Source organism: Oncorhynchus clarkii, chromosome 4 (assembly GCF_045791955.1).
Source record: "Oncorhynchus clarkii lewisi isolate Uvic-CL-2024 chromosome 4, UVic_Ocla_1.0, whole genome shotgun sequence".
In the NCBI taxonomy this organism is placed as follows: Eukaryota; Metazoa; Chordata; class Actinopteri; order Salmoniformes; family Salmonidae; genus Oncorhynchus; species Oncorhynchus clarkii.
In genome coordinates, this window is record NC_092150.1 from 1,023,512 (window position 1) to 1,087,500 (window position 63,989).

Sequence of the window (63,989 nt, forward strand, 5' to 3'; positions counted from 1 at the left end):
GGTGGCCTATACATTCCAATAAGGGTAAAAGACATTTGGGGAGACAGTGTAACATTCAGACCAATACATTCTAGTTCATTATCACATGACCACTCAATTAGTTTACATCGGATATGTTCTTTAATGTAAATCATCAGACCCCCTCCTCTTCCTCCAATCCTGTCTCTCCAGAAAACCTGGTAGACAGGCACAATCAAAGCAGCTGTTGTGTCTTTGGCTCTGCCGGATTAAGTGATATGACATGCTATTCTATAAAATAATTTCTCCGTAATTAATATTACCTGAATAAGCTAATCATGTAAATGTAATTTACTAGAGAGTCGGGGCACCACAAAATAATATTTATAGAGCTGTTATCTTCCGAATAAACTCTTAAAGATCTCGTAATATTTTACATCAATAGCAGTCAATATTAATCATCACCTTAATTCAGTCTCATGTGAAAGTTGTACATTCTTGGTTATCTGCACAAACCCTGGCTAACAAGTTGTATCAGCAATACAAAATTGGGTTTAATTATTTATTTACTAAATACTTAACTAATCACACAGAATTACACATACACATAATTAATCATAACTTGATTACAAATTACATAATAAAGGAAAGCGTCCCTAGCGGGCGGAACAGATATGACAGCTGGTTACACAAAAGAAAAGGGCTGGGTTTGAGTGAAAGAGCGGGAAGACTGTGGAACAAAGGGAGAAGCTGTGCTATCGTAAATACAGTATTTTATGCATTCTAAATTACCACCCATTTCGAAAAGGAAAATGCAATAAATATTTAATCTGAGCTGCGCTTCAGTAGGTTGGTGGTAGATGGAAGGCTGTGTTGCCAAACCGAGTACTTTGTATAATGTCTCTGGTGGTCAATTGGATACGTTGTAGTAACGTCGTTGTGTGATAGACGGGATACTCTGTCTGTTCCTTCCTAACCTTCGTTTGCAGCTGCTGTTGCTAACTCAACGGCTAGGAGGTATCACTTCTGTAGTGAATAAGAGTTCAAAGTTCATACCATTCGCAACCAAAGCTCAAGCTGATGTTGGCTTCATTCTGTTAGTTATTGTCTGAACCATTCTGACATCAGACCGTCGTCCTCACATCCTCGGAACAGGAGGTTATATTGTCGTCAAGGCTTTATATAGGGAGGGAGAGGAGGGTGTGTTTAAAAAGTGTTATAGCCCATGTCCCTTCACAGGGGCGGGCCACTGATTGAGCAGAGCCCTACCTTATGACAACCCAAATCTCACATTTTAGAAGCTAAAATCACATTTCATCCCATCACGAATAATTTCATATTCAAACATTTAAATTGAACAATTCCATGTGAATCCGATAACTCTGATGTGTAGACTTTCCACTGTGTAGACTTTCCACTGTAGAGTTTGTCATCTTATCATTGATGAGAATGTCTCAGATGACAACCGAACTGACATCATACTCATTAAGTACCACTGCATATGTTCAATTGGTCAGATTACCAGAATATAGTTCATTTCCCCCCACCTTCTGATGTTCCCAGAATCTCTGTGTTAACCAAGGGGTTTGCAAATAAAACATCAGTAGGGTAGAGAGGAAAAAGGGGGGAAGAGGTATTTTTGATTCTCATAAACCTACCCCCAGGCCAATGTCATGACACAGCATATGGAGAGTTTATGGAGCCGTGTCTCTGAGAGGCAGAGGAAGTCAAGGTTGGAGTCAGTGAGAAGATGTTGAATTTGATCACTTTTTGGAATGACACTACGAATGTTCAAGTGCCCCCCTAGTAGTCCCTTGGGCTTAGCTCTTGGGTCCCAGATGACTCCAGAGTGATTGACACATTGAAAAAAGTTCCATTTGTGTTTGACGGCTGGGTTTAGGCCGTTTTGTTTAGTTTTGATTAGGGGCAGTTCGGTAACGCAATTAACAATCCCTCCCGCCTGCACTGGATGCGGGGAACTAATTAAAACAGCTTGCGTACCAGAAGCAGAGACAGGGATCACACATAAAGACTTGGGTATGTTTGAAGAGTCAATATCTCTCCTCGAGCCGGGTGAGTTCAGAGAAACCATGGGACCATAGCACTCACCCACTTCCACAGCGGCGACGATCAGTGGACGAGGCCATTCACTGCTTTCCACTCCGGTGAGTATCGCTGGCTCAGTGATGTTAGGCCCAGGGTTGAGGCTGGCTCGGTGATGTTAGGCCCAGGATTGAGTTGCACATCCCCGGAGAGCAGGAGGGTAGTGAACAGGTAGTTAACAGTTTCCGATACGTTGGACTTGTGTTTGTTACGCCTAAACGGTTCAGTGGAATAGGGAGCGAGGTAGACTTGGCCATTATTCAGAACATTATGGTATGCTGTGTACTGTCCACTCCCGTGGAACGGTGAACCAATGTGTTTGGTGTTGGTATTCTCCGGCAGTAGATTTGGGTCATCCCAGCAAGGACGCACTGAGATTATCAGTAGAGCAGCTACATAACTGACAATCATGGCAAAGTACTGGAGATAAAACACATAATTGTGCTTAGAGTGTAGGGGGCAGTATTTTGATGTTTGGATGAAAAACGTACCCAAATGAAACTTTCTCAGGCCCAGAATCTAGAATATGCATATAATTGTCAGATTAGGATAGAGAACACTCTAAAGTTTCCAAAACTGTAAAAATATTGTCTGAGTATAACAGAACTGATATTGCAGGCAAAAACCTGAGGAAAATCCAACCCGGAAGTGCTGTTTTTCCTGAAAGCTCTCATGCTCTCTGCATGCCTTTCCTCCATTTAAAGGGATATCAACCAGATTCATTTTCCTATGGCTTCCACATGGTGTGGACAGTCTTTAGACATAGTTTCAGGCTTTTATTTTGAAAAATGAGCGAGAAAGATCACATCTCGTCATTGGATGGCTGGGTGCCAGCAGCGTTTTGCATGCGCCAACAGAGTGGAGCAGACATTTTCTCTCTCTCTCCTATTGAAGAAGCTACAGCCCGGTTGAAATATTATCGATTATATATTGTAAAATCAACCTGAGGATTGATTATAAAAATGTTTCTACGAACTTTACGGGTACTAATTGGAATTTGTCTGCCCCATCGTGACCGCTCGAGCATGTGGATATATGAACATAACGCGCCAACCAAATGGAGGTATTTTGGATATAAAAATAATCTTTATGGAACAAAAGGAACATTTGTGTAACTGGGAGTCTCGTGTGTGCAAACATCTGAAGATCATGAAAGGTAAGTAATTCATTTTATTGCTTTTCTGACTTTCGTGATCAATCAACTTTGCTGCTAGCTGTTTGTAATGTTTTGTCTGCTGAGAGAGATGTCTTTACATAAACGATTGGTATTCTTTTGCCGAAAAGCTTTTTTGAAATCTGGCACGCCAGGTGGATTAACAACAAGCTAAGCTGTGTTTTGCTGTAATGCACTTGTGATTTTATTAAATATTTTTAGTAATTTAATTTGAAATTGGCGCTCTGCAATTCAGCGGACGTTGACGAAAATTATCCCGCTAACGGGATGGGTGCATCAAGAAGTTAACTCTTTGCATGAGTTGCTTAGCTGGGGTCGGCGTACCCCTGATGTTTTACATAAAATAACAGCATTTGAATGAGAAGCGGCACCTGCCGCACCACCCTGTCTTCCGTCCGCCATTATCTTGCGAATACTCTTCTGTATGCTAGTGGGGTGAACAGGCAGTGGCTCGGGTGGTTGATATCCTTGATCTTTTTGTCATTCCTGTGACATCGGGTGGTGTAGGTGTCCTGGAGGGCAGGTAGTTTGCCCCCGGTGATGCGTTGTGCAGACCTCACCACCCTCTGGAGAGCCCTGCGGTTGCGGGCGGTGGAGTTGCTGTACAAGGTGGTGATACAGAGCGACAGGATGCTCTCAATTGTGCATCTGTAAAAGTTTGTGAGGGTTTTAGGTGACAAGACACATTTCTTCAGCCACCTGGAGGTTGAAGAGGCACTGCTGCGCCTTCTTCACTACACTGTCTGTGTGGGTGGACCATTTCAGTTTGTCAGTGATGTTGGTCATTGTTGGTAATCAGGCCTACTACGGTTGTCATCTGCAAACTTGATGATTGAGTTGGAGGCATGCTTGGCCACGCAGTCATGGGTGAACAGGGAGTACAGGAGGGGGCTGAGCACACAACCTTGTGGGGCCCGTGTTGAAGATAAGCGAAGGAGGTGTTGTTTCCTACCTTCACCACCTGGGGACAGCCCCTCAGGAAGTACAGGACAAAGTTGCTCAAGGCGAGGTTCAGATCCAGGGCCCCAAGCTAAAATGATGAGCTTGGAGGGTACTACGGTGTTGAATGCTGAGCTGTGGTCAATGAACGGCATTCTTATATAGGTATTCCTCTTGTCCAGATGGCATAGCGCAGTGTGATAGTGATTGCATCGTCTGTGGACCTATTGGGGCGGTAAGCAAATTGAAATGGATCTATGGTGACAGGTAAGGTAGAGGTGATATGATCCTTGACTAGTCTTTCAAAGCACTTCATGATGACAGATGGGGCGATGGGGCGATAGTCATTTAGTTCAGTTACTTCTGCTTTCTTGGTCAGAGGAACAATGGTGGACATCTTCAAGCAGACAGCAGACTGGCATAGGAAGAGATTGAATGTGTCCCTAAAAACTCAAGCCAGCTGGTCATGCTCTGAGGACGTGGCTATGGATGTTGTCTGGGCTGGCAGCCTTATGAGGGTTAACACGTTTAAATGTCTTACTGACGTCGGCCACAGAGAATGAGAGCCTACAGTCCTTGGGAACGGGCCGCGTCAGTGGCACTGTGTTATCCTCAAAGGTGAAGGTGTTTAGCTCGTCCGGAAGAAAGACGGTGTCCGCGACGTAGTGGTTTTCCCTTTGTAATCCCTGATTGTCTGTAGACATACGTGTCTGAGCCGTTGAATTGACTCCTCTATTCTGACACTTAGCTTGTTTGATTGCCTTGCGGAGGGAATAACCTGTTTGTATTCGGCCATATTCCCAGTCACACTGTCATGGTTAAATGCGGTAGTTCACACTTTCAGTTGTTTTGCATGAATGCTGCCATCTATACACGGTTTCTGTTTTAATAGTCACGGTGGGAACAACATCCTCTATAAACTTCCTGATGAACTCAGTCACAGTGTCCATGTTACGTCAATGTTATTCTCAAAGGAACATATCATGTCCACGTGATCAATCAGAATCCATATTTCAAGATAGTTTTGGTCAGACCAGCATTGAATAGACCTTAGCACGGGTACTTCCTGTGAGTTTCTGCCGATAGGAAGGGAGGAGCAAAATGAAGTCATGATCTGATTTGTCGAAGGGAGGGTGGGTGAGGGCCTTGTAAGCATCCTGGAAGAGAGAATAGCAGTGGTCGAGTGTTTTTCCAGCACGAATACCAAACACAGCAACAAAAAAAGGACCTTTTATCTTTCAAAGATAATTCATAAAAATCCAAATAACTTCAGATGTTAATTGTAAAGGGTTTAAACACTGTTTCCCATGCTTGTTCAATGAACCATAAACAATTAATGAACACACACCTGTTGAACAGTCGTAAAGACACTAACAGCTTACAGACGGTAGGCAATTAAGTTCACAGTTATGAAAACTTAGAACACTAAAGAGGCCTTTCTACTGACTCTGAAAAACACCAAAAGATCGATGCCCAGGGTCCCTGCTCATCTGGGTGAACGTGCCTTAGGCATGCTGCAAGGAGGACTGCAGATGTGGCCAGGGCAATAAATTGCAATGTCCGTACTGTGAGACGCCTGAGACAGCGCTACAGGGAGACAGGATGGACAACTGATCACCCTCGCAGTGGCAGATATGTAACAACACCTGCACAGGATCGGTACATCCAAACATCACACCTGTGGGACAGGTACAGGATGGCAGCAACAACTGCCTGAGTTACACCAGGAACGCACAATCCCTCCATCACTGCTCAGACTGTCCGCAATAGGCTGGACTGAGGGCTTGTAGGCCTGTTGTAAGGCAGGTCCTCACCAGACATCACCGGCAACAACGTCGCCTATGGGTACAAACCCACCGTCGCTGGACCAGACAGGACTGGCATAAAGTGCTCTTTACTGACAAGTCGCGGTTTTGTCTCACTAGGGGCGACGGTCGGATTCACGTTTATCGTTGAAGGAATGAGCGTTACACCGAGGCCTGTACTCTACAGCAGGATCGAGGTGGAGGGTCCGTCTTGGTCTGGGGCGGAGTGTCACAGCATCATCGGACTGAGCTTGTTGTCATTGCAGGCAATCTCAACTCTGCGTTACAGGGAAGACATCCACCTCCCTCATGTGGTACCCTTCCTGCAGGCTCATCCTGACAATGCCACCAGCCATACTGCTTGTTTTGTGCGTGATTTCCTGCAAGACAGGAATGTCAGTGTTCTGCCATGGCCAGCGACGAGCCCGGATCTCAATCCCATTGAGCACGTCTGGGATCTGTTGGATCGGAGGGTGAGGTCTAGGGCCATTCCCACCAGAAATGTCCGGAAACTTGCTGGTGCCTTGGTGGAAGAGTGGGGTAACATCTCACAGCAAGAACAGGCAAATCTAGTGCAGTCCATGAGGAGTTGCACTGCAGTACTTAATGCAGCTGGTGGCCACACCAGATACTGACTGTTACTTTTGATTTTGACCCTCCCTTTGTTCAGGGACACATGACTCCATTTCTGTTAGTCACACATCTGTGGAACTTGTTCAGTTTATGTCTGAGTTGTTGAATCTTGTTATGTTCATACAAATATTTACACATGTTAAGTTTGCTGAAAATAAACAGTTGACAGTGAGAGGACGTTTCTTTTTGTTGTTGCAGAGTTTACATTGTATGTGTTGATATAACTTCGGTAAAAACAAACACACCGATTCCATTGAGCTCCATCGTGTTTAATATGAGGAAGGATAGTGGTTTAATAGGTTTATATGGAATAATCTAAACACGTGTTGTTCTATCTATCTATGCTCTTCAAGGAGGTACGATGATACAACCTGTATATTCCAAAGTTTTGTAAAAACAGATTCCATTGATCTGCATGTTTTTTTTTTCATACAGATGACACCATTTCTATAATATCTTCATCCTATTTAATAAAACATCTAGTCTGAAGTGGCAGACAGACAGACTGAGGAAAAGGAAACAGGAAAATCAAGAGAACATATTACAGAATGTTGATACATGTCCACATTGGTTCTGATCAAGAGGGTACACTCAGTCACTATATATAATTTAAAAATCAAGACATCAGTCAAGTTCTAATGCCTAAAATCACATTTAGTTGAAAATAGAAAACTACCAACTGGCTTAGACAGAGAAGACCAATAGACTCAAGAAAGAAATATACAAATTTTCTGAACCTTGGTGTCCACCGCCAGGACACGGTCATGTCCACCGCCAGGACACGGTCATGTTCACCACCAGGACAGATCACCACCAGGACACGGTCATGTTCACCACCAGGACACGGTCATGTTCACCACCAGGACAGATCACCTCCACGGAGGAATGTTAATATGACACCATATTCTCTACACAGGGCACTAGCCCCGGACCGGGGGCACTACCCCTGGACCGACCGGGGCCACTACCCCTGGACCGACCGGGGCCACTACCCCTGGACCGACCGGGGCCACTACCCCTGGACCGACCGGGGGCACTACCCCCGGACCAGGGCACTACCCCCGGACCAGGGCACTACCCCCGGACCAGGGCACTACATAGAGGTTGCCATTTTGAGACCTATTTTTTCCTCTTTCATACAGAACTCAAATATCAAGCAGCAATTTGGTTGTGTGCTTTAAGGACGTGATTCAGGCTGAGAGGAAAAGGTCTTGTCCTGGTGATGAGGTAGGTCTGGGGTCGGGAAGGGTCTGCCGTCTCTCTGGGGTCGGGAAGGGTCTGCCGTCTCTCTGGGGTCGGGAAGGGTCTGCCGTCTCTCTGGGGTCGGGAAGGGTCTGCCGTCAGGTCTGGGGTCGGGAAGGGTCTGCCGTCAGGTCTGGGGTCGGGAAGGGTCTGCCGTCTCTCTGGGGTCGGGAAGGGTCTGGGGTCGGGAAGGCTCTGGGGTCTCTCTGGGGTCGGGAAGGCTCTGGGGTCTCTCTGGGGTCGGGAAGGCTCTGGGGAAGGCTCTGGGGTCTCTCTGGGGTCGGGAAGGCTCTGGGGTCTCTCTGGGGTCGGGAAGGGTCTGCCGTCTCTCTGGGGTCGGGAAGGGTCTGCCGTCTCTCTGGGGTCGGGAAGGGTCTGCCGTCTCTCTGGGGTCGGGAAGGGTCTGCCGTCTCTCTGGGGTCGGGAAGGGTCTGCCGTCTCTCTGGGGTCGGGAAGGGTCTGCCGTCTCTCTGGGGTCCGGAAGGGTCTGCCGTCTCTCTGGGGTCGGGAAGGGTCTGCCGTCTCTCTGGGGTCGGGAAGGGTCTGCCGTCTCTCTGGGGTCGGGAAGGGTCTGCCGTCTCTCTGGGGTCGGGAAGGGTCTGCCGTCTCTCTGGGGTCGGGAAGGGTCTGCCGTCTCTCTGGGGTCGGGAAGGGTCTGCCGTCTCTCTGGGGTCGGGAAGGGTCTGCCGTCAGGTCTGGGGTCGGGAAGGGTCTGCCGTCAGGTCTGGGGTCGGGAAGGGTCTGCCGTCTCTCTGGGGTCGGGAAGGGTCTGGGGTCGGGAAGGCTCTGGGGTCGGGAAGGCTCTGGGGTCGGGAAGGCTCTGGGGTCTCTCTGGGGTCGGGAAGGCTCTGGGGAAGGCTCTGGGGTCTCTCTGGGGTCGGGAAGGCTCTGGGGTCTCTCTGGGGTCGGGAAGGGTCTGCCGTCTCTCTGGGGTCGGGAAGGCTCTGGGGTCGGGAAGGCTCTGGGGTCGGGAAGGGTCTGCCGTCTCTCTGGGGTCGGGAAGGCTCTGGGGTCGGGAAGGCTCTGGGGTCGGGAAGGGTCTGCCGTCTCTCTGGGGTCGGGAAGGGTCTGCCGTCTCTCTGGGGTCGGGAAGGGTCTGCCGTCTCTCTGGGGTCGGGAAGGGTCTGCCGTCTCTCTGGGGTCGGGAAGGGTCTGCCGTCTCTCTGGGGTCGGGAAGGGTCTGCCGTCTCTCTGGGGTCGGGAAGGGTCTGCCGTCTCTCTGGGGTCGGGAAGGGTCTGCCGTCTCTCTGGGGTCGGGAAGGGTCTGCCGTCTCTCTGGGGTCGGGAAGGGTCTGCCGTCTCTCTGGGGTCGGGAAGGGTCTGCCGTCTCTCTGGGGTCGGGAAGGGTCTGCCGTCTCTCTGGGGTCGGGAAGGGTCTGCCGTCTCTCTGGGGTCGGGAAGGGTCTGCCGTCTCTCTGGGGTCGGGAAGGGTCTGCCGTCTCTCTGGGGTCGGGAAGGGTCTGCCGTCTCTCTGGGGTCGGGAAGGGTCTGCCGTCTCTCTGGGGTCGGGAAGGGTCTGCCGTCTCTCTGGGGTCGGGAAGGGTCTGCCGTCTCTCTGGGGTCGGGAAGGGTCTGCCGTCAGTCTGGGGTCGGGAAGGGTCTGCCGTCAGGTTAACGCCTGTTGTCAGTCTCAGGTGTAGTTTTGTCAGATCTCTCTGTGTAGAAAAGAATGTAAGCCTTGGCTTTAACCACCGTCTCCTCCTCAGTCAGAGTCACTGTGCTGTCGTTGAAGTGGTACCAGCGACCCTCCCGTTTTCCGTACGCTGTGTAATGTCCCGATCCAACCCTGCCAACACAATTAAAACAGATTTTAAAAGACACTGAATGGAAGAAAACAGAGTGAAACAGGGTCAGACCAACTAGTAATGGGGGGGGGGGGTGCTAAAGTTACATATCGGGATATAAAATGCTCAAAAAAAATAAAGGGAACACTAAAATAACACCCTAGATCTGAATGAATGAAATATTCTTGTTAAATACTTTTTTCTTTACATAGTTGAATGTGCTGACAACAAAATCACACAAAAATGATCAATGGAAATCAAATGTATCAACCCATGGAGGTCTGGATTTGGAGTCACACAAAATTAAAGTGGAAAACCACACTACAGGCTGATCCAACTTTGATGTAATGTCCTTAAAACAAGTCTAAATGAGGCTCGGTAGTGTGTGTGGCCTCCACGTGCCTGTATGACCTCCCTACAACGCCTGGGCATGCTCCTGATGAGGTGGCGGATGGTCTCCTGAGGGATCTCCTCCCAGACCTGGACTAGAGCATCCGCCAACTCCTGGACAGTCTGTGGTGCAACGTTGGTGGATGGAGCGAGACATGATGGGCGGGCGGTCCATAGCATCAATGAGGATCTCATCTCGGTACCTAATGGCAGTCAGGCTACCTCTGGCGAGCACATGGAGGGCTGTGCGGCCCCCCCCAAAGAAATGGCACCCCACACCATGACTGACCCACCGCCAAACCGGTCATGCTGGAGGATGTTGCAGGCAGCAGCACGTTCTCCACGGCGTCTCCAGACTCTGTCACGTCTGTCACATGTGCTCAGTGTGAACCTGCTTTCATCTGTGAAGAGCACAGGGCGCCAGTGGCGAATTTACCAATCTTGGTGATCTCTGGCAAATGCCAAACGTCCTGCACAGTGTTGGGCTGTAAGCACAACCCCCACCTGTGGAGGTCGGGCCCTCATACCACCCTCATGGAGTCTGTTTCTGACCGTTTGAGCAGACACATGCACATTTGTGGCCTGCTGGAGGTCATTTTGCAGGGCTCTGGCAGTGCTCCTCCTTGCACAAAGGCGGAGGTAGCGGTCCTGCTGCTGGGTTGTTGCCCTCCACGTCTCCTGATGTACTGGCCTGTCTCCTGGTAGCGCCTCCATGCTCTGGACACTACGCTGACAGACACCGCAAACCTTCTTGCCACAGCTCGCATTGATGTGCCATCCTGGATGAGCTGCACTACCTGAGCCACTTGTGTGGGTTGTAGACTCCGTCTCATGCTCCCACTAGAGTGAAAGCACCGCCAGCATTCAAAAGTGACCCAAAAAATCAGCCAGGAAGCATAGGAACTGAGAAGTGGTCTGTGGTCACCACCTGCAGAACCACTCCTTTATTGGGGGTGTCTTGCTAATTGCCTATAATTTCCACCTGTTGTCTATTCCATTTGCACAACAGCATGTGAAATTTATTGTCAATCAGTGTTGCTTCCTAAGCGGACAGTTTGATTTCACAGAAGTGTGATTGACTTGGAGTTACATTGTGTTGTTTAAGTGTTCCCTTTATTTTTTTGAGCAGTGTATATAGTGTCGACAATATTGCAATATTATTTTTCTGCTAGTTGGCTGTACCTGCACCAAAACGCCAGTATTTTTTCTTTAAAGCTTGTTCTCCATCTTTTTTTAAATAGGGAGAAAATTTGTTTACAGCACTTCCATAACTAATCAAAACTAATGTTCTCAGTGCTCTCTCTTGTCCCTCTGCAGTAGATCTATGCTGAGCAATTCGTTTGGAACAGCGAATCACAATACGTATCGGCATCTTCGTATCGTGATATCAGTAGTATCGTGAGGTCCCTGGCAATTCCCAACCCTTCGCAGTACCTTAAGCAAAGCGGATGCTTATTTTCTGTTCTAAAACGTTTTGCCCCAATGAACATGACCCTGCTGGCTGCCTTTATGCAATGATCAGCTATTAATGGGGACACGTTCAGTTGGCTCATCAGGCAGGAACACCACCAACTGAGGGAACTACGGAGTGGTGTACTTGAAAAACATCTTGCAACATTGGCTGCGTTTACACAGGCAGGAAAAATTCTGATTATTTTTCCCCCTACTTGGTCTTTTGACCAATCAGATCAGAGCTGAAAAAGATCTGATGTGATTGGTCAAAATACCAATTAGTGGAAAAAAATCTGAATTAGGCTGCCTGTGTAAACAGCCATTATAACCCAGTTGAGAGAGCATCAGTACTCACCCTGACCCATGATGCACCACCACAGCTACCAGGTCATACAGCCACCGGTCAGGCAGCGCCTCCTCCGGCTGCTCAAACAACAGAACAGAACATTTCTCCAGACATCTGAAGCCTTCAGCCTTTGACATAAGGATTTATGAGGCTCATTTCACAGATATTAAATCACATCCAATGGAAATTCCTAGTGTTTGGATTATCACCTCATGTCCACTCCTCATAGATGATACGTAGGGTCAGGTCTCACCTCTAGTAAGTACCAGTCCACAAAGAGGGGACAACTCTACGTAGGGTCAGGTCTCAGTAAGTACCAGTCCACAAAGAGGAGACAACTCTACGTAGGGTCAGGTCTCACCTCTAGTAAGTACCAGTCCACAAAGAGGGGACAACTCTACGTAGGGTCAGGTCTCACCTCTAGTAAGTACCAGTCCACAAAGAGGGGACAACTCTACATAGGGTCAGGTCTCACCTCTAGTAAGTACCAGTCCACAAAGAGGGGACAACTCTACGTAGGGTCAGGTCTCAGTAAGTACCAGTCCACAAAGAGGGGACAACTCTACGTAGGGTCAGGTCTCACCTCTAGTAAGTACCAGTCCACAAAGAGGGGACAACTCTACGTAGGGTCAGGTCTCACCTCTAGTAAGTACCAGTCCACAAAGAGGGGACAACTCTACGTAGGGTCAGGTCTCACCTCTAGTAAGTACCAGTCCACAAAGAGGGGACAACTCTACGTAGGGTCAGGTCTCACCTCTAGTAAGTACCAGTCCACAAAGAGGGGACAACTCTACGTAGGGTCAGGTCTCACCTCTAGTAAGTACCAGTCCACAAAGAGGGGACAACTCTACGTAGGGTCAGGTCTCACCTCTAGTAAGTACCAGTCCACAAAGAGGAGTTCAACTCTACGTAGGGTCAGGTCTCAGTAAGTACCAGTCCACAAAGAGGGGACAACTCTACGTAGGGTCAGGTCTCACCTCTAGTAAGTACCAGTCCACAGAGAGGGGACAACTCTACGTAGGGTCAGGTCTCAGTAAGTACCAGTCCACAAAGAGGGGACAACTCTACGTAGGGTCAGGTCTCAGTAAGTACCAGTCCACAAAGAGGAGTTCAACTCTACGTAGGGTCAGGTCTCACCTTTAGTAAGTACCAGTCCACAGAGAGGGGACAACTCTACGTAGGGTCAGGTCTCACCTCTAGTAAGTACCAGTCCACAAAGAGGGGACAACTCTACGTAGGGTCAGGTCTCACCTCTAGTAAGTACCAGTCCACAAAGAGGAGACAACTCTACGTAGGGTCAGGTCTCACCTCTAGTAAGTACCAGTCCACAAAGAGGGGACAACTCTACGTAGGGTCAGGTCTCACCTCTAGTAAGTACCAGTCCACAAAGAGGGGACAACTCTACGTAGGGTCAGGTCTCAGTAAGTACCAGTCCACAAAGAGGGGACAACTCTACGTAGGGTCAGGTCTCACCTCTAGTAAGTACCAGTCCACAAAGAGGGGACAACTCTACGTAGGGTCAGGTCTCACCTCTAGTAAGTACCAGTCCACAAAGAGGGGACAACTCTACGTAGGGTCAGGTCTCAGTAAGTACCAGTCCACAAAGAGGGGACAACTCTACGTAGGGTCAGGTCTCACCTCTAGTAAGTACCAGTCCACAAAGAGGGGACAACTCTACGTAGGGTCAGGTCTCACCTCTAGTAAGTACCAGTCCACAAAGAGGGGACAACTCTACGTAGGGTCAGGTCTCAGTAAGTACCAGTCCACAAAGAGGGGACAACTCTACGTAGGGTCAGGTCTCACCTCTAGTAAGTACCAGTCCACAAAGAGGGGACAACTCTACGTAGGGTCAGGTCTCACCTCTAGTAAGTACCAGTCCACAAAGAGGGGACAACTCTACGTAGGGTCAGGTCTCAGTAAGTACCAGTCCACAAAGAGGGGACAACTCTACGTAGGGTCAGGTCTCAGTAAGTACCAGTCCACAAAGAGGGGACAACTCTACGTAGGGTCAGGTCTCAGTAAGTACCAGTCCACAAAGAGGGGACAACTCTACGTAGGGTCAGGTCTCACCTCTAGTAAGTACCAGTCCACAAAGAGGAGACAACTCTACGTAGGGTCAGGTCTCACCTCTAGTAAGTACCAGTCCACAAAGAGGGGACAACTCTACGTAGGGTCAGGTCTCACCTCTAGTAAGTACCAGTCCACAAAGAGGGGACAACTCTACGTAGGGTCAGGTCTCAGTAAGTACCAGTCCACAAAGAGGGGACAACTCTACGTAGGGTCAGGTCTCACCTCTAGTAAGTACCAGTCCACAAAGAGGGGACAACTCTACGTAGGGTCAGGTCTCACCTCTAGTAAGTACCAGTACACAAAGAGGGGACAACTCTACGTAGGGTCAGGTCTCACCTCTAGTAAGTACCAGTCCACAAAGAGGGGACAACTCTACGTAGGGTCAGGTCTCACCTCTAGTAAGTACCAGTCCACAAAGAGGGGACAACTCTACGTAGGGTCAGGTCTCAGTAAGTACCAGTCCACAAAGAGGGGACAACTCTACGTAGGGTCAGGTCTCACCTCTAGTAAGTACCAGTCCACAAAGAGGGGACAACTCTACGTAGGGTCAGGTCTCACCTCTAGTAAGTACCAGTCCACAAAGAGGGGACAACTCTACGTAGGGTCAGGTCTCACCTCTAGTAAGTACCAGTCCACAAAGAGGGGACAACTCTACGTAGGGTCAGGTCTCACCTCTAGTAAGTACCAGTCCACAAAGAGGAGTTCAACTCTACGTAGGGTCAGGTCTCAGTAAGTACCAGTCCACAAAGAGGGGACAACTCTACGTAGGGTCAGGTCTCACCTCTAGTAAGTACCAGTCCACAGAGAGGGGACAACTCTACGTAGGGTCAGGTCTCAGTAAGTACCAGTCCACAAAGAGGGGACAACTCTACGTAGGGTCAGGTCTCAGTAAGTACCAGTCCACAAAGAGGAGTTCAACTCTACGTAGGGTCAGGTCTCACCTCTAGTAAGTACCAGTCCACAGAGAGGGGACAACTCTACGTAGGGTCAGGTCTCACCTCTAGTAAGTACCAGTCCACAGAGAGGGGACAACTCTACGTAGGGTCAGGTCTCAGTAAGTACCAGTCCACAAAGAGGGGACAACTCTACGTAGGGTCAGGTCTCACCTCTAGTAAGTACCAGTCCACAAAGAGGAGACAACTCTACGTAGGGTCAGGTCTCACCTCTAGTAAGTACCAGTCCACAAAGAGGGGACAACTCTACGTAGGGTCAGGTCTCACCTCTAGTAAGTACCAGTCCACAAAGAGGGGACAACTCTACGTAGGGTCAGGTCTCACCTCTAGTAAGTACCAGTCCACAAAGAGGGGACAACTCTACGTAGGGTCAGGTCTCACCTCTAGTAAGTACCAGTCCACAAAGAGGGGACAACTCTACGTAGGGTCAGGTCTCACCTCTAGTAAGTACCAGTCCACAAAGAGGGGACAACTCTACGTAGGGTCAGGTCTCAGTAAGTACCAGTCCACAAAGAGGGGACAACTCTACGTAGGGTCAGGTCTCACCTCTAGTAAGTACCAGTCCACAAAGAGGGGACAACTCTACGTAGGGTCAGGTCTCACCTCTAGTAAGTACCAGTCCACAAAGAGGGGACAACTCTACGTAGGGTCAGGTCTCAGTAAGTACCAGTCCACAAAGAGGGGACAACTCTACGTAGGGTCAGGTCTCACCTCTAGTAAGTACCAGTCCACAAAGAGGGGACAACTCTACGTAGGGTCAGGTCTCACCTCTAGTAAGTACCAGTCCACAAAGAGGGGACAACTCTACGTAGGGTCAGGTCTCAGTAAGTACCAGTCCACAAAGAGGGGACAACTCTACGTAGGGTCAGGTCTCACCTCTAGTAAGTACCAGTCCACAAAGAGGGGACAACTCTACGTAGGGTCAGGTCTCACCTCTAGTAAGTACCAGTCCACAAAGAGGGGACAACTCTACGTAGGGTCAGGTCTCAGTAAGTACCAGTCCACAAAGAGGGGACAACTCTACGTAGGGTCAGGTCTCAGTAAGTACCAGTCCACAAAGAGGGGACAACTCTACGTAGGGTCAGGTCTCAGTAAGTACCAGTCCACAAAGAGGGGACAACTCTACGTAGGGTCAGGTCTCACCTCTAGTAAGTACCAGTCCACAAAGAGGAGACAACTCTACGTAGGGTCAGGTCTCACCTCTAGTAAGTACCAGTCCACAAAGAGGGGACAACTCTACGTAGGGTCAGGTCTCACCTCTAGTAAGTACCAGTCCACAAAGAGGGGACAACTCTACGTAGGGTCAGGTCTCAGTAAGTACCAGTCCACAAAGAGGGGACAACTCTACGTAGGGTCAGGTCTCACCTCTAGTAAGTACCAGTCCACAAAGAGGGGACAACTCTACGTAGGGTCAGGTCTCACCTCTAGTAAGTACCAGTACACAAAGAGGGGACAACTCTACGTAGGGTCAGGTCTCACCTCTAGTAAGTACCAGTCCACAAAGAGGGGACAACTCTACGTAGGGTCAGGTCTCACCTCTAGTAAGTACCAGTCCACAAAGAGGGGACAACTCTACGTAGGGTCAGGTCTCAGTAAGTACCAGTCCACAAAGAGGGGACAACTCTACGTAGGGTCAGGTCTCACCTCTAGTAAGTACCAGTCCACAAAGAGGGGACAACTCTACGTAGGGTCAGGTCTCACCTCTAGTAAGTACCAGTCCACAAAGAGGGGACAACTCTACGTAGGGTCAGGTCTCAGTAAGTACCAGTCCACAAAGAGGGGACAACTCTACGTAGGGTCAGGTCTCACCTCTAGTAAGTACCAGTCCACAAAGAGGAGACAACTCTACATAGGGTCAGGTCTCAGTAAGTACCAGTCCACAAAGAGGAGACAACTCTACGTAGGGTCAGGTCTCAGTAAGTACCAGTCCACAAAGAGGAGACAACTCTACGTAGGGTCAGGTCTCACCTCTAGTAAGTACCAGTCCACAAAGAGGGGACAACTCTACGTAGGGTCAGGTCTCAGTAAGTACCAGTCCACAAAGAGGGGACAACTCTACGTAGGGTCAGGTCTCACCTCTAGTAAGTACCAGTCCACAAAGAGGGGGCAACTCTACGTAGGGTCAGGTCTCACCTCTAGTAAGTAACAGTCCACAAAGAGGGGACAACTCTACGTAGGGTCAGGTCTCAGTAAGTACCAGTCCACAAAGAGGGGACAACTCTACGTAGGGTCAGGTCTCAGTAAGTACCAGTCCACAAAGAGGGGACAACTCTACATAGGGTCAGGTCTCACCTCTAGTAAGTACCAGTCCACAAAGAGGGGACAACTCTACGTAGGGTCAGGTCTCAGTAAGTACCAGTCCACAAAGAGGGGACAACTCTACATAGGGTCAGGTCTCACCTCTAGTAAGTACCAGTCCACAAAGAGGGGACAACTCTACGTAGGGTCAGGTCTCACCTCTAGTAAGTACCAGTCCACAAAGAGGGGACAACTCTACGTAGGGTCAGGTCTCACCTCTAGTAAGTACCAGTCCACAAAGAGGGGACAACTCTACGTAGGGTCAGGTCTCAGTAAGTACCAGTCCACAAAGAGGGGACAACTCTACGTAGGGTCAGGTCTCACCTCTAGTAAGTACCAGTCCACAAAGAGGGGACAACTCTACGTAGGGTCAGGTCTCACCTCTAGTAAGTACCAGTCCACAAAGAGGGGACAACTCTACGTAGGGTCAGGTCTCACCTCTAGTAAGTACCAGTCCACAAAGAGGGGACAACTCTACGTAGGGTCAGGTCTCAGTAAGTACCAGTCCACAAAGAGGGGACAACTCTGCGTAGGGTCAGGTCTCACCTCTACTAAGTACCAGTCCACAAAGAGGAGTTCAACTCTACGTAGGGTCAGGTCTCACCTCTAGTAAGTACCAGTCCACAAAGAGGGGACAACTCTACGTAGGGTCAGGTCTCAGTAAGTACCAGTCCACAAAGAGGGGACAACTCTACGTAGGGTCAGGTCTCAGTAAGTACCAGTCCACAAAGAGGGGACAACTCTACGTAGGGTCAGGTCTCACCTCTAGTAAGTACCAGTCCACAAAGAGGGGACAACTCTACGTAGGGTCAGGTCTCACCTCTAGTAAGTACCAGTCCACAAAGAGGGGACAACTCTACGTAGGGTCAGGCCTCACCTCTAGTAAGTACCAGTCCACAAAGAGGGGACAACTCTACGTAGGGTCAGGTCTCACCTCTAGTAAGTACCAGTCCACAAAGAGGGGACAACTCTACGTAGGGTCAGGTCTCACCTCTAGTAAGTACCAGTCCACAAAGAGGGGACAACTCTACGTAGGGTCAGGTCTCAGTAAGTACCAGTCCACAAAGAGGGGACAACTCTACGTAGGGTCAGGTCTCAGTAAGTACCAGTCCACAAAGAGGGGACAACTCTACGTAGGGTCAGGTCTCACCTCTAGTAAGTACCAGTCCACAAAGAGGGGACAACTCTACGTAGGGTCAGGTCTCAGTAAGTACCAGTCCACAAAGAGGGGACAACTCTACGTAGGGTCAGGTCTCACCTCTAGTAAGTACCAGTACACAAAGAGGGGACAACTCTACGTAGGGTCAGGTCTCACCTCTAGTAAGTACCAGTCCACAAAGAGGGGACAACTCTACGTAGGGTCAGGTCTCACCTCTAGTAAGTACCAGTCCACAAAGAGGGGACAACTCTACGTAGGGTCAGGTCTCACCTCTAGTAAGTACCAGTCCACAAAGAGGGGACAACTCTACGTAGGGTCAGGTCTCACCTCTAGTAAGTACCAGTCCACAAAGAGGGGACAACTCTACGTAGGGTCAGGTCTCAGTAAGTACCAGTCCACAAAGAGGGGACAACTCTACGTAGGGTCAGGTCTCACCTCTACTAAGTACCAGTCCACAAAGAGGGGACAACTCTACGTAGGGTCAGGTCTCACCTCTACTAAGTACCAGTCCACAAAGAGGGGACAACTCTACGTAGGGTCAGGTCTCACCTCTAGTAAGTACCAGTCCACAAAGATGGGACAACTCTACGTAGGGTCAGGTCTCACCTCTAGTAAGTACCAGTCCACAAAGAGGGGACAACTCTACGTAGGGTCAGGTCTCACCTCTAGTAAGTACCAGTCCACAAAGAGGGGACAACTCTACGTAGGGTCAGGTCTCACCTCTAGTAAGTACCAGTCCACAAAGAGGGGACAACTCTACGTAGGGTCAGGTCTCAGTAAGTACCAGTCCACAAAGAGGGGACAACTCTACGTAGGGTCAGGTCTCAGTAAGTACCAGTCCACAAAGAGGGGACAACTCTACGTAGGGTCAGGTCTCACCTCTAGTAAGTACCAGTCCACAAAGAGGGGACAACTCTACGTAGGGTCAGGTCTCACCTCTAGTAAGTACCAGTCCACAAAGAGGGGACAACTCTACGTAGGGTCAGGTCTCACCTCTACTAAGTACCAGTCCACAAAGAGGGGACAACTCTACATAGGGTCAGGTCTCACCTCTAGTAAGTACCAGTCCACAAAGAGGGGACAACTCTACGTAGGGTCAGGTCTCACCTCTAGTAAGTAACAGTCCACAAAGAGGGGACAACTCTACGTAGGGTCAGGTCTCACCTCTAGTAAGTACCAGTCCACAAAGAGGGGACAACTCTACGTAGGGTCAGGTCTCAGTAAGTACCAGTACACAAAGAGGGGACAACTCTACGTAGGGTCAGGTCTCACCTCTAGTAAGTACCAGTCCACAAAGAGGGGACAACTCTACATAGGGTCAGGTCTCACCTCTACTAAGTACCAGTCCACAAAGAGGAGTTCAACTCTACGTAGGGTCAGGTCTCACCTCTAGTAAGTACCAGTCCACAAAGAGGGGACAACTCTACGTAGGGTCAGGTCTCACCTCTACTAAGTACCAGTCCACAAAGAGGAGTTCAACTCTACGTAGGGTCAGGTCTCACCTCTAGTAAGTACCAGTCCACAAAGAGGGGACAACTCTACGTAGGGTCAGGTCTCAGTAAGTACCAGTCCACAAAGAGGGGACAACTCTACGTAGGGTCAGGTCTCAGTAAGTACCAGTCCACAAAGAGGGGACAACTCTACGTAGGGTCAGGTCTCACCTCTAGTAAGTACCAGTCCACAAAGAGGGGACAACTCTACGTAGGGTCAGGTCTCACCTCTAGTAAGTACCAGTCCACAAAGAGGGGACAACTCTACGTAGGGTCAGGCCTCACCTCTAGTAAGTACCAGTCCACAAAGAGGGGACAACTCTACGTAGGGTCAGGTCTCACCTCTAGTAAGTACCAGTCCACAAAGAGGGGACAACTCTACGTAGGGTCAGGTCTCACCTCTAGTAAGTACCAGTCCACAAAGAGGGGACAACTCTACGTAGGGTCAGGTCTCAGTAAGTACCAGTCCACAAAGAGGGGACAACTCTACGTAGGGTCAGGTCTCAGTAAGTACCAGTCCACAAAGAGGGGACAACTCTACGTAGGGTCAGGTCTCACCTCTAGTAAGTACCAGTCCACAAAGAGGGGACAACTCTACGTAGGGTCAGGTCTCAGTAAGTACCAGTCCACAAAGAGGGGACAACTCTACGTAGGGTCAGGTCTCACCTCTAGTAAGTACCAGTACACAAAGAGGGGACAACTCTACGTAGGGTCAGGTCTCACCTCTAGTAAGTACCAGTCCACAAAGAGGGGACAACTCTACGTAGGGTCAGGTCTCACCTCTAGTAAGTACCAGTCCACAAAGAGGGGACAACTCTACGTAGGGTCAGGTCTCACCTCTAGTAAGTACCAGTCCACAAAGAGGGGACAACTCTACGTAGGGTCAGGTCTCACCTCTAGTAAGTACCAGTCCACAAAGAGGGGACAACTCTACGTAGGGTCAGGTCTCAGTAAGTACCAGTCCACAAAGAGGGGACAACTCTACGTAGGGTCAGGTCTCACCTCTACTAAGTACCAGTCCACAAAGAGGGGACAACTCTACGTAGGGTCAGGTCTCACCTCTACTAAGTACCAGTCCACAAAGAGGGGACAACTCTACGTAGGGTCAGGTCTCACCTCTAGTAAGTACCAGTCCACAAAGATGGGACAACTCTACGTAGGGTCAGGTCTCACCTCTAGTAAGTACCAGTCCACAAAGAGGGGACAACTCTACGTAGGGTCAGGTCTCACCTCTAGTAAGTACCAGTCCACAAAGAGGGGACAACTCTACGTAGGGTCAGGTCTCACCTCTAGTAAGTACCAGTCCACAAAGAGGGGACAACTCTACGTAGGGTCAGGTCTCAGTAAGTACCAGTCCACAAAGAGGGGACAACTCTACGTAGGGTCAGGTCTCAGTAAGTACCAGTCCACAAAGAGGGGACAACTCTACGTAGGGTCAGGTCTCACCTCTAGTAAGTACCAGTCCACAAAGAGGGGACAACTCTACGTAGGGTCAGGTCTCACCTCTAGTAAGTACCAGTCCACAAAGAGGGGACAACTCTACGTAGGGTCAGGTCTCACCTCTACTAAGTACCAGTCCACAAAGAGGGGACAACTCTACATAGGGTCAGGTCTCACCTCTAGTAAGTACCAGTCCACAAAGAGGGGACAACTCTACGTAGGGTCAGGTCTCACCTCTAGTAAGTAACAGTCCACAAAGAGGGGACAACTCTACGTAGGGTCAGGTCTCACCTCTAGTAAGTACCAGTCCACAAAGAGGGGACAACTCTACGTAGGGTCAGGTCTCAGTAAGTACCAGTACACAAAGAGGGGACAACTCTACGTAGGGTCAGGTCTCACCTCTAGTAAGTACCAGTCCACAAAGAGGGGACAACTCTACATAGGGTCAGGTCTCACCTCTACTAAGTACCAGTCCACAAAGAGGGGACAACTCTACGTAGGGTCAGGTCTCACCTCTAGTAAGTACCAGTCCACAAAGAGGGGACAACTCTACGTAGGGTCAGGTCTCACCTCTACTAAGTACCAGTCCACAAAGAGGGGACAACTCTACGTAGGGTCAGGTCTCAGTAAGTACCAGTCCACAAAGAGGGGACAACTCTACGTAGGGTCAGGTCTCACCTCTAGTAAGTACCAGTCCACAAAGAGGGGACAACTCTACGTAGGGTCAGGTCTCACCTCTACTAAGTACCAGTCCACAAAGAGGGGACAACTCTACGTAGGGTCAGGTCTCAGTAAGTACCAGTCCACAAAGAGGGGACAACTCTACGTAGGGTCAGGTCTCACCTCTAGTAAGTACCAGTCCACAAAGAGGGGACAACTCTACGTAGGGTCAGGTCTCACCTCTAGTAAGTACCAGTCCACAAAGAGGGGACAACTCTACGTAGGGTCAGGTCTCACCTCTAGTAAGTACCAGTCCACAAAGAGGGGACAACTCTACGTAGGGTCAGGTCTCACCTCTAGTAAGTACCAGTCCACAAAGAGGGGACAACTCTACGTAGGGTCAGGTCTCAGTAAGTACCAGTCCACAAAGAGGGGACAACTCTACGTAGGGTCAGGTCTCACATCTAGTAAGTACCAGTCCACAAAGAGGGGACAACTCTACGTAGGGTCAGGTCTCACCTCTAGTAAGTACCAGTCCACAAAGAGGAGACAACTCTACGTAGGGTCAGGTCTCACCTCTAGTAAGTACCAGTCCACAAAGAGGGGACAACTCTACGTAGGGTCAGGTCTCACCTCTAGTAAGTACCAGTCCACAAAGAGGGGACAACTCTACGTAGGGTCAGGTCTCAGTAAGTACCAGTCCACAAAGAGGGGACAACTCTACGTAGGGTCAGGTCTCACCTCTAGTAAGTACCAGTCCACAAAGAGGGGACAACTCTACGTAGGGTCAGGTCTCAGTAAGTACCAGTCCACAAAGAGGGGACAACTCTACGTAGGGTCAGGTCTCACCTCTAGTAAGTACCAGTCCACAAAGAGGAGACAACTCTACGTAGGGTCAGGTCTCACCTCTAGTAAGTACCAGTCCACAAAGAGGGGACAACTCTACGTAGGGTCAGGTCTCACCTCTAGTAAGTACCAGTCCACAAAGAGGAGACAACTCTACGTAGGGTCAGGTCTCACCTCTAGTAAGTACCAGTCCACAAAGAGGGGACAACTCTACGTAGGGTCAGGCCTCACCTCTAGTAAGTACCAGTCCACAAAGAGGGGACAACTCTACGTAGGGTCAGGTCTCACCTCTAGTAAGTACCAGTCCACAAAGAGGGGACAACTCTACGTAGGGTCAGGTCTCAGTAAGTACCAGTCCACAAAGAGGGGACAACTCTACGTAGGGTCAGGTCTCACCTCTAGTAAGTACCAGTCCACAAAGAGGGGACAACTCTACGTAGGGTCAGGTCTCACCTCTAGTAAGTACCAGTCCACAAAGAGGGGACAACTCTACGTAGGGTCAGGTCTCACCTCTAGTAAGTACCAGTCCACAAAGAGGGGACAACTCTACGTAGGGTCAGGTCTCACCTCTAGTAAGTACCAGTCCACAAAGAGGGGACAACTCTACGTAGGGTCAGGTCTCAGTAAGTACCAGTCCACAAAGAGGAGTTCAACTCTACGTAGGGTCAGGTCTCACCTCTAGTAAGTACCAGTCCACAAAGAGGGGACAACTCTACGTAGGGTCAGGTCTCACCTCTAGTAAGTACCAGTCCACAAAGAGGGGACAACTCTACGTAGGGTCAGGTCTCAGTAAGTACCAGTCCACAAAGAGGAGACAACTCTACGTAGGGTCAGGTCTCACCTCTAGTAAGTACCAGTCCACAAAGAGGGGACAACTCTACCTAGGGTCAGGTCTCACCTCTAGTAAGTACCAGTCCACAAAGAGGGGACAACTCTACGTAGGGTCAGGTCTCAGTAAGTACCAGTCCACAAAGAGGGGACAACTCTACGTAGGGTCAGGTCTCACCTCTAGTAAGTACCAGTCCACAAAGAGGGGACAACTCTACGTAGGGTCAGGTCTCACCTCTAGTAAGTACCAGTCCACAAAGAGGGGACAACTCTACGTAGGGTCAGGTCTCACCTCTACTAAGTACCAGTCCACAAAGAGGGGACAACTCTACGTAGGGTCAGGTCTCAGTAAGTACCAGTCCACAAAGAGGGGACAACTCTACGTAGGGTCAGGTCTCACCTCTAGTAAGTACCAGTCCACAAAGAGGAGACAACTCTACGTAGGGTCAGGTCTCACCTCTAGTAAGTACCAGTCCACAAAGAGGGGACAACTCTACGTAGGGTCAGGTCTCAGTAAGTACCAGTCCACAAAGAGGGGACAACTCTACGTAGGGTCAGGTCTCACCTCTAGTAAGTACCAGTCCACAGAGAGGGGACAACTCTACGTAGGGTCAGGTCTCACCTCTAGTAAGTACCAGTCCACAGAGAGGGGACAACTCTACGTAGGGTCAGGTCTCAGTAAGTACCAGTCCACAAAGAGGGGACAACTCTACGTAGGGTCAGGTCTCACCTCTAGTAAGTACCAGTCCACAAAGAGGGGACAACTCTACGTAGGGTCAGGTCTCACCTCTAGTAAGTACCAGTCCACAAAGAGGGGACAACTCTACGTAGGGTCAGGTCTCACCTCTAGTAAGTACCAGTCCACAAAGAGGGGACAACTCTACGTAGGGTCAGGTCTCAGTAAGTACCAGTCCACAAAGAGGGGACAACTCTACGTAGGGTCAGGTCTCACCTCTAGTAAGTACCAGTCCACAAAGAGGGGACAACTCTACGTAGGGTCAGGTCTCAGTAAGTACCAGTCCACAAAGAGGGGACAACTCTACGTAGGGTCAGGTCTCACCTCTAGTAAGTACCAGTCCACAAAGAGGGGACAACTCTACGTAGGGTCAGGTCTCAGTAAGTACCAGTCCACAAAGAGGGGACAACTCTACGTAGGGTCAGGTCTCACCTCTAGTAAGTACCAGTCCACAGAGAGGGGACAACTCTACGTAGGGTCAGGTCTCACCTCTAGTAAGTACCAGTCCACAGAGAGGGGACAACTCTACGTAGGGTCAGGTCTCAGTAAGTACCAGTCCACAAAGAGGAGTTCAACTCTACGTAGGGTCAGGTCTCAGTAAGTACCAGTCCATAGGGTAAGGGGGTTTAGGGTTTAAGGCTTTGCCAGCAGCAACCCTCATCCCGCTGCGTCCCAAGAAGAGGGAAACAGGCCCGTCTCTCTGTGCTTAAAGAACTGATTTGACCATGGAGAGACGACTCACGAACACGAAGGTGTTCTCTGTTTCGCTAAAAGACCACCACGGACTCAGGGGACTCGTCTGAAGTCCGTAACGCTGATGACTTCTGGTCTGTAGCGTCCGAACCGTTTACACACTAATATGACCCCCTTGCGGAAAGAGATCACTCTGTCATGCTGATTGAGTTTGAATAACAGACTGGAAGCTTCAAAAGGAGGTGGTGCTTGGAATCATTGTTCTTCCCCTGTCAACCATGGTTACCTACATGGAACCAATACCGTCATCATTGCTTTCCTCAAAAAAGGGCTTCACAGACAAGGATATTGCTGCCAGTAAGATTGCACCTAAATCAACCATTTATCGGATCATCAAGAACTTCAAGGAGAGCGGTTCAATTGTTGTGAATTCTTCAGGGCACCCAAGAAAGTCCAGCAAGCACTCTCCTAAAGTTGATTCAGCTGTGGGATCGGGGCACCACCAGTACAGAGCTTGCTCAGGAATGGCAGCAGGCAGGTGTGCGTGCATCTGCACGCACAGTGAGGCAAAGACTTTTGGAGGATGGCCTGGTGTCAAGAAGGGCAGCAAAGAAGCCACTTCTCTCCAGGAAAAACATCAGGGACAGACTGATATTCTACAAAAGGTACAGGGATTGGACTGCTGAGGACTGGGGTAAAGTCATTTTCTCTGATGAATCCCCTTTCCGATTGTTTTGGGCATCCGGAAAAAAGTTTGCCCGGAGATGACAAGGTGAGCGCTACCATCAGTCCTGTTTCATGCCAACAGTAAAGCATCCTGAGACCATTCATGTGTGGGGTTGCTGCTCAGCCAGGGGAGTGGCCTCACTCACAATTTTGCCTAAGAACACAGCCATGAATAAAGAATGGTACCAACACATCCTCCGAGAGCAACTTCTCCCAACCATCCAGGAACAGTTTGGTGATGAACAATGCCTTTTCCAGCATGATGGAGCACCTTGCTATAAGGCAAAAGTGATAACTAAGTGGCTCGGGGAACAAAACATCGATATTTTGGATCCATGGCCAGGAAACTCCCCAGACCTTAATCCCATTAATAACTTGTGGACAAACAAAAACCCACAAATTCTGACAAACTCCAAGAACGGATTATGCAAGAATGGGCTGCCATCAGTCAGGATGTGGCCCAGAAGTTAATTGACAGCATGCCAGGGCGGATGGCAGAGGTCTTGAAAAAGAAGGGTCAACCCGACAAAAATTGACTCTGCATCAACTTCATGTAATTGTCAATAAAAGCCTTTGACACTTATGAAATGCTTGTAATTATACTTCAGTATTCCATAGTAACATCTGAATATCTAAAGACACTGAAGCAGCAAACTTTGTGGAAAGTAATATTTGTGTCATTCTCAAAACTTTTGGCCACGTCTATGTCAACAACAAAAAAACACTTCCTGAGCTTTCTATCCATCTCGTAGATACAGACAGCGCAGGATTAATTATTGTTGATTATTGTATTGATACCTTAAGGGGTCCTAAAATTCTAATTAAAAATTGACCATTTCAAAATAATTCCATATGTTATATATATATATATATATCCATATGTTGGCTTATTAACCCCCCCTCCCCCAAGGTTTAAGGGTTAGTGCTCACCTGTAGTAAATACCCCCTCATGTCCAGGCCTCGTAGAGGGAACTCGACATAGGTGGTTACTTTGTTCCTCAGGTAGGATGTCCAGTGGAACCTCTTCAGGTGCAGACACAACACCTTGGGCAGCTTCTGGACCCAGAACTTCTTGGTCGATTTCTGTCTCTTCTTACACCTGTGGCACATATAGAGCTCTGCCTGGTCTAGTTCCTCCAGGTCAGTGAAGCTACACAGGCAGTCTGAAGAAGAGCAGGGACAGAGAGATGTAGTGGATTACACTAAACCAGAAAGGATTTAAACCTGAAATGGCTTGAGTCAATAAGTATTCAACCCCTTTGTTATGGCAAGCCATACGTTCAATAAGTAAGTAAGTAAATGTAAAACATTTGCTTAACAAGTTACGTAATAAGTTGCATGGACTCACTCTGTGGGCAATACTAGTGCTTAACATGATTTTCGAATGACTACCTCATCTCTGTACCCCACACATACAGATAATGGTAAGGACCCTTAGTCGAGCAGTGAATTTCAAACACAGATTGAACAACAAAAAGACACCTATTGGTAGATATGTTAAAAAGAAAACACTTTGAAAATATCTCCCCGGAGAGGAAGGAACCCAGTCAGAGATTTCACCATGAGGCCAATGGTGGCTTTAAAACAGTTACAGAGTTTAATGGCTGTGATAGAAAACTGAGGATGGATCAACAACAATGTAGTTACTCCACAATACTAACCTAAATTACAGAGTGAAAAGAAGGAAGCCTGTTCAGAATAAAAATATTGCAAACAGGATGCATGTTTTGTACTAAGGCACTAAAGTAAAACTGGGGCCAAGAAACTAACTTTATGTATTGAATACAAAGTGTTATGTTTGTGGCAAAGCCAACAACATCACTGAGTACCACTTCATATTTTAAAGCATGGTGATGGCTGCATCATGTTATGGGTATGCTTGTCATCATTAAGGACTAGGGAGTTGAAGGATAAAAATAAAACAATACAGCTATAAGCACAGGCAAAATGCCAGAGTAAAACCTGGTTCAGTCTGCTCTCCACCAAACACCTGGAGATTAATTCACCTTTCAGCAGGACAATAACCTAAAACAAGGCCAAATCTACACTGGAGTTGCTTCCCAAGAAAACATTGAATGTTCCAAAGTGGCCTAGTTGCAGTTCTGACTTAAAATCAGCAATACTTGAAAATGGCTGTCTAGCCATGATCAACAACCAACTTGACAGAGCTTGAATTCTTTAAAGAATAATGTGCAAAATATTGTACAATCCAGGTGTGCAAAGCTCTTACGGACTTACCCAGAACGATAGGAATACATTCTGAAAGAAATGTAGCCGCTACATACAAACACCATACTAGGAGCTATATGTAGTGAATATATATATATATAGTTGAAGTCAGAAGTTTACATACACTTCAGTTGGAGTCATTAAAACTCATTTTTCAACCACTCCACAAATTTCTTGTTAACAAACTATAGTTTCTGCAAGTCGGTTAAGGACATCTACTTTGTGCATGACACAAGTAATTTTTCCAACAATTGTTTAGACAGATTATTTCACATAATTCACTGTATCACAATTCCAGTGGGTCAGAAGTGTACATACACTAAGTTGACTGTGCCTTTAAACAGCTTGGAAAATTCCAGAAAAATATGTCATGACTTTAGAAGCTTCTGATAGGCTAATTGACATCATTTGAGTCAATTGGAGGTGTACCTGTGGAGTATTTCAAGGCCTACCTTCAAACTCAGTGCCTCTTTGCTTGACATCATGGGAAAATCAAAAGAAATCAGCCAAGACCTAAACATTTTTTGTAGACATCCACCAGTCTGGTTCATCCTTGGGAGCAATTTCCAAACACCTGAAGGTACCACGTTCATCTGTACAAACAATAGTACTCAAGTATAAACACCATGGGACCACGCAGCCGTCATACCGCTCAGGAAGGAGACGCGTTCTGTCTCCTAGAGATGAACGTACTTTGGTGCGAAAAGTGCAAATCAATCCCAGAACAACAGCAAAGGACCTTGTGAAGATGCTGGAGGAAACAGGTACAAAATAATCTATATCCACAGTAAAACGAGTCCTATATCGACATAACCTGAAAGGCCGCTCAGCAAGGAAGAAGCCACTGCTCCAAAACCGCCATAAAAAATCCAGACTAGGGTTTGCAACTGCACATGGGGACAAAGATCGTACTTTTGAGGAATGTCTGGTCTGATGAAACAAAAATAGAACTGTTTGGCCATAATGACCATTGTTATGTTTGGAGGAAAAAGGGGGAGGCTTGCAAGTCGAAGAACACCATCCCAACCGTGAAGCACGTAGGTGGCAGCATCATGTTGTGGGGCTTTGCTGCAGGAGGGACTGGTGCACTTCACAAGATAGATGACATCATGAGGGAGGAAATGATGTGGATATATGGAAGCAACAGTCAGGAAGTTAAAGCTTGGTTGCAAATGGGTCTTCCAAATGGACAATGACCCCAAGCATACTTCCAAAGTTGTTGCAAAATGGCTTAAGGACAACAAAGTCAAGGTATTCGAGTGGCTATCATAAAGCCCTCAATCTTAAACAAAATTTGTCGGCAGAACTGAAAAAGCGTGTGCGAACAAGGAGGCCTACAAACTAAAATTCAAGCTTGTGGAAAGGCTACCCGAAATGTTTGACCCAAGTTAAACAATTGAAAGGCAATGCTACCAAATACTAATTGAGTGTATGTAAACTTCTGACCCACTGGGAATGTGATGAAAGAAATAAAAGCTGAAATAAATCACTCTACTATTATTGACATTTCACATTCTTAAAATAAAGTGGTGATCCTAACTGACCTAAAACAGGGAATTTTTACTAGGATTAAATGTCAGGAATTGTGACAAACTGAGTTTGTTATATATCTCTCTCTGTCTGGTATAGTTCCTCAAAGTCCGAAGCTACATATATAGGCAGTCTGATGACCGACAAAACACGCATTATGACCTAAGAGACAGAACACCACGCATTATGACCTAAGAGACAGAACACCACGCATTACGACCTAAGAGACAGAACACGCATTATGACCTAAGAGACAGAACACCACGCATTATGACCTAAGAGACAGAACACCACGCATTATGACCTAAGAGACAGAACACGCATTATGACCTAAGAGACAGAACAACACGCATTAGGACCTAAGAGACAGAACACGCATTAGGACCTAAGAGACAGAACACACATTAGGACCTAAGAGACAGAACACGCATTATGACCTAAGAGACAGAACACGCATTACGACCTATGAGACAGAGCATATTAAACTCCACCTATACATGTGTTTACATCCACCACTGTTCAATAGAACATAACTCATCTTGTATGGGTAGTACATAGAGAGTGTGATACGCCCAGTCTACTCCTCGGTCATATGTATCTACAACAGAACAGGTGCAGGCAGTCTGACAACCAACAGCAGAATAGAGCTACAGTTGAGTACATTAGAGCATCAACGGTCCAATAGAACTCACCTCGTAACGTGCAGGTAGGACCAGGCTCTTGGTCCTTGGTTCTCTTGTGTCTGAACTGACTGGGAATATCCAGGGACAGATCTGGAGGCCAGGGGACATTTGGAATTTCTGTTAAGTTCCTGATTTGACGGAATTGAAATGGAATTGACCCCGGGCTAAAGGTGGACTGACAGTGGAGGGGACTTACCAAGGAAAGGGTCAAACTTTCTAGACTCAGTCCCACAGATCAGGCAGTTGACTTCATTCTGCAGAATGCCGCCAAATATAGATGTGACCACAGTAGAACTGCCGTTTCTGAAAAGACAAGCAACAAAGCAGACTTCAGAGTAGCCACTTCAGCAAACGTCTCCAACGTGGTAGTGGAAATATATGTTCCTTTCAATGGTATTGATGTAAAAAACAGAGGCTCTATCCCCTCTCTCACATGACTGCAGCATTCAGCAGGACAGCATTCAGCAGGACAGCATTCAGCAGGACAGCATTCAGCAGGACAGCATTCAGCAGGACAGCATTCAGCAGGACAGCATTCAGCAGGACAGCATTCAGCAGGACAGCATTGAGCAGGACAGCATTGAGCAGGACAGCATTCTCACTCAACAGACACCTTTTATTTGAGGCCATTTTCATCTCTGTTTTAGCGTTTAGAAATCAAAGTAATTGATGCATCTATTCCCCCTCATAAGTATTTGGACAAATTCAGTCAAGTTTTTTATTTATTTTGGTCCCATATTACATCACGCAACGACTACATCAGGGTTCCAAAACTGGTGGCCCGTGGGCCAACTTTAGCCCACAGGTGATTTTATTTGGTCCCCCAAGTTGTGAGCAAGAAATTATAATGGACATAAGACTAAAAACACCCGTAAATCAGCGACAGGTGATTTTAAATTTTGGAAATGTGTTCAAAGTAATCCCACACATAAGAGACATATCATATACATTTTATTTTCATTTATTTAACCAGGTAAGGTGGTTAAGAACAAATTGTTATTTACAAAGACGGCCTACCAAAAGGCAAAAGGCCTCCTGCGGGGACAGGATTAAATAAAAATATAGGACAAGTGATCGTATACAAATTTATACAAATGTAAGCAAGGTTTGAAATAATGTTTTAGTCAAATTTTATATCTGTCTGGGATTCTTGCGGTCAATTTGCAGTCCAAAAATGTATTGTAATTATGTTCAGGCCCCCTGACCATCCCCTCAGTTAAATATATATGTAAATACCTCTCGGCCCGTGGCTGAATCAGCCTGATGATCCCCTGGACGACACCCCTTAGACATGCTAACCTCTCACCATTACAATAACAGGGGAGGTTAGCATTTTATATCATACCTCCAAGACATGCTAACCTCTCACCATTACAATAACAGGGGAGGTTAGCATTTTATATCATAACCCCAAGACATGCTAACCTCTCACCATTACAATAACAGGGGAGGTTAGCATTTTATATCATAACCCCAAGACATGCTAACCTCTCACCATTACAATAACAGGGGAGGTTAGCATTTTATATCATACCTCCAAGATATGCTAACCTCTCACCATTACAATAACAGGGGAGGTTAGCATTTTATATCATACCCCTAAGACATGCTAACCTCTCACCATTACCAATAACAGGGGAGGTTAGCATTTTATATCATACCCCTAAGACATGCTAACCTCTCACCATTACCAATAACAGGGGAGGTTAGCATTTTTGGTGGTTATTATATTTATGCCTCAGTAACTTTCTCACTCATCGTTATTCACGATTCATTCAGGATTATCCATAACCATGGTAGCACCCACATTAACGTAGAAGTGTTTAGAAACATTATATTATTACTTATAATTAAAGTGACTCCAAAATGACAATACATTTACCATTAATTTCTATTGGACACAAAGTAATCTGAAACTACCCAAACGAACCACATCCAACCAGGTTGTAGTCCCCAGCTTGATGTAGTCATTGCGTGATATGAATATGGGACCAAATACTAAACTTGACTACTTTAATACACTAAGTGAAATTGTCAAAATACTTATGACGCATTTAAAAATTAGGGGGGGGGGGGGGGGGGGAACTAGAAAAAGTATCTTTATTTCTAAACAGTAAAACAGATATGAAAATACCCTCAAATTAAAGGTGACATTCTATCCTGTCGCCTCAAAGTTTCAGTCCCGGACTTGCTGTTTTCAACTCTCTAGACAGCAGGAGCGGTAGAGATACTCCTAATGATTGGCTATGGATCCCTGACCTGCTGTTTTCAACTCTCTAGACAGCAGGAGCGGTAGAGATACTCCTAATGATTGGCTATGGATCCCTGACCTGCTGTTTTCAACTCTCTAGACAGCAGGAGCGGTAGAGATACTCCTAATGATTGGCTATGGATCCCTGACCTGCTGTTTTCAACTCTCTAGACAGCAGGAGCGGTAGAGATACTCCTAATGATCGGCTATGAAAAGTCAACTGACATTTACTCCTGAGGTGCTGACCTGTTGCACCCTCTACAACCACTGTGATTATTATTATTTGACCCTGCTGGTCATTTATGAACATTTGAACATCTTGGCCATGTTCTGTTATAATCTCCACCCGGCACAGCCAGAAGAGGACTGGCCACCCCTCATAGCCTGGTTCCTCTCTAGGTTTCTTCCTAGGTTTTGGCCTTTCTAGGGAGTTTTGGTGCTTCTACACCTGCATTGATTGCTTGTTTGGGGTTTTCGGCTGGGTTTCTGTACAGCACTTTGAGATATCAGCTGATGTAAGAAGGGCTTTATAAATATATTTGATTTGATTTGATTGAGTATAAAGTCCAATGAATTTGTTTTACTGTTTAGGTAGGGGAGTGTACATGACTCAGTATGGTCGTGTCTGTCCTAGGCCACCTGCTGTGGTAAACATGCATCAGGGTTCAGCTTCTCTATCTGAAATCCAGATACCATTGGCCGGCCAATGGCCCCTGTACATGGAAACACCAGACAGACACTACTATCCAATCAGACGAGAAAGGAAGTTCTTACATGCAGCATTTTCCCCCCGCGGCGGGCAGTTTCCCCTCGTCCTGGGGTACCGGGAGCCCGTCTTGTGACAGAGTAGGGTTGTCTCCTGACACTTTAACATAATCCGGTGGAACGGGGAGAGCGGGGTGCTTGGCTCCGTTCAGACCGCCCTGTAGTTCTCTATGGAGATGGTCCAGCAGGTAACGCATGAACTCATGAGCATCCTGCTGCTGGTATCCCCTGGGAACAACACAGGGTCAAGGACATCAATGTTAGCCCCTGGACACAACACAGGGTCAAGGACATCAACGTTAGCCCCTGGACACAACACAGGGTCAGGACATCCACATTACCGCTCAACACAGGATCAAGGACATCCACATTACCCCCTGGACACAACACAGGGTCAAGGACCTCAACATTACCGCTCAACACAGGGTCAAGGACATCAACGTTACCCCCTGGACACAACACGGGGTCAAGGACATCCACATTACCGCTCAACACAGGGTCAAGGACATCAACATTACCCCCTGGACACAACACAGGGTCAAGGACATCAACATTACCCCCTGGAAACAACACAGGGTCAAGGACATCAACATTACCCCCTGGACACAACACAGGGTCAAGGACATCCACATTACCGCTCAACACAGGGTCAAGGACATCCACATTACCCCCTGGAAACAACACGGGGTCAAGGACATCAACGTTACCCCTTGGACACAACACAGGGTCAAGGACATCAACGTTAGCCCCTGGACACAACACAGGGTCAAGGACATCAACGTTACCGCTCAACAGTGATATGTTTTGAACATGTCTGCGACCCAAAAGTTAAGGCTGCTTTAGACATGCTGAGGGCAGATCGAGATCCAATATAAAATGATACTAACAGATCTATAATAGATGGACTGAAGGTGCCCCCCCCACTCTTCCCTAACAGCCAATTAGAGTTCTGACGAGCGAGACAAAGTCTGAGGATATAAGGACAGTAATGTTACAAATAGGAAGCTCAGGTTTCAATAGGTGATAAGACGTCATGAAAGGATATTTGGCCTGGCAAAGCAGGCGCTGACGGAATGGGAGCTGATAGGAGGTTTTTACTCCACTGGTCTCGGGAAGAAATTACCCGTCCTCAATGTCTGAGAATAAAATTCTATCTGACACGAGACACTCAATTGTTGGTCTCATATATTACAACACTGCCACAAAGAGAGAGAAGGCGTGTTGATTTAGGATCAGGACTACACCTGTCTATTTAATCTTAACAGTTATGTTCTGAAAGGCCAAAACTGATCCTAGATCAGTCGTCTTACGTTATGATCCCAACATTAAATCGGAGGGGAAAAGCCCATTGAGCAGACATTGCTGAAATGAAGAGGTGTGTCATAGTACCTGAAGCTGGGCATGATTTTCCAGACAACGTAGAACAAAGAGTCAGGGCTGAAGGCTGTTGGGCCACCCTGCCACAGATAACACAGGGTCTTCCTCAACTCCTCCACCAAGGACCTGGGAAACAGAGACAAACATAGGACTACTGTCAATACCAGGAACCTCCAAGAGCAGAACTCCTTCAGGTAAACATCCTCTGTGCTGCTCACTAACTCTAAACCAATCAGCATATGTTTTTGTGCAACAGTATGTCCTAAATCATGATGAATGCACAAAGGAAGAATATGTTAGCTACATTAAAAAGCCGATTTAAAACATGTAGCCAAATATTATAGGGTCCCCTAAGAAACACTTATCAACACTTTGGTTCCAACCCTGTCACAATAACTCCTCCCTGGCATTTAAATTCTTTGTCATGTCAAACACTGTATTCAAAGTGCCCACATTTATATTCTAACTATAGAATGAATCATTATATTTCTATGACTAACAGTACACCCAAGAGTTTTGATCTAAATCACAAGTCAAATCGCAATTTCAACACTTGGTTAAAAACAGGCCTATAAATTGTTTGCCCATAACGTGCAGCTCTACATGCAGTGTAGAAATTCTCAAATGAGTGCAGGAAATGCAGAAACTGATGAATATAATTTGGGGTTGAAGTTGAACAGTATAAAACAATGAGAAAGGAGAAAGACCCATTGAAATCACTTACAATGTATAGTACCAGTCAAAAGTCTGGACACCTACTCATAAGTCCCCCCCCTCCACTATTTTCTACATTGTAGAATAGTGAAGCCACCAAAACTAGCTTTGCACACTTGGCATTCTCTCAACCAGCTTCACGAGGTAGTCACCTGGAATGCATTTCAAATAACAGGTGTGCCTTTTTAAAAGTTAATTTGTAGAATTCATTTCCTTCTTAATGCGTTTGAGCCAATCAGTTGTGTTGTGACACGGTAGGAGTGGTATACAGAAGATAAGCAAATAAGGCTAAAGACCAAGCCCAAGAAACACGAGAAATGGACATTAGATATGTAGGAACTCGTTCAAGATTCTTGGAAAAGCATTGTAGGTGAAGCTGGTTGAGAGAATGCCACGTGTGCAAAGCTGTCATCAAGGCAAAGGGTGGCTACTTTGAAGAATCTAAAATATATTTTAGATTTGTTTAACACTTATTCGCTTACTACATGATTCCATATGTGTTGTTTCATAGTTTTAGTGATGTCTTAAATAAAAGCCCTGGAATGAGTAGGTTTGTCCAAACGTTTGACTGGTGCTGTATGTGTTGCCACCCTAGTGCCATGCACTCCTCATAAAGCACATTAACTTATATTATTCAAAAACATAAAATAATGTGAAGTGTATTTTTATACCGTGATATGATATTTGGTCCATATCGCCCAGCCCTATGGTGTATTTTTATACCGTGATATGATATTTGGTCCATATCGCCCAGCCCTATGGTGTATTTTTATACCGTGATATGATATTTGGTCCATATCGCCCAGCCCTATGGTGTATTTTTATACCGTAATATGATATTTGGTCCATATCGCATAGCCCTATGGTGTATTTTTGACTCTTACATGCGGGTAGATTAAGGCTTTGGCGGGTAGGAAGTCCATTTAACCAGCCACGATGACAGACGGTCAGGGGACAACAGTGGGAGCATTTCACCAGCCACGTTGGCAGGCGGTCAGGGGACAACAGTAAGAGCATTTAAACAGCCACATTGGCAGATGGTCAGGGGACAACAGTGGGAGCATTTAACCAGCCACGATGGCAGATGGTCAGGGGACAACAGTGGGAGCATTTAACCAGCCACGATGGCAGATGGTCAGGGGACAACAGTGGGAGCATTTAACCAGCCACGTTGGCAGATGGTCAGGGGACAACAGTGGGAGCATTTAACCAGCCACAATGGCAGATGGTCAGGGGACAACAGTGGGAGCATTTAAAACAGCCACGATGGAAGATGGTCAGGGGACAACAGTGGGAGCATTTAAAACAGCCACGATGGAAGATGGTCAGGGGACAACAGTGGGAGCATTTCACCAGCCACAATGGCAGATGGTCAGGGGACAACAGTGGGAGCATTTCACCAGCCACGATGGCAGATGGTCAGGGGACAACAGTGGGAGCATTTCACCAGCCACGATGGCAGATGGTCAGGGGACAACAGTGGGAGCATTTCACCAGCCACGATGGCAGATGGTCAGGGGACAACAGTGGGAGCATTTCACCAGCCACGATGGCAGATGGTCAGGGGACAACAGTGGGAGCATTTCACCAGCCACGATGGCAGATGGTCAGGGGACAACAGTGGGAGCATTTCACCAGCCACGATGGCAGATGGTCAGGGGACAACAGTGGGAGCATTTAACCAGCCACGTTGGCAGATGGTCAGGGGACAACAGTGGGAGCATTTCACCAGCCACGATGGCAGATGGTCAGGGGACAACAGTGGGAGCATTTCACCAGCCACGATGGCAGATGGTCAGGGGACAACAGTGGGAGCATTTAACCAGCCACGTTGGCAGATGGTCAGGGGACAACAGTGGGAGCATTTAACCAGCCACGATGGCAGATGGTCAGGGGACAACAGTGGGAGCATTTAACCAGCCACGTTGGCAGATGGTCAGGGGACAACAGTGGGAGCATTTCACCAGCCACGATGGCAGATGGTCAGGGGACAACAGTGGGAGCATTTAACCAGCCACGATGGCAGATGGTCAGGGGACAACAGTGGGAGCATTTCACTCGTATTTGTGAATAAAATAGTCAAGTATGATCACGTATAGCAAAATAAATGCTGTAGTAGCAGTTTTCAAAGTATTTCTGCCATTTTGTTAAATAGCTGGTAAATGAACGGCACAAAAAACTATATCCCACCTCGCACTGCAACACAGCCTGGCTGGGTGCCGAGTGAGACATTCATTTTTAGAAGGCATAAAAGTTGGGTCTAATTTACTCAAAACTAAAGTCTACTAAAGTGAGACTGTCCTCATGTTTCTTGGCTACTTAGATTTTGTTCACAAGCTAGGTTTCTTTTCAATGTCTGAATATCGAGGGAAGAGAGCAGCTACTGGTCAGCTACACCCTGACTCCAGTGGTTAAAATAAATGGAGCAATAGACCACATTACTTCTTACTAGGATCACACGTGTTGTTTTACAAACAAAGCCTGCGCAAGTGTTACGGTTTTTGGTGTAAATGTTTTATATTGGCTGGTAAAAATCTGTGTGGCTGGTAGATCTGCCACAGTGGCTGGTGGACCAAAAATGTAGCTTCAGGCCCTGCAAACACACACACACACGTAAGACCTTACACACTGGTGTCCCCCTGGCTGCGGGTGTGGTACATCCGTCGTCCTGCAGTCTTCCCGCTCCGCAGCGCCACCGCTGGCAGCTCCATGAAATAACAGCTGAACTGCTGGATGTTGCTGGAATAGAAACAGCTTCTTAACACCTTAACACCCAGCCCCCCCCCCCCCCCCCCCCCCCCCGCCAGCCTCTTTCCCCCAGCCCAGCCTCTTTTCCCCCCAGCCCTGCCTCTTCCCCCCCCAGCCCAGCCTCTTTCCCCCAGCCCAGCCTCTCCCCCCCCCAGCCCAGCCTCTTCCCCCCCCCCAGCCCAGCCTCTTCCCCCCCCCCAGCCCAGCCTCTTCCCCCCCCAGCCCAGCCTCTTCCCCCCCCCAGCCCAGCCTCTTTCCCCCCCCAGCCCAGCTTCTTAACACCTTAATAACCAGCCTCTTTCCCCCCCAGCCCATGCTCTTTCCCCCCCAGCCCAGCTTCTTTCTCCCCCAGCCCAGCATCTTAACACCTTAATACCCAGACTCTTTCCCCCCCCAGCCCAGCCTCCCCCCCCCCCAGACCAGCCTCTCCCCCCCCCACCAGCCCAGCCTCTTCCCCCGGAGGCCGGCCATGACCACAGACCCCCGAGCCAGAGGCCGGCCATGACCACAGACCCCCGAGCCAGAGGCCGGCCATGACCACAGACCCCCGAGCCAGAGGCCGGCCATGACCACAGACCCCCGAGCCAGAGGCCGGCCATGACCACAGACCCCCGAGCCAGAGGCCGGCCATGACCACAGACCCCCGAGCCAGAGGCCGGCCATGACCACAGACCCCCGAGCCAGAGGCCGGCCATGACCACAGACCCCCGAGCCAGAGGCCGGCCATGACCACAGACCCCCGAGCCAGAGGCCGGCCATGACCACAGACCCCCGAGCCAGAGGCCGGCCATGACCACAGACCCCCGAGCCAGAGGCCGGCCATGACCACAGACCCCCGAGCCAGAGGCCGGCCATGACCACAGACCCCCGAGCCAGAGGCCGGCCATGACCACAGACCCCCGAGCCAGAGGCCGGCCATGACCACAGACCCCCGAGCCAGAGGCCGCCATGACCACAGACCCCCGAGCCAGAGGCCGGCCATGACCACAGACCCCCGAGCCAGAGGCCGGCCATGACCACAGACCCCCGAGCCAGAGGCCGGCCATGACCACAGACCCCCGAGCCAGAGGCCGGCCATGACCACAGACCCCCGAGCCAGAGGCCGGCCATGACCACAGACCCCCGAGCCAGAGGCCGGCCATGACCACAGACCCCCGAGCCAGAGGCCAGCCATGACCACAGACCCCCGAGCCAGAGGCAGGCCATGACCACAGACCCCCGAGCCAGAGGCCGGCCATGACCACAGACCCCCGAGCCAGAGGCCGGCCATGACCACAGACCCCCGAGCCAGAGGCTGGCCATGACCACAGATCCCCGAGCCAGAGGCTAGCCATGACCACAGACCCCTGAGCCAGAGGCTGGCCATGACCACAGATCCCTGAGCCAGAGGCTGGCCACACAACAGAGGCCATATAGAGGCCAGAACCAGAGGCTTAAGCCACACAGCTCACCTGAGTTCCAAACAGGGACCATAATGGGCCTTGGCTCACCTGAGGGACTTACCTGAGAGACCTACCTAAGCCTAACCACAACTCACCTGAGAGACTTACCTAAGCCTAACCACAACTCACCTGAAGGACTTACCTGAGAGACTGCAGGATGGCGTTCATAAAGCATGTGTTGCCTAGGTTACGTAATCCCATGGCAGAGAGAGCGGAGGCCCCACCCTGAGAAGAAGGAGAGAGACCATAGCTGAGCCATTATGAAGCAACAGTGCACACAGACAGGGAAACTGCCATTCCTCTATTAGAAGGGTTACAGAAGTTGGGGCAGCCATCATAAGTAGTCTGAGGGTGTCAAAGCAGACATGACAGCTTAACAGTCAGTCTACAGCCTACACCAGCTAGACTGTGTTTAGAGAACAGTCAGTCTGGGGTCTACACCAGCTAGACTGTGTTTAGAGAACAGTCAGTCTGGGGTCTACAGCAGCTAGACTGTGTTTAGAGAACAGTCAGTCTGGGTTTACAGCAGCTAGACTGTCATAGTCGTCTAGCCCAGAGCTCTGCTGACACTACAGAAACTGAGCTTGTACTACAACATTTCAACAAAGACATTCCATCTATGCCCTGCAGTATGTTGTCAAACTCAGCAGTTTAAATGGAATTGAAGAAGTTAATAACAAGCTTGTCGCAGTCTGTAAACTAGTAGCCATTTGGGTTGTCACAGTCTGTAAACTGGTAGCCATTTGGGTTGTCGCAGTCTGTAAACTGGTAGCCATTTGGGTTGTCACAGTCTGTAAACTGGTAGCCATTTGGGTTGTCGCGGTCTGTAAACTGGTAGCCATTTGGGTTGTCGCAGTCTGTAAACTGGTAGCCATTTGGGTTGTCGCAGTCTGTAAACTGGTAGCCATTTGGGTTGTCGCAGTCTGTAAACTGGTAGCCATTTGGGTTGTCGCAGTCTGTAAACTGGTAGCCATTTGGGTTGTCACAGTCTGTAAACTAGTAGCCATTTGGGTTGTCACAGTCTGTAAACTGGTATTTTATTGGCTATTTGCTGTCCAATCAGAAAATATTATTTCTCCGTCTCTGATGCATAGACAAACTATTCATGTATTTTAATATAACACTTAAAAACGTACGCTATATTCCCTTCTCTCATTTGATTGGCTATGAATATGACTCAGTCTTTCATTGGTTTATGACTGCATGGCTTTCTCCAGATTAAACTGTGGGACCCATCTCATCCAAAAAAGTTGACTCAAGACGGCCAAAAAGCACCTGGATAATCATTAAAACTCTTGGAAGAATATTCTACGGACAGATGAGTCAAAAGTATAACATTTTGGACGACATGAGTCCCATTATGCCTGGTGAAAAACCAAACACTGCATTCCACAGGAAGAATCTCATAGCAACGGTAACACATGGTGGTGGTAGTGTGATGGTTTGAGGAGGCTTTGCTGCCTCAGGACCTGGACGACTTAATAGAAGGAACCATGAATTCTGCTCTGTATCAGAGAATGTCAATCCATCAGTCTGGGAGGTGATGCTGAAGCCAGCTGGGTCATGCAGCAAGACAATGATCCAAAACACAATTAAGTCCAAATGAAAATGGTTAAGAAGCAACAAATTTGACGTTTAGGAACGGCTTAGTCAAAGTCCAGACCCCAATAGAGATGTTGTGGAAGGACATGAAACGACCAGTTCATGATTGAAAACCAACAAATGTTGCTGAGTTAAAGCAGTTCTGCATGGAAGAGTTGGCCACAATTCCTTCAGAGACATGAGACTGATCAACAAACTACAGGAAGTGTTTGGTTGGTCAACAACTACAGGAAGTGTTTGGTTGGTCCACAACTACAGGAAGTGTTTGGTTGGTCCACAACTACAGGAAGTGTTTGGTTGGTCCACAACTACAGGAAGTGTTTGGTTGGTCCACAACTACAGGAAGTGTTTGGTTGGTCCACAACTACAGGAAGTGTTTGGTTGGTCCACAACTACAGGAAGTGTTTGGTTGGAGTCATTGCAGCAAAAGGTGGAACAACCAGTTATTGAGTGTAAGTGGGCAATTACTTTCTCCACACAGGGGCATTGGGTGCTGCAATTACTTTTTCATAGCTTTGTTATTTAAATACATATGTAATTGTTGTTTTATTTGTTCACTCAGGTTCCCTTTATCTAATATTAGGTGTTGGTTGAAGATCGGATAACATTCAGTATCAAAAATAAGCAGAAGTAGAGAAAATTATAAAGGAGGCAATACTTTACTAACATACGGAAATATTTTAAGGACAAACCAAGGATAATTTAGCCATTTGATTTAGAATTTTAAAGACCACTTGAAGGATAAATATATATATATATATATTTATTTATTTATTATCTATTAGCCCATAGAAACACATTGCATAACAGATTCACTACATCCTACAGAACAATCTAAAGGAAGTTTGTTCTGAAGTGTCTGTATCTGAGAGATATAAGATCAGGAAACATCTAGTTTTTACATCTGGCAAATAAAACCAATCAAATCGTGGAACACTCACATTGTCCTTCAACAGTTTACTGGTAGGAGAGTTGCTTTCCAGAAGTTTCCTCTTTGTCCGTCTGTCAACAGCCAGAGGAGAGCTGTAGTAGATAAATAACATTCAGTCTCAACTGACAAAAGCACAGTGTTATAATTAAGCAATAATGCCCGAGGGGGTGTGGTATATGGTCAATATACCACGGCCAAGGGCTGATGTTAAGCACGACTGAACGCGGAGTGCCTGGATACAGCCCTTAGCCGTGGTTTATTGGCCACATACACCACAAACCCCCCCGAGGTGCCTTATTGCCATTATAAACTGTTTACCAACGTAATTAGAACAGGAAAAATACATGGTATGTCATACGCGTAGTATACAGTCTGAAATATCACGGCTGTCAGCCAATCAGCATTCAGGGTCGAACCACCCAGTTCATAATGTAAATTATATCAGTTAGACGAGAGCTTCTCTGTCTGTAAACAGCCAATGGAGAACTGGAAGACATTGCATTATAGATATATCATTAATGATAAGTAGGCTGTGTAGAATAGGGCTTTGTCCCAAATGACACCCTCTATCAGGGATTATCAACTAGATATATCATTAATGATAAGTAGGCTGTGTAGAATAGGGCTTTGTCCCAAATGATACCCTCTATCAGGGATTATCAACTAGATATATCATTAATGATAAGTAGGCTGTGTAGAATAGGGCTTTGTCCCAAATGATACCCTCTATCAGGGATTATCAACTAGATATATCATTAATGATAAGTAGGCTGTGTAGAATAGGGCTTTGTCCCAAATGACACCCTCTATCAGGGATTATCAACTAGATATATCATTAATGATAAGTAGGCTGTGTAGAATAGGGCTTTGTCCCAAATGACACCCTCTATCAGGGATTATCAACTAGATATATCATTAATGATAAGTAGGCTGTGTAGAATAGGGCTTTGTCCCAAATGACACCCTCTATCAGGGATTATCAACTAGATTCAGCCGTGAGATTATTTTCTTCAACGGATTGTTCAGGGGCTGGAACATAATTACAAATCATTTTTAAATCAGCAAATTGACCTCAAGAAGCACAAACAGATGTTTTATTGACTAAAACAATCATATCAAACCTTGATAACATACAGTGCATACAGAAAGGATTGTTTTTCACCCCTCAATCTACACACTCAATCCCCATTATGACAAAGCAAAAACAGATTTATTTATTTGCAAATTTATTACAAAATATTACATTTACATACGTTTTCAGACCCTTTGCTCAGTATTTTGTTGAAGCACCTTTGGCAGCAATTACAGACTCAAGTCTTCTTGGGTATGATGTTACAAGCTTGGCACACCTGTAGTTGGGGAGTTTCTCCCATTCTTCTTTGCAGATCCTCTCGATCTCTGTCAGGTTGGATGGGGAGCGTCGCTGCACAGCTATTTTCAGGTCTCTCCAGAGATGCTCGATCGGGTTTAAGTCTGGGCTCTGGCTGGGCCACTCAAGGACAATAAGACTTGTCACGAAGCCACTTCCGCGTTGTCTTGGCTGTGTGCTTAGGGTCGTTGTCCTGTCGGAAGGTGAACCTTCACCCCAGTCTGAGGTCCCGAGGGCTCTGGAGCAGGTTTTCATCAAAGATCACTGAACTTTGCTCCGTTCATCTTTCCCTCGATCCTGACTAGTCTCTCCCAGTCCCCGCTGCTGCAGTCCCCGCTGCATGAACTGCCACCACCATGATTCACCGTAGGGATGCTGCCACCACCATGCTTCACCGTAGGGATGGTGCCAGGTTTCCTCCAGATGTGACCTTGGCATTCAGGCCAAAGAGATCAATCTTGGTTTCATCAGACAAGAAAGTTGTTTCTCATGGTCAGAGTCACTTTCAGGGCCTTTTGACAAACTCCAAGCGGGCTGTCATGTGCTTTTTACTGAGGAGTGGTTTCCATCTGGCCACTCTACCATAAAGGCCTGATTGGTGGAGTGCTGCAGAGATGAAAGAACCTTCCAGAAGGACACCATCTCCACAGAGGAACTCTGGAGCACTGTCAATTACCATTGGGTTCTTGGTCACCTTCCTGACCAAGGCCCTTCTCCCCCAATTGCTCAGTTTGGAAGATTCTTGGTGGTTCCAAACTTCTTCCAGTTCAGAATGATGGAGGCCAGTGTGTTCTTGGGGACCTTCAATGCTGCATAAATGTTTTGCTACTCTTCCCCAGATCTGTGCCTCGACACAATCCTGTCTCTGACCTCTACAGACAATTCCTTCTACCTCATGGCTTGGTTTTTACTCTGACATACACTGTCAACTGTGGTACCTTTATATAGACAGGTGTGTCTTTCCAAATCATGTCCAATCAATTGAATTTACCACAGGTAGACTCCAAGTTGTAGAAGCATCGAGGATGGTGAATAGAAACAGGATGCACCTGAACTCAATTGAGTCTCTTAGCAAAATGTCTGAATACTTAAATAAAAAGGTGTTTTTTTATATTGAATATACCTGCAAAACAAATCTAATAAAGACAGTTAGATGTCCACTCTAGCTGGAACACAGTCCTCATCTACTTTCCTTCTTAGAATTTGAAAAGCATTTCTAGCTATTTGTAACTGTGACGTGTGAGTCAGCCTGTCAGTCACCGTCTGTCCCCGTGCAGTTATTTATACGTGCCTTCAAAATAAATGTCCCACAAGCGGTGGGAGTTCAATCATTACACAACGGACAGTATTCATTGGGCTTTTAATTTGAATAACAAATACGTTGATCAAACCTTTACTATCGCAAACTCGTCGCCTCTCCCGAGCCCGTTGGGGAGTTGCAGCAATGAGCCAAGATTGAAAAAGGGGGGTATGTAAAGAAAAAAGTATTTCATGAGAATACTTAATTCATTCAGATCTAGGATGTGTTATTTTAGTGTTCCCTTTATTTTTTTGAGCAGTGTATAACCATATACAATTTCAGAAGCACATGTGTAAGAATGATGGACTGTACCATCCCCACAGCCTCCACAATGGATCAGTCCACTCAGAGAGGAGCCAATCAGCCAGCTGTCTTGAACACCATGATATTTTTACGCTTATTATTGGGGCGGCTGCTCAACTAAAAGAAATCTCGGTCGACCAGCAAACAGCCTATCGACCAAACAAACGACCAGTCGACTAAATGCGATCAGCCCTAATATTCATTAGTTGCACACTAGAGCAAAATGTTTGGCAACAGAAACCATTTTGCAATACAAATTGGGGTTTTACTTGGACACATTCAGTTAGGTCCCTCCACGTTCTGTTCAATTTGCTCCTATTTGATTCTTAGTGAAAACACCCCAGTTGGCAAACAGTAGCAAATGACACAAGACATTGTAGGGTCATCCTGCTAATGAATACTCACTTGTCCAGACTCCGTAGATGCTCTCTCACCTTCTGCACATGTCCTAGCTTGGTGTCGTTCACTACAAAGTCATCACACCTGTAACTACAGAGAGAGAGAGAGAGGTCAACGCCACACCTGTGACAACAGAGACAGGACTGGCTGTATGCAGTAGTGTCACTATGACGTAATAAGTACGCAAGGGCCAAGATGTTTCTGAATCCTGTGCCACAGTTCTTCTCAGGTAAAGTCACTGCACAAATCAAGCTAAATGGCCCACTCACCAGAAGAGACTGTAGCTGCTACAGACCATGTGGTCCACTCACCAGAAGAGACTGTAGCTGCTACAGACCAGGCGGCCCACTCACCAGAAGAGACTGTAGCTGCTACAGACCAGGCGGCCCACTCACCAGAAGAGACTGTAGCTGCTACTGACCAGGTGGCCCACTCACCAGAAGAGACTGTAGCTGCTACAGACCATGTGGTCCACTCACCAGAAGAGACTGTAGCTGCTACAGACCAGGCAGCCCACTCACCAGAAGAGACTGTAGCTGCTACAGACCAGGCGGCCCACTCACCAGAAGAGACTGTAGCTGCTACAGACCATGTGGTCCACTCACCAGAAGAGACTGTAGCTGCTACAGACCAGGCGGTCCACTCACCAGAAGAGACTGTAGCTGCTACAGACCATGTGGTCCACTCACCAGAAGAGACTGTAGCTGCTACAGACCATGTGGTCCACTCACCAGAAGAGACTGTAGCTGCTACAGACCAGGTGGTCCACTCACCAGAAGAGACTGTAGCTGCTACAAACCAGGTGGTCCACTCACCAGAAGAGACTGTAGCTGCTACAAACCAGGTGGCCCACTCACCAGAAGAGACTGTAGCTGCTACAGACCAGGCGGCCCACTCACCAGAAGAGACTGTAGCTGCTACAGACCAGGTGGTCCACTCACCAGAAGAGACTGTAGCTGCTACAGACCAGGCGGCCCACTCACCAGAAGAGACTGTAGCTGCTACAGACCAGGTGGCCCACTCACCAGAAGAGACTGTAGCTGCTACAGACCAGGTGGTCCACTCACCAGAAGAGACTGTAGCTGCTACAGACCAGGCGGCCCACTCACCAGAAGAGACTGTAGCTGCTACAGAACAGGCGGCCCACTCACCAGAAGAGACTGTAGCTGCTGCAGTCCATGCAGACCAGGTGCTGAGCGTTCTTCTCCTGCTCCTCACATCTCTTCTGACCAGCACCTCCCGTCACCTGACTCTGGCTGTCCTCATAGTGCTGCTTAGCATGAGCATTCACATACCTGGAGAGAGAAAGGTTGACTGCATTAAACACAACACATGCACTCAACTACAGTTTTACATCGGTTAAGGCAATATCACTTTCGCAATAGTCACATGGACCTTCATACGCATCTAAAAGCTGGAATGGGTCCTGTTGAAATAGATGACCAACTATCTACTGCAAGTAGCTACAATGATTGCATGTCAATACTAACCTCCCACAATGCACATTGAGACAGGTGAGACATACCCAAGGACTTTTGTTCGACCTGCAAACTAGAGAGAAGAAGAGACGTTAGACGCTATGTAACATTAGGACATTCATAGCTCTCAAACCCTTCTTAGCCGTATGTAGGGTTACAGGGTTACATTGGCCCACATTTGGCTCTGTATGAACAGTGTAATCCCCACGTATTTTTCCCCACGATGCGTATTAAAGTAGTGGCGAGAGGCACACACAGCTTGTAAAATAATCAGGATATCATTCTGCCAGGTAGGAATAGGCTACTTATATATATATATATTAAAAAAGTATTTTATGTATTTCAATTGATTGACTTCCTTGTATGAACTATCTATGAAATTGCTACTTGTTGCGTTTATATTTTCTTCAGTGTAAATGTTAACTAGCTCCAAAGTAGCCTATGCCTACCTGGCAGAATGATATCCTGATTATTTTACAAGCTGTGTGTGCCTCCAGTTCATGAAATACGCTTCCTCCCCACCAGTTAGGCTCACACAGGTTTTCGGAGCATGATAGATCGCTAATTAGAGCAGGTGGCCACTTTTCCCGACTGTCTCAGTAAATAAGCGATGTAACGTGGAGATATGTGGTTGGGGACAAGATGGCGGAGTGAGTGGTCGCATTAAACTGAGCTCCTGATCTTTAAAGTGAATTCAAACCATAATTTGAGTTTTCCGACGAACTCAGTTAAAATTACATTTTTTTTTGCGGTCTTTAAAAATAAAAAAAATTGTTTGATGGTTTGGGTTGTAATTCTTTTGTCCAAGACAGATGGTTTATCTAGAATAATTTACCCAAGTCAGTCACTTTTTCTTCTAATAACCTAAACAAATAAATAAGTAAATTCTGTTATATTTAGATTTGTTTGGAGGAATTAAACGTATTATATTCGGAAATCACAATTAGTGAAAGACTATGATCATGGAGGTTAACAGGCTATTGATTTTGAGTCGTTAGTGGGAGCTTTTAGAGTTAAATGGTTGAAATGATGTCTGTCTAATCCTACCTCTATGTGGTATCATATCCCGAACTGTTTAATAAACTTGGACTTAAATTCCTAATGAAATGTGATTTTGACCCTAGCAAATTAAATGTCAAATTGTTTAAGTTAAAGCAGCAAATGTTATTTTTCTGGAAAATTATAATCAAGGACAATTTTTCCCCCCACAAAACATTGATTTTGAATAATATAGTTTTAAAATTAATAGGAAATCCATTTTCAAAGGCCTTTGGTTTGACAAGATTATTCATTTTGTATGTGATTTGGTAGACAACACTGGGGAGTTCTTACCGTTTGATGAGTTCATTGGTACATTTCAGGTTAATATTACTCAGAGAGAATATATGGAAGGTTTGCAAAGCAATTCCACTTCCTTTACTTGGACTTATTAAGAACACTTTGTTATGAGGTTGTTCTCTCTTTTCCAAATTTACAAATTAATGACTAATCTTTTTGAATTAAAAAAATGCAACAAGTGGATATGATTGCCAGTTAATTTTTGGTGATTATAGTTAAATATAATGCTATGGAAGGGACCAACCCATGCTATGGTCAAATGCGACTACCTTTTGCCTTACTTGCCCAGTTATTCCATAAATTAAACTAATTTTACAATATTTTCTTACATCTATCCTGTAAATGATTTCTTGCACAAAAGATTCCATCTTGACCAAATGCCTTATTTCTTCTGTTCCTCTGATTCAGAATCTATAGAGCATTTATTGTCTTCATGCCACCATTCTAGTAAACTATGGATTGAAATTCATGAACGGTTGTGTAAAAAATCTCCAGAATTACCCGTTTACCTTTGATGATGTTAAATGGCATTACGCTTATCCTTGTAATTCCGATCATAACAATTTTTTTACATTATTATTCACAAATTTAAATGGGGTGGAAAATGTCCTTATTTTGTAGGTTTTTTCTTCTTCATTGAACTGATAGAATTTTATAAATCCCTCCAACTTGTGAAACTTAAAAAGTTGGGAAAATGATTAGGAGTCATGTCTCAATGTCTGTTAATGTCTCATTGCCTTGTCACATATTAATGATGTCCTGGTGTTCTATTATTTCATTTGTGTCATTGTATTCACAGGAATGTCCCTGTATGGATGTGTAATATTGTTATTGTTGCAATAAATAAATGAAAACATGGCGATATGTCCGTGTGTGAACACCAAACCCTAACAATGAGAGAAGTTTTTTTTTTTTTTTTTAAATACGTTTTTGGAAATATAAGGAACTATAAGGAAATATAAGCAAACTATGCGTGTTAATGTTTAAACAAGCGTCCCATCTCTTAAAGACAACTCGACCGGTCAGAAGATCCTATCAAAGATGTGTGTAACTAAACCAAGAGAGAGCACAGCCTGTCGTTTCCAATGGGAGCAAATGAGTCAGAGGGAAAAACAAGCAAGGAAGTGGGCAGAGTTAAGCACGAGATAGCGAGATCCTATTGGCGAGTTCTAGAATATATCTTCATATTTCCGTTAGGGAACGCCTTCTCTGAAGTGCCGAGTGTGCAATAACTAAATTCGCCTTTCCACTCCTAAACAACGCAATTTTAAACTTTTGCAAAACTTAGTCCACTCTGTTCATAATATTTTAGTTTTGGGAAATTAAAACAGTATTGAGATCAAACGTTTCAGCGATGATAAAATGTGCAAAATGTCAGCCAAACTCCATCTAGTTCCATCTTCTCCCACTGCCGGCCAGTGGGCTTCCTCTCACTACCATATTTGTGTGAAGCGGATGCTTCACATTTATACATCCGATGAAATATCTGCCTCATTATGCTCTATGTGATACTACCGTTAAGCGATGAGTGTTAATGTTTAGACTAGTGTCGGGGGTCTTACCGCAACTCCCCCGGTCAGGAGTTACTATCGTGAATAGGCGTCAATGAATGGGGCAGCACATTCACACGCCATGAAAATAGAGGAGTCACCATCAAGTTGGTTTCATTCTAGAAATATCTGAATATTATTAAATCAATGAAGGTGCATCGCATAACGTTGGTGCAAAATGTGTAAAAATGTGTGCGGGGCAAATAACTTCACAAATCAAGAGACAGCCAGGGGAAACTGTAGAAAAACAAGTCCTAGTCAAGACAAGTAGCTATCAGGTGGGCTAGTTAGCTAACTAAATGTGGTTATTAACGTTAGCTACCAGAATGAAATGTATACTAACTCACCGCTGCAACACCAGGAGGATGGGGAACCATGGGGGAAGCTTGAGGAATCTATGGTAATGCAAACATTGGAGTTCAAATGAGGGCACTCCATCAAACTAGATTAGGGTAGCTAGCTAACGTCTCCCGAGTTTCAGCAGTGTTGTTGCGCTAGCTACGTAGCAGCTTTGGCAAAAGATAGCTAATTAGCTGTTGTGTCGTGATTAAATTGTTGCTTAATTAGCGAGCTAACGTAGCAACAGACCATATTATAAATAGATGTTTATCTTCATTTGAGACCATTTCGATGGGAGCCACGTTCAAAACAAAACCTATCACGTCCACAAAAAAAGAAAGTGTAAACGAGTCAAACGCTCCAAAAACATTTAAGAGAATTTAGAGGAAGTGACGTATTAGCGAAAACAACTCCAGTTGTTAGTGATTGGTTAACCGTGTTATCCGTCAACATCCCGCTTTCTCTCAGAGGTTAAAAACTAAATCCGTGTTTTAATTGGCTCCAGCGTGACCTCCCTATTATTGGAAGGGTTTTATTGTCCAAAGCAAGAGGGTCTGTCAGATTTTGTCTTACCCTGCTCAAACCTTATTTGTAGCTGATCAAACCAGCAAGGATATCAACAAAACTTTTATAGACTTTGTATGGGAAAATAAACAACACAAACTTGAGAAGCCTGTAATATCAAACCAAAGAGCTGATGGTGGGCTTGAAGTACTATATTTCATTGATATCAACAATACCTTTAAAGTAAACTGGATAAAAGATGTTTAACTCTGAATCTTTATGGTACTTCATTCTAAAACTGGGTGGTCTTACATTTGTGTGGAAGTGCAACTATTCTCTAGCAAAATGACCCATCAAACTGTCCAAAGTTCATGAACAAGCCCTTTTAGCCTGGAAACTATGTTATGGCCACAACTTCTCCCCACACAAGGCACTTCTGTGGAACAACAAAGATATTGAGGTTAAAAACAGTTATTTGTTCTTCTCTAAGTGGTTTGAAAGAAATATTATATTTGTGCTTGATCAATTTGATAAAGAAGGAAATATACTTTAGCAATAAGGCCCGAGGAGGTGTGGTATATGGCCAATATACTATAGCCTAATAGATGACTTAATTGTTTTCTACCAACAGGAAAGAACGGTTAGTACAGCATGCCAAACTGACCCCTTGGTGCCAGAGTGTTCCTGTGCTGCGGTAGAGAAGAGGTCCACTGGGACCATCACTAAAGAGCTCAAGGCCCAGCTAGATAGCGCTCACAGAGATCAGTGAAGACCAGAACTACACCACAGATGAAGCTGATGGAGAGTGAGATCAGTGAAGACCAGAACTACACCACAGATGAAGCTGATGGAGAGTGATATCAGTGAAGACCAGAACTACACCACAGACGGCTCTTACGCCATTCTGGACTCTGCTTCCCACCTGATCCTCCCCCAGGAGACTGTGCATGCGATGTGAAGAATAGTTACTGTTTGGAGACGGAGGGATTAGAGAGATGCCTGCAACACATTGAGTTAAGCTATAGCCTAACCTATATTTTGTTACCTAGAATAAGGGTTGTAAGTGTGTATTTGTTATGTTTTTACGTTTGTATGAAAAGTTTCACACATTTTTTACCTTTAGGATAATAATAATAAATCATTATTACTAACAGGCCCATGGATGCAGTATTCAAACCCTGGCCACTGACAGGAATCCAAGTGTGAGGGTGACCTTGAGGGACTCACCTGCTGATATCTGGCATGAGTATGATCTGTGACCTGGTGGCCGTTACTGTATTATTGACTATGTTTTGTTTATTACATGTGTAACTCTCTGTTGTTGTTTGTGTCGAACTGCTTTGCTTTATCTTGGCCAGGTCGCATTTGTAAATGAGAACTTGTTCTCAACTAACCTACCTGGTTAAATAAATAAAAATAATAAATAAAACTATGATTTATTTAACTTCTATCTGTCTCTAGGACCATCCCAGCAGACTCTCCTGAGTGCCCAAAGAGAGAGAGTGCCCATCACTTTTGGGCGGTGGGCTGGGGTTCCGAAAATGGATAAGGAGCAGGCCATTCAACAGTGAATTCAAAGATACACACATCTATAAATACATAAATGAACAGTGCTTTGCAAAAGTATTCATCCCCCTTGGCGTTTTTCCTATTTTGTTGCATTACAACCTGTAATTTAAATAGATTTTTATTTGGATTTCATATAATGGACATACACAAAACAGTCCAAATTGGTGAATTTCAATGAAAAAAATTACTTGTTTCAAAAAATTCCTAAAAATAACAAATGGAAAAGTAGTGTGTGCGTATGTATTCACTCCTTTGCTATGAAGCCCCTAAATAAGATCTGGTGCAACCAATTACCTTCAGGAGTCACATCATTAGTTAAATAGTCCTCCTGTGTGCAATCTAAGTGTCACATGATCTGTCAGATGATCTCAGTAGATATACACCTGTTCTGAAAGGCCACCGAGTCTGCAACACCACCAAGCAAGCGGCATCATGAAGACCAAGGAGCTCTCCAAACAGGTCAAGGACAAAGTTGTGGAGAAGTACAGATGGGTTATAAAAAAATATCTGAAACTTTCACCATCCCACGGAGCACCATTAAATACATTATTATAAAATGGAAAGAGTATGGCACCACAACAAACCTGCCAAGAAAGGGCCGCCCACCAAAACTCACGGACCATGCAAGAAGGGCATTAATCAGAGAGGCAACAAAGAGACCAAAGACAACCCTGAAGGAGCTGCAAAGCTCCACAGCGGAGATTGGAGTATCTGTCAATAGCACCACTTTAAGCCATTCCCAGCTAGTACACTCCACAGGGCTTTACGGAAGGGTGGCCAGAAAAAAGCCATTGCTTAAAGTGTTCGCCAAAAGGCATGTGGGAAACTCCCCAAACATATGGAAGAAGGTACTCTGGTCAGATGAGACTAAAATTGAGTTTTTTGGCCATCAAGGAAAACGATATGTCTTGCGCAAACCCAACACCTCGCAACACTCAAGTTGTTTAAGGGGAAACATTTAAATGTCTTGGAATGGTCTAGTCAAAGCCCAGACCTCAATCTGTGGTATGACTTAAAGATTGCTGTACACCAGTGGAACCCATCCAACTTGAAGGAGCCAGAGCAGTTGTGCCTTGAAGAATGGGTAAAAATCCCAGTGGCTAGATGTGCCAAGCTTATAGAGACAAACCCCAAGAGACTTGCAGCTGTAATTGCTGAAAAAGGTTGCTCTACAAAGTAGATCATGCACGCTCAAGTTCTGTTTTTTTTTGTCTTATTTCTTGCTTGTTTCACAATAATATTTAGCCTTTTCAAAGTGGTAGGCATGTTGTGTAAATCAAATGATACAACCCCCCCCCCCCCCCAAAAAAATATATTTTAATTGCTGCAAAAGGTGGTTCTTTGGGGGGGCGAACATTTATGCACGCTCAAGTTTTCAGTTTTTTTTGTATTATTTCTTGTTTGTTTCACAAGAAAAAATATTTTGCATCTTCAAAGTGGTAGGCATGTTGTGTAAATCAAACAACACAACCCAAAAATCTATTTTAATTCCAGGTTGTAAGGCAACAAAATAGGAAAAATGCAAAGGGGGGTGAATATTATCGCATGCCACTGAATGTAGTTCTGTCCTTGATCTGTTCTTGTCTATTAATGTTCTGTGTTATGCCATGTTTCATGTTTTGCAACAGCTAATGGGGATCCATAATAAACCCCAGGAAGAGTAGGCAACAGCTAATGGGGATCCATAATAAACCCCTGGAAGAGTAGCTGCTGCTTTTGCAACAGCTAATGAGGATCCATAATAAACCCCATGAAGAGTAGCTGCTGCTTTTTAACAACAGCTAATGGGGATCCATAATAAACCCCAGGAAGAGTAGCTGCTGCTTTAACAACAGCTAATGGGGATCCATAATAAACCCCAGGAAGAGTAGCTGCTGCTTTAACAACAGCTAATGGGGACCCATAATAAACCCCAGGAAGAGTAGCTGCTGCTTTTTAACAACAGCTAATGGGGATCCATAATAAACCCCAGGAAGAGTAGCTGCTGCTTTAACAACAGCTAATGGGGATCCATAATAAACCCCAGGAAGAGTAGCTGCTGCTTTTTAACAACAGCTAATGGGGATCCATAATAAACCCCAGGAAGAGTAGCTGCTGCTTTTTAACAACAGCTAATGGGGATCCATAATAAACCCCAGGAAGAGTAGCTGCTGCTTTAACAACAGCTAATGGGGATCCATAATAAACCCTAGGAAGAGTAGGCAACAGCTAATGGGGACCCTAATAAAATACCAAATAAAAGGAATCGGAGTAGAATGGTTTTTCCACTGAATATTTTTATTTTACCCGTTTCAATGGATGTGCGACCTGCTGTCTCGACCTATAAATTCTCAGTTTGCTCCTGAGGTATTGAACTGTTGCAGCCTCTATAACCACTGTGGATATTATTTTTGATGTAAAATACATTTGATTGATTGCTATGCTGCATGCTGTGTATTCACTAACTGTCTGAGTGATGTGACCTTTTTAATTAGTATCTGTAACATATTTTAGTGTGTATTTAATCTGCAATTTAACTTCTTAAAGTGTCAATCAGCAGTAGAAACAATAACAAAGTGTCCTCCCTGCTCCTCTTTCTGTAAAAAGCTGAGTGAAGGGGCTGGAGAAATGTAACCGCTCTCAAATTCATAGAGCTATGGAAGCAAGGACTGACCATCCACGATATCAACATTATAGTTTTAATCATGTTATGAGACTATACAGGACCGACCATCCATGATATCAACATTATAGTTTTAATCATGTTATTAGGCTATACAGGACTGACCATCCATGATATCAACATTATAGTTTAACTTTGTTTTGAGGATATACAGCGTTTGTTTACATTTTCTTTGTTGACAAACATTGGAGTAAAACAAGCTTATATTTTGGGTTCTCATGGAGTGTGATCGTTGAACGAAGCTCATGAGGCATTTATCAATTAGATTCTTCAAGAATCAATGGTTACATATCATTAATTTATAAGAGCAAAAACGGATGAAGCAACTCCTGAATGCCCCCTCAATGGCATATATTATTAAAGTCGTCTTTGACTCTGCCAACTAGCTGCCCAGTGTAGTTACCATTCCTTTCCACTAGATGGCAGCCAAAGCTGGTAGAAGTCACTACTGTAGCAACAGGGACACGGGATTGCTGCGCGTTGAATGGTAGTTTTATCTTCAAAGCAAGTTAATCTAGTTACACCTGAACATGTTATAGTGGACAAGCTAACGAATGCCATTGTTACATAAGGCGCAGGCCTTAAAAAAAAATGACAGCAGGCTAGATTTACTAAATGAACTTTTCGCGCTTTATGGAAGTGACGACACACGCAGGGATGAGACGCTATACACTTCGTCCAATTCTCCCTTGTGCCCATATAGGGTGAACTGGCGATAAACTGCCAGCCTGTATGTTCCGCAAACAAAATCATACGAAAAGTTAGTCTCATAATGAGCACACCCCTAATTACTTGCTAGACATTTTACAATTTCGGGTGTCTTCATGAATTCGTATCGTTGTCAGATGGTCTGTTCGTAAATTCAACTGGCGCTCTGGCCGAGGAGGATACTGACCTCAGTCAAGCACCCAAACTAACTGGCTAAAGTTTGTTAGCTTTACTAGCTACTTCCAGACACAAATAATACAACAGCCGGACCATTTTACTCCCCCCAGCTGGTGTTATGTTATCCAGAGAGTTGGTGACTAACTGTGCTGCTGGCAACAATTTAATGACACTTTTTATTGTCGACATTTACGGACACCGACCATTGTCAACGGGTGTTGAGCTTTCCTAAAATCAACAGTTATTCTGTGCTCTGAAATGGGATTAGAGCACATTTATAAACCCACCTAAATTAATGTCCATTGAGAATGCACAACTACACCATTTAGCTAAGCTAAGAAGGACGTGAATAATCAAGTCAATAAACGTTGGGTAGTTAGATATCAGATTCGGAAAGTTTGATGTATTAGTAGCCAGCTAACGTTACGTAGCTAACATACCGGTACATACTGCTGTAATGATATGCTATGCGGTTCGTAAGAATTGCGTAACTAACAAATTGTCAGCCAACATAACGTGCGACTTATTAGAAACGTAATTACTTTATTACATTGCTCAACATTTTCTTAACATTTGTCATAATTAGTTAAAACATTGAATTTGTATCAGCTCTCGTCGGACGTCAGCTGCATTATTCTCCGCCATTTTATTCAAATATGAAAAAGTGTGTGAAGCCACGCCCATTTCCTGATGAATTGCATTATGGGCCCTAAAAGCACAGAAATGGTGTCCATCCACTGTATGTATACTTCGTATTTTGGTGAATGTAGTACTACATCTGGGAACTTTTGGCATAGTAACTGTATCCATACTTAAAAAAAAAAAATGTTATTATAATATTTTTTTTTTAAAATTAACAACAAATCAATACAGAAAGTACACGAGGGAACACAAGTATATATAGATTATAAACAATGGACAATCGAGCTAGGGGGTACAATATCACATTACAATTACACAAGGACCTTAAGGGACATACATACACTTACAGTTCTAACAGCTTTTTTGTTAGTAGAGTATTTAACTGTCTTATATACAGTTCAATTTATTTTTGTAGGGTAAGAAAATGTGTTTTATTGTAAATTTACATTTGTGTATATGAAATTTGGCCAAAAGAATAATGAAATGAATTACATAAAAATGTTTCAGCTTATTTCTATCGTATGTAAAGAATCCAATCAGTACATCTCTCCACAATAGTGTAAAATCTTCATAAATGTGTTCAATTATAAACCTTCTGATGTCTTGCCACAGTTTTCTTACATGAATACAATGCCAAAAAAGATGCAACACTGTTTCTGGCTGGTCATTACAAAAGGAGCAATTTGAGTTGATGTTTTCCTTTAAACTTCTTCATATAGTGGTTGGCAGGATAATATTTATGAACAATTTTAAAGGAAACTTCCTTAATTTTGTTAACAAGTGTGTGGCAACATCCAAACTTTTCCCCAACAGATATTATCAATAAATCAATTCCAATAAGGCATGACAACATCCTGCTGAAACAAGGTTCGTATCGCTCTGTTGTTGAATGGACCAAAAGAGAAACAAATCTTTCCTACTGATGAGTCAACAGGGTCAATGGAAAGTAGGCTCTGAGGGTTGACCCGTTCCTGAATAACAGAGCAACACCTGAGGGAATGGCATCTAAAACAATGGCAACATCTTTAGGTGTTACAGGGACCTTGTAAAGTGATAAGAATTCCTTATAACTGAGTAAAAGACCCTCTGCATTTACCAGTTGGCTCACCAATATGATGTTATTTCGGAACCAATATTCTATTTTTGTTACAATATATCCCGATTATTCCACATATAATATCTGTGTGGAGAAAAATTGTGTTAATAAATTAAGGACCATGACAAGAAAACCTGCCGATGAAAAGCAGAACGTTTCACTGGAACTTTGTCAATATTATAATTGCAAAACAACATGAAGTCAAGGCCACCAAAAGTAGAGAAGACATGATGAGGAATAACATTCCAGATAGAAGTGGGTCTTCTTAGGAATTGTTTTATCCAATTGATCTCAAAAGTATTATTTAAAGTAGTAAAGTCCAGAAAATTCTGTCCACCATTCTCATGTGTTCATTACAACAGTTTTCCTAATGTAATGGGTACGGTTTCTCCACTGAAAGTTGAAAAGCATCTGGTCTATCTCCTTGCTTATTTTACTGTCAAGATATAAAGATAGAGCACCATATGTTAGTCTAGAGATACCTTCAGCCTTGGTTATTAGGACTCTACCTTTTAAAGATAATTCCCTCTGTAGCCATTGATTTAGTTTCTTCTGTTTTGTTTTAATAAGAGGGTTCAAATTTAGTAAGCCTCTAGACTTCTGATCCTTGGTAATGGTTATGCTTAAATATGTAAGTTCTTCTTTTACTGTAATACCATAATATGAAGGTCACACAATCTTTGACAGCTATGAGTATCCATACTATGAACAATAAGCATACTACATTTACATCACAAATAGTATGGTTAGTGCAGTTAGTATGAGTACTCTGTATTTGAACACAGCTCCATTTCCCTTTAAGTTATGCTCATGTTTCATTTTTGTGTTTATCTGTGTTCATTTATTTTTGTAACACATTTGAATATGTATCCTTCAAAATGTATATGGAATTTCACAACAACAACATCACAGCACAGATTGACTCGATGCTTTTATTTACTTCCTGCTTTTATTTACTTCCTGCTTTTACTTCCTGCTTTGCTCCTTATGGGTACACTCAAAATGGCTGCCAGTCCAGGAGGATGACATCATCTCAGTACCATAATGGCACAATTTACTTGAATGGGGATGACAGTTCTATTCATTCTATTTCTGTGGGTAAAACCTGTCCCATAATATATATATATATTTTTTAAACCGTGTTTTGGTTCATTCTCACATCATGCCTTACAATAATGTTACATACAGTAGTTGGAACAAAACCAATGTGAATGTTGATACAGACCAAACATAAACACGTAAAATAAAACACACATTCCACATGAAGAACTATGGGAATATCAGAAGAACCCTGTTTGCCCACTGAGGAGTTCAGTAAAAGCACACGATGGCGTAATCTAATTAATAAACAATAGTGCCCTGTGGAGTTGATGTGAGCAGCTACCAAATATACCTGAAATAAACACAGAAGTCATATTGTAAAAGACGAGAGTGCAGAAAGCCTTTTATACATGTTGTAAGATAATTGAGAGTCATTTTAAACATGACCATGAGGAAAATAGCCTGGCCGGCATTAGTGAAGGAGAAGGCAGATACCATATGACTCTCTCATTGTCCACTCCTCCAACCAAGGAACAAGGATTTGTGAATAATCTGATAACAACACATGATGGAAACATGACATTACATTGTAGGGTTGTTAGTTGTAGATCTACATTCCTCTATTAAATCAACCTGAAAGGGGCCATTCAGGTGAGGGCCCTGCCTGGTGTTTCCCCTAGAAATACAATGACTGGCATGGGTACACTTAAAATGGAAAGTGGACTTGAATGGGATCATGCGCTCTAGTCATTCTCATTTCTATGGTGTTTCCAGTCATTCCTGTGTTCTCTTCTCTATGCCATCTCAATTGGCTCCTGTTGCAGTGGCGTCTCCATCTTGGCTTCTTTCACTTTCTTTGGTGCACGTTTGTGATTCTTACTGATATTTGATATAAAAGAGCAGTTAGTTATTTGTAGTATAATTAAGACAAATTACAACAAAAAAATATTCTGTAAAAATTATTTTAATTTTAATTATATTTTTAATTAAAGAGAATAATGAACAGTGAGTGTACTGCACTGTATCAGAGAATAATGAACAGTGTACTGTATCAGAGAATAATGAACAGTGTACTGTACTATATCAGAGAATGATGAACAGTGTACTGTACTGTATCAGAGAATAATGAACAGTGTACTGTACTGTATCAGAGAATAATGAACAGTGTACTGTACTGTATCAGAGAATAATGAACAGTGTACTGTACTGTATCAGAGAATAATGAACAGTGTACTGTATCAGAGAATAATGAACAGTGTACTGTACTATATCAGAGAATGATGAACAGTGTACTGTACTGTATCAGAGAATAATGAACAGTGTACTGTACTGTATCAGAGAATAATGAACAGTGTACTGTACTGTATCAGAGAATAATGAACAGTGTACTGTACTGTATCAGAGAATAATGAACAGTGTACTGTACTTTATCAGAGAATAATGAACAGTGTACTGTACTGTATCAGAGAATAATGAACAGTGTACTGTACTATATCAGAGAATAATGAACAGTGTACTTACTTGCTCTGTATCACCAGGAAAATAACGACTCCAATAATTATTCCTCCCGTGATCCCCAACACCACTCCCAGAATCAGGGCTGCAGGAAGCAGAATAACGTGAGTTTTTTTTGTTAACAACAACATAACAACAACTAATTAATAAAAGATCAAAACTGTTAAATAGACCTACACTATGTAGACAAAAGTATGTGGACACCCCTTCAAATGAGTGGATTTGGCTATTTCAGCCTCAGCCATTGCTGACCGGTGTATAAAATTGAATAACACAGTGTACTGCACTGTATCAACAAAGACAGAACACTGTACTGTGATGTACTATATCACCAGTAATGATTAACAGTGTACTGTAATGTACTATATCACCAGTAATGATTAACAGTGTACTGTAATGTACTATATCACCAGTAATGATTAACAGTGTACTGTAATGTACTATATCACCAGTAATGATTAACAGTGTACTGTAATGTACTATATCACCAGTAATGATTAACAGTGTACTGTAATGTACTATATCACCAGTAATGATTAACAGTGTACTGTAATGTACTATATCACCAGTAATGATTAACAGTGTACTGTAATGTACTATATCACCAGTAATGATTAACAGTGTACTGTAATGTACTATATCACCAGTAATGATTAACACTGTACTGTAATGTACTATATCACCAGTAATGATTAACAGTGTACTGTAATGTACTATATCACCAGTAATGATTAACACTGTACTGTAATGTACTATATCACCAGTAATGATTAACAGTGTACTGTAATGTACTATATCACCAGTAATGATTAACAGTGTACTGTAATGTACTATATCACCAGTAATGATTAACACTGTACTGTAATGTACTATATCACCAGTAATGATTAACAGTGTACTGTACAGTACTTTATCACAAGAGCTCAGTGTCTTTCAACGTGGCACTGTCATAGGATGCCACTTTTCCAACAAGTCAGTTTGTCCTGCTAGAGCTGCCCTGGTCAACTGTAAGTGCTGTTATTGTGAAGTGGAAACGTCTTGGAGCAACAACGGCTCGGCCGTAAAGTGGTAGACCACACAAGCTAACGGAACCATTGAGTGCTGAAGCATGTCTGTCCTCGGTTACAACACTCACCACTGAGTTCCAAACTACCTCTGGAAACAACATCAGCACAAGAACTGTTTGTCAGAAGCTTCCTGAAATTGGTTTCCATGGCTGAGCAGCCACACACAAGCCAAAGGTCACCATGCGCAATGCCAAGCGTCGGCTGGAGTGGTGTAAAGCTTGCCGCCATTGGACTCTGGAACAGTGGAAACACGTTCTCTGGAGTGATGAATCACGCTTCACCTTCTAGCAGTCTGACGGACAAATCTGGGTTCGGCGGATGCCAGGAGAACACTGCCTGCCCCAATGCATAGTGCCAACTGTAAAGTTTGGTGGAGGAGGAAAATTGTGTGCGGCTGTTTTTCATGGTTCGGGCTAGGCCCCTTAGTTCCAGTGAAGGGAAATCTTAACGCTACAGCATACAATGACATTCAAGACGGTTCTGTGCTTTCAACTTTTTGGTAACAGTTTGTGGAAGGCCCTTGCCTGTTTCAGTATGACAATGCCCCCGAGCACAAAGCGAGGTCCATACAGAAATGGTTTGTTAAGATTGGTGTGGAAGAACTTGACTGGCCTGTACAGAGCCCTGACTTCAACCCCAACGAACACCTTTTGGGATGAATTGGAACGCCACCTGCAAGCCAGGCCTAATCGGCCCTACATCAGTGCCCAACCTCACTAATGCTTTTGTGGCTGAATGGAAGCAAGTCTCCGCAGCAATGTTCCAACATCTAGTGGAAAGCCTTCCCAGAAGAGCGGAGGCTGTTATAGCAGCAATGTTCCAACATCTAGTGGAAAGCCTTCCCAGAAGAGTTGAGGCTGTTATAGCAGCAAAGGGGGGACCAACTCCATATTTATGCCCATGATTTTGGAATGAGATGTTCGACGAGCAGGTGTCCACATACTTTTGGTCATGTAGTGAATCTCTCTACTCACCAATAGGAGTATATAGACCTGTATCTCTACCCACCAATAGGAGTATATAGACCTGTATCTCTACCCACCAATAGGAGTATATAGACCTGTATCTCTACTCACCAATAGGAGTATATTGACCTGTATCTCTACCCACCAATAGGAGTATATAGACCTGTATCTCTACTCACCAATAGGAGTATATAGACCTGTATCTCTACCCACCAATAGGAGTATATAGACATGTATCTCTACTCACCAATAGGAGTATATAGACCTGTATCTCTACTCACCAATAGGAGTATATAGACCTGTATCTCTACCCACCAATAGGAGTATATAGACCTGTATCTCTACCCACCAATAGGAGTATATAGACCTGTATCTCTACTCACCAATAGGAGTATATAGACCTGTATCTCTACTCACCAATAGGAGTATATAGACCTGTATCTCTACGCACCAATAGGAGTATATAGACCTGTATCTCTACCCACCAATAGGAGTATATAGACCTGTATCTCTACCCACCAATAGGAGTATATAGACCTGTATCTCTACCCACCAATAGGAGTATATAGACCTGTATCTCTACCCACCAATAGGAGTATATAGACCTGTATCTCTACCCACCAATAGGAGTATATAGACCTGTATCTCTACTCACCAATAGGAGTATATAGACCTGTATCTCTACCCACCAATAGGAGTATATAGACCTGTATCTCTACCCACCAATAGGAGTATATAGACCTGTATCTCTACTCACCAATAGGAGTATATAGACCTGTATCTCTACCCACCAATAGGAGTATATAGACCTGTATCTCTACCCACCAATAGGAGTATACAGACCTGTATCTCTACTCACCAATAGGAGTATATAAACCTGTATCTCTACCCACCAATAGGAGTATACAGACCTGTATCTCTACTCACCAATAGGAGTATATAGACCTGTATCTCTACCCACCAATAGGAGTATATAGACCTGTATCTCTACTCACCAATATGAGTATATAGACCTGTATCTCTACTCACCAATAGGAGTATATAGACCTGTATCTCTACCCACCAATAGGAGTATATAGACCTGTATCTCTACCCACCAATAGGAGTATATAGACCTGTATCTCTACCCACCAATAGGAGTATACAGACCTGTATCTCTACTCACCAATAGGAGTATATAGACCTGTATCTCTACCCACCAATAGGAGTATATAGACCTGTATCTCTACCCACCAATAGGAGTATATAGACCTGTATCTCTACTCACCAATAGGAGTATCGGGCTCATCCTCCTCATCCTCACTACCTTCATCTGATGACAAAACATCCGATTATTAAATCAGATTATTATGTTAGATTAGTATGTCAGATTATTATAAACATAGTATCAGTTAATTATTCAACATTACATTCATGTGTTTTTCAGTGTCATGTGGCATTGAAAACTACAAAAAATATTTGTAGAACCTCTAAGTTAGGATATTTCATGATTCACGATTCATTCGTTTATGCTGTGTTATTTTATGTGTTATGTCATGTCATGTCATGTCATCTCACCATGAATCCCAGCACAGGTGGCGTTGCAGGCCTGATGGTCGATGAACCTGTTCCCGTTCCCCACACAGCCAGTCCAGTGAAACTTCTTACACTTCTCATGGATGGGGTCGTAGAAATAACGCAGGTAGGTGCCGAAGCATTCACCCAGAGCCTTCTTGAAGTGGCAGGCTTTAGACTCTGTACAGAGGGAAGGACAAGGGTTGGGGTTAGGGTTGGGGTAGGGAGAGAGACAAATCATTAATCACACACAAAAAAACACGTCAGTGTTGTGATTCCAGTGTAGGTTCAACCCATGAACAAAGTTGTCCTCGCATGGCATTGTTCTGGGTGTTGTTACTATGTTTTGCCACATGGTGGCACTTTGCAACGAAGGTAAATGTCCTGCTGCACACGAGTACACAGTTGCGTTAGTG

At 45.2% G+C, this 63,989-nt stretch overlaps 1 protein-coding gene across 3 annotated transcripts; it reads right to left on the reverse strand.

Moving 5' to 3' along the window:
* Positions 1–9,353: 9,353 nt before the first annotated feature.
* Positions 9,354–50,424, reverse strand: LOC139407523 (ubiquitin specific peptidase 3). Of its 3 annotated transcripts, none has more exons than XM_071151327.1 (14): positions 50,082–50,424; positions 46,859–46,912; positions 46,520–46,663; positions 45,375–45,458; positions 42,008–42,089; positions 39,607–39,689; positions 37,900–38,013; positions 34,573–34,686; positions 33,193–33,411; positions 30,364–30,470; positions 30,177–30,257; positions 26,656–26,888; positions 11,836–11,903; positions 9,354–9,640 (listed from the first exon to the last, which is right to left on the reverse strand). In XM_071151327.1, exons 3-14 carry the CDS (start codon positions 46,546–46,548, stop codon positions 9,466–9,468), a joined length of 1,389 nt encoding a protein of 462 aa, XP_071007428.1. In that variant the 5' UTR covers positions 46,549–46,663; positions 46,859–46,912; positions 50,082–50,424; the 3' UTR covers positions 9,354–9,465. The 3 variants fall into 3 exon arrangements, with proteins under 3 accessions (XP_071007428.1, XP_071007426.1, XP_071007427.1); XM_071151325.1 differs by having other exon boundaries at positions 46,859–46,919; XM_071151326.1 differs by lacking the exon at positions 37,900–38,013 and having other exon boundaries at positions 46,859–46,919.
* Positions 50,425–63,989: the final 13,565 nt, after the last annotated feature.

What these genes read in the sequence shown, in the direction of transcription:
- LOC139407523 (XM_071151325.1), bottom strand. Translation starts at nt 50,172, where the DNA reads ATGGAGTGCCCTCATTTGAACTCCAATGTTTGCATTACCATAGATTCC. An exon ending in AAAATCATGCCCAGCTTCAG is followed by an intron (nt 33,412 to 34,572) that starts GTACTATGACAC and finishes TGTTGTTCCCAG; the next exon opens with GGGATACCAGCAGCAGGATG. An exon ending in TGAGGGGGTATTTACTACAG is followed by an intron (nt 11,904 to 26,655) that starts GTGAGCACTAAC and finishes TTGTTTGAGCAG; the next exon opens with CCGGAGGAGGCGCTGCCTGA.